The sequence below is a fragment of the Amblyomma maculatum genome, unplaced genomic scaffold (genome assembly GCF_055883805.1).
Source record: "Amblyomma maculatum isolate TAMU_Amacu unplaced genomic scaffold, ASM5588380v1 scaffold_13, whole genome shotgun sequence".
Lineage (NCBI taxonomy): Eukaryota > Metazoa > Arthropoda > Arachnida > Ixodida > Ixodidae > Amblyomma > Amblyomma maculatum.
Genome location: NW_028146738.1, coordinates 20773751 through 20842201, shown reverse-complemented (window position 1 = coordinate 20842201; position 68451 = coordinate 20773751). Strand labels below are relative to the sequence as shown.

Genomic DNA, 68451 nt, shown 5'->3' with positions numbered 1-68451 from the left:
CCAGAACGCAAGGCCGCAATATGTTTTTGAAAAGAGTAACTAATAACGCAGTTACAGCCACCGCAATCATCTGATTCTGCCGTGCTTCTCTCCTTCCGTTCCCTCGCAAAGGTTTTTCACTCTCCTGCCCGAGGTCGTCTAGCCTCCGCAGGACAAATTCCCCTTCCTCCTCCGCGTTTGGCGGGAGGTGGGACATGGCACTCTGTGTGCGCGAAAAAAAGAAATAAATAATTGGGCGAGAGAATGCGCCGCTGGATTCAGTCTGACCGTGGCGAGGGAAAAGCGCGTAGCGAGTGGTAGACACCCATCCTTCACCCTCAGACAGCGAGACGGACCAATAGACGTCGTTCCTGACAAATACGTCATAGCTGCGGCTCGACAGGCCAGCGCAGGGAACAGAAAAGTTGGCTTCCCGAAGGAGAGCATGAGAGAGCTTTGATTTGTATTTTTGTTGCTTTGCGGCGCGCGTCACTGTAGCATTTTGCACAGACTATCTCCGGTACCTGATCGAAACACTGGGCTCCTTCGCTTAAAAGGTCCTTCCCTGGGCAGTGGCCGTTTAATGTGAAGATGTATGGCTTGCCTTGACAAGTTACTGAAAGCAGCAGCCATAAATAATAAAGATTCTGCAGCCCAGACAAACATCTTCTGTTGAATGATGCAAACTGCATTGACTTATGCAGTGTTCCTCTCAGGCACAAGTAGCAGCCCCCCTTACCACCCCTTATGTAGTGCCCCCGGTACTGTAGCTCATATCTTCCTTTAGGAGCACTTCTGTTAATACCAATTGTCTGGTTCCTTCAAAATGTTTGTTTTAAAAGGAGTTTACTGCATTTACGTGAGCATATATATAAAGTCATGGGAGCGGCAAAAATCTTTACTAAGTCAGGGTCAGCTGTTGCCGATGGCATGGTCGTAAAAATGCTGGTTGGTAATTAAATGCCTACTTACTGAACACGTCGTTTATTAATGAAAAAAAAAAAAAAGAAACACTTTAAAATACCTTTCATCTCCCTCTTATCATTTCTTCGTGCCATTTTTTAAAAAGTTATATGACTTTTTGTTTACATCTTGTGGAAGTACCTTTTAAGCATGAGGGCAATATGTTGCAGAGTTTGATTTCACATGAAAACCAAGGTGCCTTGTATGAACTTGGCGTCAAGCGGCGCGGCAGTCGAGCGCTGCAGAAAAACATACGCCGTGCCTCCAATTCTTGTCACCGCTTTCTAGCGCTTTGTGTTGCACAATGCTGCGAAACGTTCGGCCGCTTCTTCCCTTCCCTTTTTCTCGCTGCAATTTTACTCTTTTTTACTTTCACTGTCTGCACAAACCGCGCCACCTGTGTACAGACAGCTTTTTTTCCCTACTCGTTGCATGCTTTCTCTCACGGCCCAAAGGCCTACTAAAGTTGGCTTCTCCTGCGTACTGCTAAACGTGGTGTTAAAAGCCGTTAAAAAAAAACACACTCTGTAGTTGTTTTTTTTCTCGAAAAAAACAAAACAAAATAGCCTCGCGATACCAGGTAGCGCAGGTGCAACGATGTCATTTCGTGCGAAATCGTCACCGCGACCAGATGCACTTTACTGTAACCGATTTTTACCAAAAATGCCTTTACAATAAAGGAGGAAATATGTACAGTTGTTTATGGAAGATGGACTGGCACTTCAGTTTCACTATACTATATCAGAGTTTACTATAGCATAAATAAAGGTCATTGTGCTGCTTCACAACCATACAACACTGCCGTATGAAACTTCTAAGTGAAAAACTGTGTGAAAGCTTTGGCACGCTTAGCAACAAGCATCACATTTTGCATGGCAAGGTGCGCACAGTATCATAACTAAATTTTTACTGCATCGTGTCTAACAAGATATGCTGAATACAACATTACAGAAAGCGAATAGATGTTTTCTACCTCCGCAGCAGACCAGAGCTAACATGAAAACTGTGGGGACACTTAATTACACTGTGTGCAGAATGTGGTAACATTGGAATCGGGTTGTTGCAACTTTACCTAGATCTGTATCAGTTCTCTGGCGCGTTTGTTTCTGTTAGACACCACATAGTTGTTTGCAACTCAACACCTTTAATCTCCTAGATGAATCACCAGATGAGAGCGTTCAGTCTACAAACATACCACAGACAGCATACCGATTTCAACGAACAAGCTCATAGTAACTTTATCCAGTAGAAGAGTGTCACACCAAGGGGCATATCTCACCTGGATGGCCAGTCTTCTCAGAGGTATAAAGATGCAATATTTGACCTCTGGGCTTTTTTCTACCAACGGAGGTAATACTGATTACAATAAGAGTTGTCCTCATGCAGTAATATGCATCCTAAACCATGCACCAAGTTCACCTATGTTGATATAACTTCGCAGTTTTCTTTTAAGTTTTAGTCTAAGTCAGAGGTCTAGATGCTGTCAATGGCTTCCTACCTTGGTATGTCGCCTTCTTTCAGTGCCATCAGCATCACTTTGCGGTCCTTGAAATGAGACGACATACTGCAGACCCACAATGGTTCTCTTGTGAAATGAGAGGTCAATGCTCGTATTGCAGTTTGTAGAGGTGGAATGTAACCTATTAAGGCTCGTACAAGCTTTCGTAATAAGCAGGGTCGGGTATACCACGCCATACTTAGACCTGAAAAAGGCTGAAAAAGACAGGATCGATAGCATGATCAGAAAATGCATTAAAAGAGCACTACACCTCCCGGCGGGTACCTCCAAGGACAAGCTAACGATGCTGGGAATACACAACACCTTAGATGAAATAATTGAGGCAACACTAGCTACACATCAAGGAAGGCTAGAGAAAACTAAGGGTGGAAGGAACATATTGAGGGAAATAGGTATACAACCGAAGGAATACTGGGACACGACAGAGGAAATGAGAGCGGAGGTCCGGAAACGGATCCATATCCCCCCATTACTAAAGAACATTCACCCTGAATATAATAAGCAAAGACGAGAGAAATGGGCCGAAACACAGACACGGAGATTCGAGATGAAAAATTCAGGTAGAATTGCATATGTAGACGCTGCATACTGCGGCAAAGGAAAAATGAATGCAGTCGTACTCAATGGCAAGCAAGAAATGGTTACAGCAGTGTCTATAAAAACAAAATCGATACAGACAGCGGAAGAGGCTGCAATAGCACTAGCTCTTGCTCAGACAGAGGCAAAATACATAGTCAATGACAGCAAAAGCGCAATCAGGAGCTACACCGCTGCAGTAATAGCAAAGATCGCGGGTAGAATCCTCGATCATAAGCGAATAGAAAGAGACGTCACCCTTGTTTGGACGCCAGCCCACGCAGGCGTGTCCGGAAACGAGGCGGCACACAAACTAGCCCGAGATCTCACACACCGGGCTGGAGGAGTGCCACTGGAGCAAGGCAAACAAGAGGACCTGATTAACTATAGTGAAATAACAATGCACTACAGACTGAGCAGGAGGGTCCTACCACCACCAGACCCCATGTTAGGCAAAGAGGAAGCAGTAGCATGGAGAAAGCTACAGACAAATACATACCCCAACCCAGTTCTTGTCAACCATATATGGTCAGAAATACGATCAGACCTATGTTCATTATGTAAGGAAAGGGGATCACTAGATCACGTATTATGGGAATGTGCGAAATCACCAGGCAGGGCTAAAAATATAACTAAAGACACCTGGGAGACCCTTCTGCGAAGCTCAGACCCAAGAGCTCAAACAGAAATTGTTCGACTGGCCGAAGATGCCGCCGGAGCCAAAGAACTACCGGCCTGCAACTAAGGCGACTGTCCCACCTTCTGGGTCTAACCCCCGAAGGGCGGGATAGTCACTCTGTTGGACAAATAAAAGTTCTCTCTCTCTCTCTCTTTGGGGTTGCCAATTAGAAACCAACTTGTTCTTGCAGTATCCTGGGAAACTTGGTACACACCCTTCCATTCTGACTGAAATCTCCAATCACCACCAGAAGGGCTGTTTGGATTATAAAGGGCAGTTCCTGAGTGACAATGTTGGCAAGTTTGACTTCATACATCTCAGGCAATGCATGCACACGCTAGTATTACCCTATTTTGAAGATCAGCAAACAATCTAGGAAAAATGAGGGACTTTTTTTTTTTCGTGGTAATCAATGTGAAGTAATAATGTAATCATGAAGATAATTGATAAGAAACCATACTGTTTCAGCACCACAAGGACGAGGACGTCTGTCCTTCGTCTCCGTCCATATCCTTGTGGCGCTGAAACAGCACGGATCCGTACCAACCCGCCAAATTCTCTACCCTTTTGGGATCGGTAAGCAAGTAGAAGAAAAAAAAAACACATACTGCTGGTGAGACATGTGGTTGTTGTTTCTTCTATTTTCTTATCGATTATCTCCACACTTACAATATTAGTTCACACTGATTAACACGAAAAAAAAGAAAAAAAAAAGTCTCCAACACTTCACTTTGTGTCAGTGGCTGTTGGAAGCCTTCTGATGCCTATTTGAAGAATCACTGTTGTTTCACTGCTGTCATGAACTTGTTTCATGACAGCAATTTCAGTCACAGCAACTCCCTCTTTGGTACATTGGTGCATATGGCAACAGCAGCAGCTCTGTTGCAAGAACGTGTGACAGCATACACATACTCTAATTCTTTGATTTCTGTTGTGGTCGAAGTACTGTGTTCTCCTCCGTTCTTTGACTAGAGCAGTGCGCGTTAATGGACAGACCCTGGAACCCCTCGAATCTCCGCTAAAACTCTCCCCCGTCTGCGTCCAGCGCGACATACTCCTACGGCAGGCTCCCTCACCCTCCTGTTGTTTGGGGAAGCAAGTCCCATTTGTGGACGTGCGTTCCCTCCGTTCTTCTGCTGGCCAGTTCGGCTTTCGCCTCGGCCGACGCTGGTCGCACCTTCTTGTCTGGTTAATAAACAAAGTTAACAGTACCGCGTACGTCTTTTCTACTTTGACGACACGCGAACACAATTTCATAGGGCCAGTCGGGCTCCATCCAAGTTTCTGTCAGGCATAACAACATCAAAGCTTGTTTGCACTCCCCACTGGTGAAGAACTAGGCATAGGTTCTGGACTCATTCCACACAACCCATAACAGAATCCAACTGATACCAAGACCATAGCTACAATGCTTTCATGAGGCGAGGAGTGCCTTCAGGTATTTGTGGCACTCTTCTTCCTTTTCAGTGACTGCAGGTAGCAGTGATGGTTTGGCCAATGTCTTCTCCATTAGCTCAAATGGTGCACCAAAGCGACACTCTTCAGTTCTAATTTCACTCAATTTTTTACTATGTGAAAGCACTCTGACATCATCAGTTTTGACCAATCAGTGAATTTTACGACCAACCACACCATGTTTTCTCAGTGATGAGGCTTTTAAGGTCATTGAATAGGTGATTTCAAATGAGAACAACTGATTATCCTGTAGCCTAACCTTCTCGCGATTGCACTGAGCCGTGGCAGGAACAAAGGCAAAGAAGGACAAGGCCGTGAAAGAATGTAACGATTGCTGTGCTCTCAGGCAGGAACTTAAAAAATTCTGGAAAGAAATGTCTGAATTCCAGGACCTGAAAAAAAGCGTGGAATTCTGTAGCGAATCATGTGATGACATATCCGAAACAAAGGTCGATGTAAAAACTAATCAAAGAGGTCAAAGTGTTAAGAGACACCAATGACAAAATGAAAGAAGAAAACCGCAAGCTAGCTCAGCGAGTTGATGAACTAGAACAGTATTCTCGGATTAACAACTTGGAAATAAAAGGTGTTCCTACAGATGGTGACGCCATGGAAGTGGTCACCAACTCGGGCACATTTGTCGGCGAACTTATTTTGAAAGCTGACATTGATGTTTGCCACAGAGTAGCTACCAAAAACAAAGATTAAATGAACATTATTGTGCGCTTTGTCAGTGGGAAAAGTGCAATTCAGTGTTGGCAAAAGCAAAGAAAACTCAAATCACGACTACTGACCTCGGTTACAGCTCTGAGAATGCTGTAGTCTTTTATGTTAATGAGCATCTAACCCATCAAAACAAACATCGTCTCGGTGCCAACATCAAAAGGAAAAAACAGGTTAGCTGGAAATTCACTTGGAAGAGGGATGGTAAAAGTTTTGCACGCCGAGGTGAAAACACAACTGTTTTTCAAATCAGTGGCTTCGACGACCTCGAAAACATGACAAGTGAAACCGCCATGTCTTGATAGGATTACCAAGCTTGCCCATTTCATATGCATATTTTATTTATATTCTGCCATACTCATGGCTGTGCAGCCATCTAATCTTAAAAACTTTAATGACAAGGGTCTATCTTTTCTTCACCTTAAAGCACATTCTCTGGAAAATAAGCATGACGAGCTTCATTATTTAATCAATGGAAATGACATTTCTTTTGATGCCATCATGATATGTGAAACGTGGTACAACAAAAATTCTGTTCCGTTCAATATAGAGGGCTACAAAAACTTTGTACTAAATTGCCCCCTGAAGCTAGGTGGTGGTGTGATGCTAGTGATTAAAAATTCCCTAAACACGGAACTGGTTCCAGGGTTTTTTATGTTGACGGATGATAATGAGATAGTGGCAGCACCCGACAGTTCAAACCTTTTCTTAGTTCCTTATCCTCCCCCAAGGGTGATGCGGAAAAATTTCTGCTTTCTTTGAAAGTATTCTTGATTTCATATGTCTAAACAAATGCTCGCTTTTTCTTGGTGGTGACCTAAACATTGATATGACTAGAGCTGCCAAAGGCAAAAATGATATTTTTTCTGTTTTAGAATCGCATGGGTTTTTAAACATTATAAATGTGCCAATACGTGTCACGTCTGCGTCCGAAACTCTTCTCGATTTGTGTATCAATAATGTCAATCGAAGTGTTTTTTCATGTGGTGCGCTTGCTTACGATTGATCAGTGATCACTTGCCTATCTTCGCTTTCATTCATGCAAAAGGTCATGCTACACTCAGAAACGATGCTTCTATACTGTACAAACAAAATACAATCGAGTCTTCCTTGGCTTCCTTTCGAGCCGATGTTCAAAGTCATAAATGGAATCGCATTCTTTCAACAACTGATGTGAATGCCATGTATGAAGCTCTTGTGTCGGATATTACAAATCTTTACAGAAAACAATTTCATTTTACAGTGCGATGGAAGGTGCAAAAAGTCATGAAAACCCTGGGTAACACGCAAGCTACGTAACCAAATAAATGTAAAAAACCGCCTTTACTGGAAATTTATCAGAAGTAAAGATATAGATGCACTACATACATATACAACATACAGAAGTAGGTTAAATAAAGAACTGAAAATTACCAAGAACACTTTGCTATCTGTCTGAACAAGGCAACCAGAAACACTGAACTCCTGTGGAAGCGGCTGAATAACATCATTAAGCAAACTAGTCCGGTCATCATTACTAGCATCGAAAAGAACAATGAAGTTATCACTGGCACTGATTTGTCCTGTGCATTCAATACGCATTTCAAATCCATTGGTCATACCAACAGCTCGGGTACACTTTTCTCCCCCACTACTGGTTGTGTCCCAAGCATCCCTGACAGCATGGTATTCTTTCCCACTGATGAGAGTAAAGTCGTTCACGTATACAATCACTTTGAAAATTATAAATCTAGGGACGCTAATGACATGCAAATTGTCCCTATTAAGTATATTATCGATCTTATAGCCCCGCTGTTGACTGGTATATATAATTTAGCCTTTGAACAGAACACTTTTCCAGAATTAATGCAGGTACCCAAGGTAACTGTGATATTAAAGGAGGTGACAGGAATGATATGAACAATTTTAGGCCCATTTCTATTCTCTCCGTCCTATATAAAAGATTAGAAAAGATTATGCACATTTGCCTTTATTTGTTTCTTGAGAAGCACTATTTCGCCTTGTCAGTATGGCTTTCTGAAACGTAAATCTACAGAACTAGCTCTCTTAAATAAAAAAGAACTCATAATTGATGCTTTAGAGCTCTCCTGCTTGGGCCAACTCTGGCCAGCAGTATTTTGAAATAAATAAATAAACAACTTGTACTGGGCCATATAGTATATAGATTTTTCAAAAGCATTTGATTGTGTACAGTCTTTGCCAAAAGTAACCAGGCTGCATGTTTCGCTTTTCAGACGGGTAGTAGAGCATTCGTACTTCTGGAACAGTAAATCTGTGCAAAGTGAAGGCAAGCTCCTGTTCTCACTTCTTAATAAGTTTTGATCCTCTGGGAATCCTTATTGCCTTTAAAATACAAGAAGCAAAACATGAAGCCTGGTTACTTTCGGCAAAGACGGTACATCACAAAACATTGATAATGAAACTTCAGCAATACGGCATACGCAGGAGTATTCTGGGTCCCCTGTTATTTGTCCTTTATTTAAATTATCTCTTTTTAATGTTCAATGGATCGGGTATGCAGATGATATCGTACTGTTCATTAAGGGAGAAAACCCGAATAAAATGGTATCCATGGCAAATCTGGCATTGCAGTCGATTAAGCGTTGGTCCGAAAATAGCTTTCTGAAAATTAATGAAAAAAAATTGCAAGCAATATAGTAAATCGAACACAAATACCAAAGTCAGTTAGGCAGAAAAACTGTTCCTGGGAAATGATGAAATTGAACTGCAGACGTACGCTTAATCTCTTGGGGTCTTTTTTTTCCGAAAATTTAACATGGGATAACCACGTTGAACATGTTTGCTGCAAGTTAAATAGAATTGCAAGAATATTAAATAGACACCGTCAATACACACTGTCATAGCTTACCAACTAGTGCAAAAAGAATGGTATACAATGCCTTATTTTCGCCAGCACTTAATTATTGCCATCTTGTTTGGGCTACCACGTCTCAAGCAAACCTTCATAAAGTAACAGTGTGCCAAAAGCACACCGTCAGAGCCATTGCGAATATTTCGTACCGGGATCATACTTCCTACCACTTCTCATCTTATGGCATACTTCCGATTGCATCAATGTATTCCTTCCGCCTCATTTGCCAATACAAGTTGTTTGCATCCAGAACACCTATATTCTTACATTATTCAACCTAGCAACTCGCAGTCATGTCCATAATACTAGGCAAAATAATTCTTGGATCGAGCGTTTCTGCCGTACAACATACGGAAATCAATCTTTATCATTTCGCATCGCTGCCCTCCTGAACATCCTTGTTTGTGCTGGTGCAGATACCAACACACAATCTGCACGATCACTTTTTTCTGAATTCTATAGCCATGCTTCCCTTTTCCGGTAGTTTCCAAAGCAATGCCTTTTATTTTGTTGACTATCTTTCGCTGTGCTGGATGCAGCCACCAGACCACATCATTTTCAGTTTTTATGCTTTTCATGTACCTTTGGTTTGGTTGGTTGGTTTGTGGGGTTTAACGTCCCAAAGCGACTTAGGCTATGAGAGACGCCGTAGTGGAGGACTCCAGGAATTTCGACCACCTGGGGTTCTTTAACGTGCACTGACATCACACAGCACAAGGGCGCCTTGCTTTTCGCCTCCATCGAAAAGCTGCCGCCGAGGTCGGGATTCGATCCCGCGTCCTTGGGAACAGTAGTCGAGCGGCGTAGCCACTGCGCCACCCCGGCGGGGTATTTTCATGTATTCTTATTCATATATATATATATATATATATACACGAGGTGTGACACAAAAGAAACGAAACTAAGTGTGTAGCAAGAGTGGAATTGTAATGATTGAGTGGATTTTCAGTGGTCAGACTGTTAATCAACACTACTACATTGAATTAATAAAAAAACTTTGTGAAAATATTTGGAAAAAAAAAAAAAAAAAAAGATCTCAGTTGTGGAGTGATTGGTGGCTGTTGCACCAGGACAATGCACCCGCTCACACGGCCCTATCTGTCAAGCAGTTTCCGACCAGCAAAAACATTACCGTGGTAGAGCATCCTCCTTAATCACCTAATTTGGCTCCATGCGACTTTTTTTTTTTATATCCTAAAGTTAAATCTTAAGCAAAGCAGCAATGGGGGCTAGTTGGTCTACCATTTCAAGCATTTTCGCGCTACGATATACACAGATCCACAAGAAAGCAGGAACCACATACACAGGACAAGCGCGCACTGACAACTAAGGTTTATTGATAACAGGGTTACATTTAAAACATTCCACACGCACTCTCTGATACAAGAAATCTCGCAAACTCACTGAACAGGCAGTGTCACATCCCTACGCATCTACGCTCCTTTATTATCTTTATCTCATGATTAGTTAGCATGACTGATGGCGTGCTTACGCACATGTCTTCTCCAGCTTCAAATATCTGAAACGCTTCTTTTATTCCTCTTTCTTTTGAACGGCCTAAGATTGTGGTTCCTTCAAATTCTGGCTTGCATTTGTGTTTTGCGCAATGGGGTGCGAGGTTTCCAAGGTTATTGATTTTACTTATATCATTGCAATGTTCCTTCAATCAATAACCTTGGAAACCTCGCACCCCATTGCGCAAAACACAAATGCAAGTCAGAATTTGAAGGAACCACAACCTTAGGCCGTTCAAAAGAAAAGAAAGAGAAATAAAAGAAGCGTTTCAGATATGGGAAGCTGGAGAAGACATGTGCATAAGCACGCCATCAGTCATGCTAACTAATCATGAGATAAAGATAATAAAGGAGTGTAGGTGTGTAGATATGTGACACTGCCTGTTCAGTGAGTTTGCAAGATTTCTTGTATCAGAGAGTGCGTGTGGAATGTTTTAAATGTAACCCTGTTACCAATAAACCTTAGTTGTCAGTGCGCGCTTGTCCTGTGTACGTGGTTCCTGCTTTCTTGTGTATCTGTGTATATCGTAGCGCGAAAATGCTTGAAAAAGTTAAATCTTGCTTAAAGGGAACCCATTTTAATTCAATTTAAGAGGTTCAGGCAAAAACGGAGAATCTCCTTAAGAGCTTTCCAAAAACCTTGTTCTAGAACTATTACCAGCAGTGGCAGCACCGAATGCAGAAGTGTGTGAATTCTGAAGGCGACTACTTTGAAGGGAATAATGTCACAGAAAACAGATTCTGTAAGCACAATAATTTACTGGACCAGTCTCGTTTTTTTTGTGTCACACCTCGTATATATATATTTATATGCATATATATATATATATTGATGTGATTACGTGTTGCCTCGTGTACTGCCCACCAAATGTGTCCCTTGTGTAAACTTTGACGTCGTACTCTGTATTTAAAGTTGTTTTTGTACAAACTCAATTTCAGTGCTTTTATATTTTTAACACTGCCGAACTGTACCCAAGGGGGCCGAGCTTTGTCAAGCTGCTTTCTTGCAGCTTTTTTCCGTTGCCCCCTTTCTTCATTTTTTGGAGAGAAAAAAAATTTGATTTGATTTTAATTTGGCACTGCAATGCCATCACTGTCTTGATTAATCAGCAAATTTTATGACTAACCATGTTGGGGTTTTATGTGATGAGGTTTCCAGCGCTGTCACGTTAAAAACAACCCCCAAAAATACACATCCTCCCCAAACTGTGCATTAAAAACAAATTTCTAAGTGAATAACAAAATGCTCTGATGGTAACAAAAATGAAAGTATTCATTTTGAAGCAGCGACCAGAAAACAAATGTACCTGGTGCTTTGAAATGCAAAAATGAAAGTTGGATATGAGCAGGTAATCTATTTTATTAACGTTACCATAGTTTTATCGCAATCCTGGGCAACAACAGAGATCCAAAAGGAACAAAATGCAACAAATACTTTCTACAAAATCAGCATGTCATGGCACTCAAAGCACGAGTCCCAGCATGACTTGAAGTTGCTTCTTTCATTCGGTAGTACCAATCCCCTATCTTGGTGTCTGTCAGCATGTCCTCAAATGCTGTGCAGCCTTCCACAGAGCTCAGCACACCATAAACAGCCTGTGTGTGGACAAAGATACAATTAATACAAACTCATGGGAAATATTTTTGTAGTGGAAATAGAAAATTAACTCCTGCTTACTTTACTCAAAGGCTACTTGAATAGTACATGAGAGTTCGAAACTTAAAATGAAAATATTCTGGTGGGAAGTATGCTTCCGAAACTTCGAATGGAAATATTTTGGTGGGAAGTATGCTTCTCGCTACCCGGAGATGTGGACAAGATGAACAAAATACTTTTATTTTAAGCAATATACGCACAAAATTGTTTGGGAATCTTTGCTGCAATCAACCAGTCAGTCAAATGAAAGAAAACTTAGAAAAAAAAAAAACATCATGAGGCACCAGTATTGGCAGCTTCTTAACATCGAATATATCTTGCAACTTGCAACTGGTGTGCAGCCGTTGCGGCTGTTGAAGGGGGCGGTATAGGGCACAAGGCACGCATGTCGCGTGAATTTTGAATCGCATTTGAATTTTTATTCTGATGCGCGATGCCAGCATGACGAAATGTCTGCAGATTAAAGATGAAAAGATGCAATGTTTTCTCCATCAGTGCGCGCAAGAGGAGATTAGCGAAGCAATTTAGGAAAAGCAGGCTTTAATAGAACGCATATCAGATTAACTCTGTACGCGTTTGGTTTTCGCTAAAAGCCTGACAGCACAAGTGAACATGGACAATTCGGAACTCTGACTCTGAGCTTTGGAGTTTGGAATACTATAATGAGTGACGACAGAAAAACGTGCTAGCAAATTAGTTTTCAGTGCGCTATGACATGCTAACAATTAGACAAACGTAATAAAAATTGCAAGGGACTTTAGCGACTAAAGTAGTGAAAGGCAAAAGCCTGACAAGTCTCATCTTGTCTAGCGCTCCTGCCATCTGCAATTCCACACTTGAATGCGCGCCAAGGAACGCCACGCGACAGCCACTGCAAAAGCGGGATACACTTTGTCCACGACAGTATGAGCCATTAAAGGCTTTTGCATTAAATTAAAAAAGACAGGACGAACAGAGCGCTGTCTGTTTGTCTGTCTGCATGCGCCAGCAACATGCCGTTTATGGCTACATTACTTGGAAGCTGTAGCTCAAAAATAATAGGTGCACTTGTGGATGTTCTGGCGAACCTCATCATGCACTAAATATTTTCCATCACTGCTTTTGCTGGACACGTCTACAAGACCAAATGGAAATACTTCATTACACAGCAAATAAATAATTTGCACAAAATGTCCACAAGAGCATAAATGACGTTTATTTTATTAATACAACAGTAATCCAGATGCAGACGTCAGACCGAGCAAACAATGAATTAATGGCTCTGCTCCGAATTCACTCTGTTTAACTTCAAATGTTTCTGTCGCTAATTTTGAAGAGCCTTGCCCTTATTCAAGGAGTAAAAAAAAAAAAAAAATGAACCCATAGTTAGCACCACAAACTGGAAACATTTTTGTATAATGATCTTTATGATGCAGACCGCGCATCCCACTTGGTGGAGTTTTTTAGACTGCTGAGAAACTGCACAAAATCATGCACACTGAAAGCATAAAACATTTTCTTTTTTAACCAAAAATGTGAATGCCTTACTGCTGCCTACGGCTTTAATAACGGTGGCCAGCACAGTTCTATGGTACAGCCAGGAACAAAAGTTTGCGGGGCGGGGATTTGTCTTCATTGCCTCGCTAGTTTGGCTTTTGATTTTTTTCTTTTTTTCCCCGCTGAATGGGGCGTGCATGTCCCCTCATGATTCCACACATTTCATTCTCCATAATTGCCCGGCCCCAAAAACACAAAAAATAAATTTTTCCACGAGCCAGCATCCCTCAAACGTTTGTCCCTAATGTAAAATAAGCCTCCCCTGTCAAATTGTTGCATGCACAGGGATCTTAATTGCATTCAGATGCTGCTCGGGTGACTTTGAGCACAGCCGGTCTCGAGGGAGAGCGCGTTTCTCTCTTCTCTTACGGCCTCTCCAATGGGGTCTGTTTCCACCGCCCGCCGCGCCTCGGTGGGGTCGCCACCGCCCCACTGCTGCTCCTCCGCTACAGCCGTTCACGCGCAAGGGAAACGCGCGCTCGCTCTTCGCTCCGCCCGCATCGGTTGCAACCGGCAGGCCCTGATATTTCACCCCTTATGGCTTATAGGAAGAAGCCGTAATCAGCGTCTGATTTATCGTGTTATGAGCAATAAAATAGTCAATAATGCGCGTGCGCGCGCGCCTTCGTCAGTGCTGTCGCGCACGGTCGAATTAAGTTTCGGGTGCACTTACATCAACACTTTTTGCCCCTAAATTTTTCACAAAACTATATGTACCATTTTATGCAGTGTGCCTTTGAAAGCTGTAAGCAGGTATAGCGCGACCTGACGCTAGTCTGCATGGCAAACTGTTCGGTGGACATTCAAAGTATTCTGTCAACCGCTGCCGTTTTCGTTTAGAGCAAAACAGGCACTGACGAAAATTCATAGTAAGGAACAAACATTTACGCATACAGTTAAAATTCCAGTTGTCTAGTGAAGTGGGCTGTTCTAGCTTCGTTTAAAACAAATCAGTAGGTTGAAAGACAGCAGATGTATACGCGGTCTCGCGACTGACGCACACGTAGACAGTCGTAGTCAGATTAATACAATGATAAAAAAAATAAAAACATTCAATCAAGGAAATGGGCATAAAAACAGATATGCATAATTGAAAAGAGCAGCAAGCAATAAAAAAAATGTCCTTCAAAGTTAACACATTGCACTCATTCATCAAAACGGTACATGCGGCTAGAAAATTTAAGTCTCAAAATCTTTCTGGACGGTTTGTGCACATAAGGAGCTGGCCTTCGTTCCTGTCTGTCACCTTCTTAGCATAATCGACAAGAAGGATTCTGAGAAATTTCTCACATATTAAAGAAGCGGACCTTATAGCATGGCTATTGTCAATGCCTTCCAGGCAACTCAGCAAAGGTGAGTTTTCAAGTGCTGGCTGGATTAAGATTTGAAGGACTTCAAGGATATTTGTGTGTGGAAGGTGCACGACAGCTTTTTCAAAAAAAGACACAACCTTGACCAAGAGGGCTAAAAACTCCGGTTTTGTATAATGCAGTCCGCTAGAATCTTGTCCTCGCAGAATAGTGTACATGGGGCCGCTTCTTTCGCTGGTTTCAAGGATAGCACAAGCGTCACACCCGAAGTCACTGATTAACTTCACAATTAATGTATCCAGCGACGTAAGCTAAACCAGAATACATGACAGTGGGTAATGGGATGACAGGAGATACCATCACTTCTTTCAGTTCCTCGGTTACTGATTGCGGCAGAGCTGAAATGATTTCGTCGGTGTCGACACTAGGTGCCTAGGCGCGCAATACAGCGCGACATACAACTCCTATAGTCACCTCTGAATAAATCGCACAGAGAAAAGCTTTTATATCCATTATTGAGGAGTGTCCCTTGAGTAACAGTGGCGGATGTGTAATAAGCAAAGCATTCTACCAAAATAATGGGGCAGTGATTGCTCTCTAAGGCAGGCATTACTGCGCAGATAGTTACAAGGAACTATTAGTTCAAAAACATTCTAGAAAAAGAAAGAAAATATTGCTAGGAATTAGTGCTTGAAATAGATTTCCTGTTTTTTCATGAAATAATCATGATATGTGAACATTTCATTAAACCAACGTTTATTTGCAAATTTAAAATAATGTTTATAATACAACCTAAAACATTTGCTGGTCTATAAATTATAGCAAAATTGAAAACAAAAGTTAAAAGTGTTTACTCTGACGTTATACTAATACTTTATGTCATGTAAGCATTGTGCAACTTACATTACATTTTATAAAATTATTTTCAACTTCGGTTTTACCTCGATGGTTTCTCATCTAGCGCTGAAAGACGGTTTTGCCATTGTTGCTGTTATGTTTGCCTTGAATTAAGAAGCTTCGATGTGATCACTGCTCATTCACTTATTTTTATTCATCTTCTTGTACAGGCTTGGGAAAAAATTCAGATTAAAATGAACAAAAGTAGATACCATGCCTACCATGCCTCAATACATGTCATATGCTTGTCGAGCGTTTGCTGAGCGACAGTGTTTTTTAATATAAAGACTCCATTCACGTGTGTAGCACGTTGACAGGATGCCGCTGCAGCATCTACCTTCTGTAATCGTTCATTTAGGAGCTGCACTCACCACGAAACCCGCGGGCGACAGCGCGAAACCAGGCAAAAGCCACCCGCCGCCACTGAAGCAGATGCGGAGCGAACAGTGAGCAGGTCGCGCCCCTTGCGGCGGCGGAGAGCGTGACTCAAGGAGAAAAGTTCCCATTGTTCACGCGGCGATTGAGAAGGCCGTAAGAAAGAGCGCGCGCTCTCTCCTTCGAGACCGGCCGTGCTTTGAGGCCAGAATCACATTCTGGCAAGAAATTGTGCTGCTAAACTTCTGTGTCACACATCCTGCCATGTAAAAGATAAGCCAGCTATAACTTGCTTCACCCACATTATTGTGGCCTGAACTGAGGCACAGCTGACTAAGAGAGCCAGCATCACAATGCTCCCAAAATGTCCTCAAATTTAAATATGTCCAGCGTATTAAAATATTATCTTCAGCTATTCATCAGCAAAGTATAACAATCAAGTTGGGCTTGAATAATTCTTCTGTTTTTGTGGATGGGCAAGGTTATAGAAACTAGGGCAGTTGACAGTCACGAGAAACTGCGTAGGCCTTGGGTGAAGATTTGTCTCGAATATTCTCTACCGATCAAGTTCTCCTGACTTAGCACGCGCTTGCAAACGAGACACAATTGGTCGTCAGCTCCTTGTAAGCACGTTTGATACTTCGCGACCCTAGTTCGCGTTAACCTGCATCTTTAGGCGTTCTGAAAAGGGGGTTTCGGCTTATTTGCATGCTCTGTACCCGCTACTGCGTCCATGTGCAAAACATGTTCGCGCTTTTGCGCCACGAGAGCGCGCAACGTTATCTACTACATAACACAGGATCAGCACAAGATCGCCCACTTCGCACCTCAAAAGGATCACTGTGGTACATGTGCAACTCTCAGCTTCGAATCGTTCGTGGTCCACGTGCAAATAGGCGCAGTCCACGCGTCCCCAGCAGACCTCGCCCGCACTCACGCTGCTCACTCGATCGCGCGAAAGCGGCTGATTCTCCTTGCACACCAGAGCGCTGCAGCACCCCTTGCGGCGCCGGGAAATTTCATCGCGGATCGCGCCTCCTCACAAGGCGCAGATATGTCGCCCGTCACACTGCCCCCTTCTAGCCACCATAGCTGAACAGCTGACACAGTTAGACATGTTGGCAACAAGCACACATAATGCGATAAAGCCTACATGTGAAAGTGAGCACACCAAGGCACCTGCCACAAAAAAAAAAAAAAAAAAAAAAAAAAAAGAAAGAAAAAGCCTGAAAGACGAAGATAACGAAAAGGGTAATGCAAAACTACTACCATGACCAAGGTGAGCGCTCAGTCACCGTTGGCTGACGTAGCTCTGGTGTCACTGCAAGCCAGCTTCAAAGCAGGCAAGAGCTAAATTTTTACATCCATCATCAGTTTGAATTGGAAGAAGTGAAATGTCAATTTACTGGTACTAGCGCAATGAGAAAGCTGGCACTATGAAGCATTTTGATGTGGGCGCACAGACTTCACTGAAGAGAAGATCACCATTTTCTGGTGCTCATATTTTGGCATAGGAGTGCGCCTCCCTTGCGGTATAATGCGTGGCCACTGTACAGCCGCCCAAATATTTAACTGGAATGCACGACTGCCGCATTTTCTGTGATTTCAGTGTTACAGAGGAGCTAACCTGAGAGAAGTCCAAGTATAAATAAGGGCTCACCAAACCCTTGCTTAATCTTGACCTTCCAGCAAGTTTTATACGCTCCAAGACGTAGGAGCACAGAAAAGGCGGCAATTGCGCACGCCAGTTGAAGATTTGGGCGGCTGCACATGCAGTCTTTTGCTCCCTTTCTTAAAGCGTGTTTAGACGGAAGCACTCATGAAGAATACCATTTAAACCTAGTATTCTCCGTAGGTGCACCCGAAAACTTCGTGCAACGGCATGTCTGACGGTGCATTCTTATCTCGCCACGCCCCGCGCACACCCATGCCGACAACACGTCTCCATCTAAAGCAACACTACGCACAAAGTTGTGACGTTGGTCATATGGTTGGTCTATGAAAGGACCCATGCCAGAAACTGTGGGTACTCTATCCTATGATTGGTTTTCAGTGGCATCTATGCTATGCCTTCGCTGATATCTTTCAACTTTTGTGTAATGGACAACTTAGGCCTAAGTCCAGGGTCGGAAAGTGTGATTATGCATGCACAGAGTGGTCAGGTGACCATCAGCAATGTGTCCCAAATTTCAGTCACGCTTATACACTGAAATTTATGAGATGTGTGACTTGGTGCCGTGCAAATTTAGATTATGAACCATGGGCGAAAAATATGTGAGCGCATTTTATACTTAAAATCAGCAGCATGCAAACAAGTGCACGGTAAGGTCTTGAGGCTATGATGCTTGGTTCACTTCAATTTGCTGCTGTTTGATCACTGCCTAATGCAACTTTCAAAATATAATAATTTTGTTTTATTTCACTTTTTTATTTCTACTGCCTTAGTGAATTCTGTAACCACCTTTCAGCACAAACTGATAAAGTGCCTCTTCTTTTTTTTCCTTTTTTACTGCTAGATTTCCAGTCACAAATAACTCACCTTAATTCGAAAATATTCGCTTCATTTCTAAACAATATGAACAAAAATTCCCTTTGTATTCACTACGAACTGGAAATTCACCATTCACACGTGCCCAGTAGATCACTTTATAGGCGGACTTAGCGCTGCACGTACTTTTTCTACCTTGCTTTTGTCCAGCTATGATGCACATAGCCCGCCGTAGTTCACAATTGTGTGGTTTTGAGATCGAGCACGTGTACACCAATCTTGCTGTGGATCGAGTGTGTCTATAGAAGCATTTCAACAATCGGAGCGTTGCTTAATCCAAACAATCCAGTTAAGTAGATAAGAAAATGGGCTTCATATGCAGGGGGGTGCATAAGTTTTTAGAACATGGAACCCTTGAAAAAGGTTATCTCCTGGCAGCCTAAGTATCTAACTGCAAAGTGAATGATATGCTCTGTATTTCCTGGCATGACCTGCACAGTTCATTTCTGTATGCAGTCCACACCTCGAGGCAAAGAAAAATTGAGAAGTTCCATTACTTCCTTGTTTCCAAAACTTCTACGCCTTTCACGCTGTCAATTCTTTCATCCAACACAACTGGGGTGTCTGTTAGGGCAACCAAAGTATGAAGCTAGAAAACTAAAATGTGGGAAACAACAAAATAATGTGAGGTGGGGGGTACTATTCACAGCCTGTTATCGCAATAAAATTTTTTGCCTGGCCCGATATTTTTTTCTCTGTTCAGTTACTTGAGACACTTCAGAGTGCAGCTCTTAAACGTCTGTTCCTGTCTTGAGCAATGTTGGCATAACTGGTAGGCAGCTATACGGTGGCCCTATCAAAGTTGGCATTGGCCAACCTGAGAAAAAGCTGGGCCTCTCAAAACACGGCGTGGTCATCTGGAACACAGATGTCTCAGATAGTCTGGTGAATGTCGGCTTTGAGATGCTCAGGGGTCGCGTCCTACGGATAAAGGCCGGCCACTTGCCACATTTAGCAGGTGGCAAAATGGGGAGGCGGAATCCCGCTCCAAATAATGTGCTCCAAGTGCCAAATAATGTGCAACTACAGGTGGTGCTACGAGAAGAAGAAGGGTGACTAACATGAAACAAGAATGCTATGGCAATGGAATGGCACAACACGAGGGCGAGAATGAAAGGTAGAAGCATAAGGTGGAAAGCGGACGGGGGAGTACAGAGGAGGCAGGCGAGAGGGATCATGCTCAATTTGCGCCTAGTGAAGTGTAATCTGCGGTGGTGAAATACAAGTGCACGGAAGAGAATGCGCCCATGCCACCCACGCACCACCTGAGCTGAGGTTGACGAAGTGCGGGAACTTTTTCTGCTGCTGTGACAACCTGATTTAACCCATGCATAGACAATGCCTTTCAGAACCAGACCTGAAAAACATCTGCTACTGTTCAGACCACAGGCATTCTTTTGTAGCAATCAAGAACTGCAAAAAGAGTGCTGCTGAAGGACAATTATGTGTGGGAAGCTAACGAGATAGTGTTTAAGTGCACATACAGTCCAACCCACTTACAACAACACTGCTTTGAACAATATACCAGATATAACAATGAGCAACCACGGCACCATCAGCTTTATCACGCATTCTATGTTAAAATAGACCGCATATAGCAATGCTCTCATGGAAGATTATCAGTTATAACAATTAAATTGGGTCACTGAGCATCAACCCTAACAGAAAAAAGGACTCACAAATACAGTAAAACTAGCTAAATTCGAAATCCAGGTTAATTAAATGAATTTGTGCGGTCCCATACTTTTTAATTATGCAGCTGAAAACTTGAGGGAAAAAATCGTTGCCGAAGCGCGTTTCTCTATTTCGCGCTGTCGTTGCCATGGTTCACAGCGCATTTCTTGGCAGGGCGCCAAGATGCTGCTCAGCGATGACATCAGAGCGTGCTTATCATTTGGTGTTAGCCCCTGCGGTGGGCGTGTGAAGGGGAAATGGAGGGGGGAGGACTTGCTGAGTGCCAGCGCCCCTGACAGGAGGGCCAGCAGCGCCTCCCTCTGCTCGTATGATTACACAGCCTGTTGGTTTTCAGTACGCTTTATCACACCGCTACTGGGGTGGGTGTGTCCACTGCCACAAAATCATTGGAACTTCTTGAGTGAATGACGCTAAAAAGGCGGTGTCATGATCGTGGCTGACCATGTGCTTAAGGATGAAAGGATGATGGGGGTGCGCCCAGCGTGTTCTCGCAATAAAATTTTTTGCCTGGGCCAGATTTCTTTTGCAGTGTTTGGTTAATTTGAAAACTCTGTTAATTTGAACACTTTCCTCGATTCCAATGACTTCGAATTGACGAGGTTTCGCTGTACTCCGACTGCGCTGGCCAAACCACATCAGGAGGCACTAAAATGATCCGATTCCATACTGGGACTTAATTTGTGCTAAAATCTCATTCGGATACTTGCAAAAGTCAGACGCCTTGCAGAGAGATGTCATCAAGATTGCCATGAGGCAGTTAAAGCTCAATGATTACAGGTTTCTGTCCGGGAATAAAAAAGTGAGCCAATTTTCCCTCATTGAACTTTCTCAAGTTTGTGATATATATATATATATATATATATTTTTCAGATTAACCCGGTTAAAACAATTACCGGTTATAACAATGGTATTATCATGACACTTCAATATTGTTGTAAGTGGGTTTGACTGTATATATACATGTCTCTCTAAAATTCTTTGTCTCAGCGTATGACAAAAGCAAAATACCAGAAGAGATGCGCTCAAATTTGGCATTACCAAGGATCGTAATTGTCTGCCAATGTTTAAACACGTGATGGAAATTGGCATATCATGTGTGCATTAAATGATGCTTCTTACGGGTAGAGTTGAGAAGATTCTGAGGCCAAATATATTGTGGCAATAACAGAAGTCTTACCAGCTTTCAAATTCGTTTATGAAGCGAAGGAGAAAAAAAAAGATTTTTGTTATACAAGGTGTGCCCGGAAAGTAATGCAATTATTTTTTTTTCTGGCGCTGTAGTCGCTACTACTGCACTCGGATTGGTTGGTTTAGGTCAACATTTCATCACTGCCTAGCACAGACTGCTAGGCAGTGATGATAGTGCCCTTGGTCACAACGTGAGATGGCATCCGCATGCGAACGGTACGCAATCAAGTTCTGTGGTAAACTGAATGAGAGTCTTGACAAGACCTATCAAATAATTCAGCAAGTCTACGGGAAATCTGCTTTGTCCTATTCTCACAGCGCCAAATTCCTATTCTCATAGCACAGGGAACCACCAAAGTTCCGGATGGCAAACCTCAAAGCCCCTCGCCTCAAGAAGGCAACAATGAGTCGGTCAAAGTTAAAACAACGCAAATGGTCTTTTTTGATGCCAAGGGTGTCGTTGGCAACACATTTAACCCCAAGGACAGGCAATCAACACTGTCTGTCAGGTGAACGTGCTCGAGAGACTGAGAAAAAGTGTCCTTAGAGCGGGAAATGAGATCACCGATGCCTGGGAGTTGCACCACGACAATGTTCCCAGCCACACACTATGCACGTACGGGAGTTTCTGGTCAAGCACAACTTGCTGACGCTGCCTTAGCCCCTCTATACTGCTGACCTGGCTCTGCCAAACTGCTTCCTGTTCCCGAGATTCAAGAGCGCCCTGAAAGGAGTCCACTTAGGGACTTCGAAGGAATCCAAACTGCCGTGACAAAGGCTGTAAACGAGATTCCTGTCAAAGCCTTCCAGGATGCGTACATTGAATGGCAGAGTCGCTGGTAAAAATGTGTAGATGCCAAAGAGGACTATTAAAAGAATTTTAAACGCTTGTAACAATATCTTGAATAATTTCTTCTCTACCGATAAAATTGCATTACTTTCTGGACACACCTTGTAATGGTCTCACTTTTGGCTGGATTTTGCCTCTCGTATGTTTCTGCCGAAAGTTTTATAACATCCACTCATAGGGGTATTTATATCTTTCCAATGACGTTACATCTCAGGGACCATGCTATTTTTGACAATTTTAATTCAGCATGAGCTCAATCACATTTACTGTAGTATGAATGCAGGAAGTGCTAAGATGCAATCATCAAATCCCTTATGACCATGGGGCTCTTTATTATTAGACCCTTGTTTATGCTTACATTCAGGTCGTAATAATGCATAGAGTACTTTTCAGTTTGAACTGAAAAAGGGAAACAATAAAAGTAGGCCAAATTCAAGCTCTGAAGTTTAGTTTCAACCAAAAACGGCAGTGGTATCTTTGCCACGCAGGCCGCGTCACTGTCTTCGACATTAATACTGCATCTCAATGGCTATTGAGAAGGAAGGAGTCACACTCAGTTAAGAAAGTGCATAAGCTAAGAATGTGATGAGATGATGTACTGATGAACAAGGTACTGCAGTTGTGCACTTACAATGCTTTGAGATCACTGCTTTACATGTCTCCGCAGACTGGGAGGCTCCACATTATTGCCAAATGTCTGCTAGTGCAGCACTGTTTGCGTGGGATAGTTATCGGGTTAAGCAGGTTTCTCTGCTGCCTAGATACCTTGATGATTAAGCAGAAATTCCATTGCTTTCACAAAACATGTAGACCATCAGATGCCTAATGCAACAACTTGCCAGTAACATGGTAACCCACATTCTATAAATCAACTTCCACATTGGGCGTTTTGCCCAATGGTTTCATGTTTCATCACTTCCACTTGCACTACTTTTTTTCTTTCCTTTTCTTTTTTTTTTTTTTTTTGCAACATTTCCTTCTAGAAGCACAGCTCAGCTATGAGTGCTTGTACTTGATGGTCATTTCTACAATTATTGCCAAATCAAATTCTCAGGCTGACAAGGAAGCCAAAGATAATTTAAAGTGACTTTTTACCACACAGGAATATTATGACATTATGTCACTGAAAAGCTAGTGATTCATTTGGAGGCCTTAATGTTTGCAACCCCCCCCCCCCCCAAAAAAAAAGGTATCCGGAAATTAACAATACAAATGTCTGCCGAATAAAACCAAAATGCTCAGGAGGCCAGATCCTTAATCATGAATTATGAATATGAGGAGTTAAAAGCCAGGTGCCAATTTTTAAAAATATATGAACGCTATAAATATGATGCACCAACAAATACACATGCAAAGCCTGCAAAACGCATTAGTTAATGCTTTACCTGTGTGTCATAAAAACTGTGTGCACTGCTGACTGCTCAGATACAACACAACCTTTAGACCAAAAGGGGACATTGCAAAAAAAAAATTTCAATTATTCAAGCTTGAAGCACGCCAAATAGTTCAAATTTCTCGAGTTTGAACTAACAGGAATCTGACTGAAATGAGGGGTTGATGCACCGTGAATATGGCTAAAACTATGAACCACAGACTCGGGAACGTATGTATGTGCGCCACCATTACCCCTCAGAGAAAGCACGATAGAGTTGATCGCATTTATGCAGTGGAGCAGGGAAGTAATTCAATGCATGCATGACTGACCTTTCCTTTGTGAGCACGACAAACGATTTGAATGCATATAGTATAGGACTCTAGCCAAAGTACTTGCAATGAAAATTTGCGCTCAATGCTGTCTGTTGTTATTTTCTGTTCCCGAACTGTTGCAATTCCAAGCAGCCTATACATTCAAGCTAAAAAGTTTCGTTGGTTGAGTAACTAGAGAGATAGCACACGAGTGTGTGTCATGCCATGCCATGTACATGTGGCTACTCGGCAATGAAGGCGAGAGATTTGCAGTGGCCACCACTGTGTGCTGGCATATCAGTGCCATTTGGCTATCAATGTAAATTGATCCTCTGGTACGAACATATGTTCAGAAAAAGAAAGGGTGAAGATAAGTGGAGTGATGACAGCTAAGAAAGATGCTTTCGACAAACAAAAGACTAGGTTGTGCTAGGACACTGAGTTCTATATTGTTAAACAGGCTGTGGCACTCAACAGCACTCATTACCCATACTACTGTCTTTGAATCAACTGCTGGGCACTCACCACTGCACTGCCTGTTCGAACTCACCACTGCACCGGTACATGTATCCAAACTATAGGGCACTCTCTCTTGCTGAAACACCCCTGGTTTTTGATGGAACCAAGCATCAGTTCAGATGAACTGGAAGGCTGAATTAGGTGAATTTGCCAAATGCATGGACAACAAAGAGGGTGTGGAGAGAGGAACTGATTTAGATTACATAATAAAAAGCAGCTGTGGCTTGAAAGATAGTTGAGCAACGAAAAATGCTTTATAAGGACTGCTGAAGTAGGAGCACAACTGTCATTCCTTCACAGAGGCACCATCAAACTTTTTTTTTATGTAGTACCTCAGACACCCCTTTCCCCCTTTCCACAACCACAAGTTTAATCCTATAGCTTTCTTCCTTTTGCAGATGCATTTCAGAGGAGAGAGAGAAAGAAAAAGGAAACCATCAAGAAATAAAATGGCTCAGTCTATGGGGTTGAAAGTCCCAAAGTGACTCGGGCCACGCGAGATGCCGTAAAGGAGGGCATTGGAAATTTTGACCAAAGGTGCACTGGCATTGCACAGGCACCTTACTTTTTGACTCCATTGAAAAGCGGGTACTGCAGCCCAGACTTAATCCCATATTTTTGTGTTCAGTAGTCGAGCACCGTAACTACTGAGCCACTATGGCGAGTCACTAATAAAGTGCTTTTGAAAAAGTGACTAAATTAAATTTTTGCAAACAAAAACATCGCTGACGAGGCTTTTCACTATGTACCCATGCAAAGAAATCAATACCTGCACAGTCCCCGTTTGTGAGTACATGTTTTCAGTATCACAATATGAACCAAGTCAGCAATGGCTTAATTTGCTGCAACTTTTGAATGCATCTTCAAAACATCAAACTTATTTTGCATACTACGTTCAGAAGGAATAAAAACAAGTAGAATAACAAGTAAAATGCATTAAGTGTCACAAAAAATAAACATCCCCAATTATGCTCAACTTGCATGACAGCTTGTTCATGATCTCACTTACCAGGTCAGCAAGATTTGGATGACTGCCTCCGTGGAACTTGCGTTGTGTGCCTACTGCAGCTATCCATTGACGACATGCATCCCGAAAACTTTCCCTTACATCCTCTTTCAGATTGTGCCTGTAAGTGATTCAATATTACATTAAAGATGCCTGACGAAAAACACAGTTCAACTTAAAAGCACTTTGAAAAACAACAAAATGAATGCTACCAAATTTTACAATAGTAACGCCACTCAAGAACTCTACTGAAGAAAAATTCCAATTAAATAGTTTGCGCATGCCCTTGATATCTTTGAATACCCGCAATTAAAAAAAAAATAACTGCGAGTGTCCTAAAAAATTTGAATTTAAGAAAAGGGCCATGCCTTCCCTCTCTGCACATGTAGGCTGAAGAAGGGCAGAAATGAGACGTTTTCAGTGAAAGAAAAAGCAATGCTGGAGAACAACCTAGCACTGCAAAATAACAGCAGTTAACATCTTCAGGCACTGCACTCACATTTTTGGGTGCGATCCAAACACTACTTGTTATTCCTTGTGCAGTTTATGAAATGCCTTAAAGTGAGGATGCAATAAAAATGTACTGAAATCTGCCAGATATTTGTGGCTGAAGATTCACTATCAAAAAACGTCCTGCCGTTTCTGAAGCAGCAACTCTGAAACATGTCAACTGAAGTCCTTTGGTAGGGAGGATAGTACCTTTACCTTATTGCATTTTTTGACATCCCAAAAAGCCAATGGCATGCATTTGAGCAAGTTCCCTGCATTAAAACTTTTTAATGAAGAATACTGGTCTTAAAACCATTTTTTTTTTTATTTATGGTAGCATCCTTATCAAAATTAGCAGGTGTTTTTTAGGTAGAGTCCAAATATGAAATCGGTGCAGCGCAGACTACTTATATGTCAAGCCTGATGTCATGCACAAACCTGGTGAGCTGAATTCCTTCACTATTGAAAACCATAAAAAGGCAGGGGACCGGGAGGCGATATGAATGGCACTTGCTTTGCCAATGGGCTCTTCATCCCATAATTACGGCAGCAACACAAGGCAGAGGGGTGCAAGAAATGGACGTGGCCATTGCCACAATAGATGTCTCCTGCACTTCACCAAATTTCTGCCCCCAAAACAGGTTTGGCCACCGTGGTGAATGGGTTTTCGCTGTGCAGAGAAGCTGTTTTCCAGAGTTTTGAAAAGGGTCCATAAGGAGTTTTGTGGTTTCAACTGCCCTTTTTGTTACAGGCCTTTAGCTAATAAAAGATGTACAGTATATGGGGGTTAAGATCCCAAAGTGACTCAGACTATGAGGGTCACTGTAATGGAGGGCTCCAGTAATTTTGACCACCTGGGGTTCTTTAACAGCCACTAAAGTTGACAGTACATGGGTGCCTTGCTTCATAGAAATGCGATCACAACGCAGCTGGTAATGAACTTGCGACTGCCAGATCAGCAGTTGAGCGCCCTAATCACTGAGCCACTGCAGCGGAGCATTAAGAATATAAATATTTAAAAAGCTTCAGCACCTGAGGTACACTTTGGGCAAAGATGCTGTTTGTACACATGCCCGAGTAAAAATACATTGGAGAAAAATCTGCAAATGGAACATATCAAATTGGCTGGCCACTAATTTAGGAAGCAACTAATTAAATTGAATGCATAGCGTAAAATCTAGTAAAACTCGCATGGCTGAATTCTACTTCTCCTGTATGAATTGATGCCAATCTCATTTCAAATGTCCAAAGGAAGCCAGAAAAAGGATGTGTAAGGCAGACTGTATTTATACAATCGCAAATGAAAAAATGGAGAGACAGTCTGTGTGCACTTATCGAGTGCACAAAGGAGGCCAGTACTGTAGTCGTGGGTTCTGCTTTTTGTAAACCTCCTGGCAAGCTTCTTCCCTGTCTCCGCAAACCCTGAGCACTGTTACTTCTTGAAACTCTTTCGAGCAAGGAATTGCCTAGGGGTGAAGCTAAGGTACTTCACAACAGTTGCACATGTCTTCACCAGGCGAGAGCGAGAGACTGCTTTTGCCACTGCGCTTTTGTACCTCGAGCCCAGAATCATGTGCCATCGGTGAGAGGGGACTCACTAGCGCTTAGAATCAGCCCACTGCTGCAGCGAGGCTCCATCACAAAGCAAACCACCAGACTTTCTGCGACCGGCTGTCTTTTTGGGCAAGTGGCTCACTGCTCTCTGCAACTGCATGCTTGTAGCCACACTAAAATGCCATCCCACGAGGACCAAGGTCGGCTGCAGTGTAGATTGAGGACACATGCAAAAATGTTGCTTCTACTGCCTTCTTCATGGCTAGCACGCTTTGCTTATGACTCCTCAGAGTGCAGCCACTACAGCTAACTCTTGCCTCTTCCTCATTGAGCTTTCTTCTTGTCCACTAGATTGTGGAATGCTGCTCCTGTCCTCTTGTATACATGGTTCATGCAGTCTGTACCAAAGCTCATTCTTGGCCTACAAGTGATGCAACATGTCAAGGACTTCCTCAACCTCCATCCAGCCCACCTTACACTTGATGGTTTTCTGACACTATACTTTGTCTCACAAGATATCTGCAGCACTGCGAAGGGCAGATGAGCCCCTGCAATTATGCTCCTAAGTGCCTTTACTAATCGAATTCATTTTTACCACGAAAAGTGTGGTGCTTAAAATGCACCCTTGGGGCACACCATTCTCCTGCAGGAAGGTTCTTGATAAAGTGGTCCCAAGACGTACTTGAAACGACCGATGTGACAAAAAGTCACTTAAAACCTTTAGCATTCTGCCACATATGCCTAGATCTGCTAGGTCGCGCAATATCCCATACCTCCAAGCCGTATCATATGCTTTCTCAAGGTCAAAGAAAACGGCAAGGCAATGCTGTCGGTGTATAAAAGCCTCTCTGATAGTGTTTTCAAGACGCACGAGATGGTCAGTTGTTGAGCATCCTTTTTTAAAACCGCACTGATGAATGTTTAAAAGTTGATGAGATTCTAAAACAAAAGTTAGTCTGATGTTTAAAACACTTTCAAATGATTTTGCTAAACAGCTGGTGAGAGCAATGGGCCTATAACTACCAGGAGATGTCGGCTCCTTTCCGGGTTTTAAAAATGGTATGACAACAGCTTTTTTCCACGCCTCTGGCAATTTTCCTAGGACCCATATTTTGTTAAAAAAGTTTGAGTGTAGTGTGATGAACTGGAAACTTCAGAAAAGTATTCACCTAAAATGTCGGCCTGTTCTTGTATTAGTTGTCTGTACTCCGGGGGCTGTTAGAAGGGGAATGGTAAATGGAGAGTAGCTGCCATTTAGCTTTCTAACCTGTTCCCACATTTGTTTTGTTGTTGTTGAGCTACTTATAGAAGTTACATAGTTTTGCCAGGAGGCTTTTTCGGCGTGGCGGCGGATGTAGCGGGCTTTTGCTCTTGCTTTTTTAAACTTGACGAAATTGTCCTGTGTTGGGTATCTGCGAAAAATTCCCCATACTTTGTTTTGTTCTTTTTTTGCTTGTTTACATTCTTTTGAATACCAGGTTTTGTGATTTTGTTTCACCACTCCTGAGGACTGAGGAATTGCTATATGTGCTGCAGTAAGGATACAATTTGTGTAAGCATCGTTTAGTTCATCTATATTATATTTATCTAGAGTAATTTTTTCTAGGCTGGCCTTCTCTCGGAACAGTGCCCAATCGGCTAAATGCAGCTTCCAGCGTCGCGGCTTGGATGGGATGATTTGTGGTGAAGATGTTAAGCTGATTAGTATAGGTAAGTGATCACTTCCATGTGGATTATCTAAAACGTCCCACTTAAATTCTGTAAAAATTGATGGTGAGCTGAGGGATAAATCAATACAGCTCATTTTGCCTGAACTAGATGAACAGTAGGTTGGTTTTCCGGTGTTAAGAAGACAGATATTATTACATAGTATACAATCCTCGATGATTTCGCCTCTCGTATCTGTTTTTCTACTGCCCCAAAGGATGGAATGTGCATTAAAATCTCCTACTATTAAAAATGGCTCTGGAAGCTGCTTTAAAAGATCTTCTAATTCATAACTACTAAATTTAAGGTGCGGCTCTAAGTATATGCAGCACACAGTTATAGTTTTAAAAGCCTGTAAGGTTACCGCTATAGCTTCAAACTTAGTTTTTAGTTTGTGTTCTCGAACTGCTATTCCATTTTTTACTACTATGGCAACGCCACCTGAGAGCCTGAGAGCTTGCTCTCGGTCGCGACGGAAGACTGTATAGTTTTTGAGTATGTTCTTATGTTTGGGACCTAAATTTGTCTCTTGCAAACACAAGGCTAGTGGTGAGTGAGTGGCCAATAAGTGTTTTATGTCATTTATATTAGTTAAAAGTCCTCTGCAGTTCCATTGTAAAAAAGCCATTTTGTATTAAATGAGTAGAGCAAGTTAAGTTTTGTTTTCAGGCCCTCTGATTCGGGGCTTTTCTCGTTTTTGTCGATCCAAGGAGCTGCGCCGTCCGTCTGACGTCGACGGCACAGGACTGCCTTGGCTTGTGTCCATCGCGTCTTCTGACACGCTGGACGCCCGTGCGGACCGCACAGGTGCGTTTGTATTTCCCCTCACCGCATGGTGAGAGGCCTTGAGGCCGGCTGACCTGGGGGTCTGTGCAGCCTGTTTTTCTGGTGGTGGCGCAGCGCTGGCCGCAGCCACCAAGGGCACGGATGGCCCTGCTCCCAGTTCACTGTGTGAGACCTGGGCAGGTGCCAGAGTCTGTTGTGGCTCAGTGCCCTGTTGTGCCACAACAGAATAGGCCGGTTTTTTTGACAGAACACGATTTCGTGCTTCCCGGAAAGTTATGTTTTCTTTGACCTTGATAGTAATGATTTCCTTTTCCTGTTTCCATATTGGGCATGTGCGTGAATAGGCAGGATGACTACCCTCACAGTTGGCACACAAATGTGTCTGAACCTCACATTTTTGGGAATCGTGTTCATGGGAAGCACATTTTGCACATCTCGGCTGGCCGCGGCAGGTCTGGGAGCCGTGACCATAGCGTTGGCACTTGAAACAGCGGCGAGGATTTGGAATATATTTCCTGAGTTGAAGTTTCACATAACCTATTTCGACTGATTCGGGGAGGATACTTTGTGCAAATGTCAGGACAAGGTGCTTGGTCGGAATCTCTTTGTCATCACGCCTCATTTTTATTCTGTAAACATCTGTTACGTTTTGGTCTTTGAGGCCTTCTAGAAGTTCCTCTTCAGTTAGGGATCTGAGGTCATCGTCAGAGATAACTCCGCGGACAGTGTTCAGAGAACGGTGTGGACTGATGGTCACTGGGATTTCTCCAAAAGACTTTAATGTGGACAGTTTATCATGTTGATGATTATAGAAGATTTCCAACAGAAGGTCTCCGTTCGGGAGTTTCTTTACGTTGTAACCCTGACCTATTACTTCTGTCAGTGTCTTGGTCACTATGAAAGGTGAGATTTGTCTAGCCGTTTTCTCAGCGTTGTCACTGTGTACTACATGAAATCGTGGGAACCTGTTTGTGTTTTTCAGGAAGAATTTAGAGGTTTCGTCGGTGCGACCCCTTTTTCGGGATCGATCATGTGAGAGTAAAGAAGCCATAAAATTATGTTGATGTTCGGCCAGGGTGGCGGCCGCCCACCACCGAGCCCAACAAGGGGACGGGACGGGAGCTTCCGAGAAAGTCCAGCCCACGCCAGCCTTACACCCTGACTATAACCAAATATGGCGTAACACAGGGTGGTTAGCCACACAAGGCTAACCCTTGCCGCCTGGAAAATGAAAAATCCAAGAAAAGAGGAGGAGACAGGAAAGTTGTAAGCAAGAAGACAGGAAAGCAAAAGATGGAGGGGAGGACAGGAAAAGGCAACTGCCGATTTCCCACGGTCGGGTCAGGCCGGAGGTGCCGTCTATGGGAAGCGTGGGCCAAAGTGGTGTGTTGCCTCCGCCGAGGGGCCTTAAAGGTCCAAACACTCGGCATCGGCTCAACCACCAGGATCCCCTTTTCCCCAGACACGACGATGCCACGCACGGCTAAACGTGGGTGCTCGGGGTCCGTGGTGTCGCACAAAACACACAAACACCTGCTTTAACAGGTGCCCCCTGCGGGGTAATAATACATGTTAACCAACTGTGGCAAGTTTTTTCATGTTTCAAACATTGAAACTATTGCATCATTTCTTTTTCACGGCATTTTGAGCCTGTATGAGAAAACAACATAAGTATATTTTCAAAATTGAAGTTCCCATATTTGTTGAATTAAGCCATCAACGAAACAGTGTCTCATAGATAAACAAAAATGTTTCATAACTCTTCTATTAATTCTGTGGTGTGGTATTCTGAAGGTACATGTGGCCTATGAGAGACATTGTAGTGGAGAACTCTTGAATCCTTTTCCACTACAGAGGGTTCGTCAACATGCACTAGCGTTAAACCCTACAAACCAAACTAAACATGAAGTGGTTGGTTTGGTTTTTGGGGTTTAACGTTCTAAAGTGACTCATGCTATGAGAGATGCTGTAGTGGAGGGCTCCGGAAATTTTGACCACCTGGGGTTCTTTAACGTGCACCGACATCGCACAGCACTTGAGCTTTTCGCCTCCACCGAAAAGCAGCCATCGAGGCCGGGAAGTCTCTTCTGGTTAAACAGAATATGGGAAGCCAACTGGTTTGTTGTGAAATGTGAAACACCAACTGTTAATCTTTTTGCATGTATGCATTCAATCATGTAAAAAGAATCACAGTGGTTGCAAAACTGTAACATGCATTTCATGAGTGAAGAAAGCAGGCAATAAGGGAACAATATAATTATTTGTGCAGCAGAAGGCAACAGGAGAAACCCAGAATAAATTATGGGATAAAATCAGTCTGCATGACCATGTTCATGTATTTGCTGTCAAGCTCATCATTTCCAAATATTACTATTTATACTGTTTGTTAACCGATATAAAAAGTGCCCCCCTTTTTATTTAAATGTGCCCAACAAGTCTGAAACATATTACAGCTAGGATTAATATGTTGATGAAGATGATTTTCATTGGAACAAGAACAATTTCGGCAGAGAAGTGCCACAGTACAAGGTATTTTCGTCTAACAAGGGTGGGGTCAGAGACCCAGTTGCCAAGCAATTAACCCCAGTTGAGTAGAGCACCAGACATGGGGGCAAGCTTGTACCCACTGCATCACTGGAGGGTGGATACACTGTGGCACTGGGGATTGAACCCAAAACCTTGCACATGTGAAGTGGATGCTCATATCACTATACTCCGTTTCATACATCAAGTGCAACACTGCCAAAGCTAGAGCTCTTGTTTCCGCTCCCCGCATCCGCGATGAAAAATAGCGCCTGCTCTTGACGAGAGGTAATAATAGTTGCCTTGTCTGCAAGCTTAATACATCTTTGCCATCAACTCCATAAAAAGCACCTTTTTTAGGGCGGAAAGATCGGATTCGGTGAATTTGTATGTTTTGTTGTCATTTTCGTTCGTGTCGCGTTTTCGCTGTCCCGCAACCCTGCCAGCTGTGCCCTCCGTGCTGCGCAAAGCAGGCAACCTCGACTGCCTCTTTGGAGCGGGTTTTTTCTATAAGATCCGCACTGCGAAGATGTCCGGGCACGCGAAGCAAGTTATTGCAAACGTGTATGCTCGGAATAGAGCCCGTTTCCGCAGAAACCACTCGGCCATGGAACGAGCGCGCAGTGATATGCCTCCTTTTTTTTTCTTGCGGACTATTTGCGTAGCTTTCGCTGCGTTGCACCTGATGTATGAAACGGAGTATAGGCTACCACAGAGGTGTACTAGGATTAACACACTCGGAAAGCGCTGCAAGTTTGCTAAATTATGCTAGGGGCATCCATACAGTAACTAGCCTGATCAAGTTCACTAAATGATGCAGAACTATGTTTCATAAATTCAGACACTTCACCTCCATTCAAGTTGATGAAGGAGTTGCTACATTGAAAGACTGCTGGAAAATCTGTTTTACAGAGTGAACACAAAATATGCATCTCAAAACAAACTTCCCAAACAGGCTAAATGTTGAATAATGCGAGTTTGGCATGCAACTAATGACTGATTTCAACAAGATGTAGGTGGCCAAAGGGCACACTTCCCTGGGAAGTTAGTGATTAACAGAAACAATATGACCTTCACTGCCATTTGACCTGCTACCATTATGGTTTATTAGATTATTTCTGCTATTACTATTATGCAAATAAAAACTATTACCCACAGAAAGAAAAAGCAAGGCCGATTCTATATCTAAGGTATCTAAGGCTACAAAAATTAAGAGGAACATTATTAGTCGCATAAAACAGCAAAATGCATCTTTATTTTAACAGCTGTTAACAGCTGTCCCTAAGAATAACTCACAACATATCTGAACCAGAACAGCATTTTTTTCAAAAGCCTGTAGCTCAATGTCAGCAAAACTGTCCTTAAAAACTGTCATGATGTAGCAGGTTATTTGAGAAGGAAGAGGTTTTTATCCCTCTGGTTTGCATGATACTAAAAATGAGCACTCACCTTTTCTTTAGCCTCTTTGCCACAAAGTACATTGCAGCAGCACCCACATAAACAACGAGCAGGCGTTCCCAGGTGGGAAAATTCCTTTCCCACTCTCCAACTTCGGAAAAGTAGTTAAAGGCCTGCAAAGCTTCCTGCCACGTTCGGTACACATTGGGAGAAAGCACATGAACCAGAACATCATCTGCCCACATGCGCCATGTTTGCTCCTCCCTGCACATAAAAAAAAACAGCATGCAACCATTCAAATCACAATGTAGCAAAGATGTCATGGACATATAACATGAACACAGCACTTCAAAATAAAGAACCGAGATATCATTTATATAGAAGCGATAGTATCTGAGCCAGTTGTCAGATACTGTCACTTCATCTGAAATGTCAGCTGAGCAGACTGAGGAGCACACGAGACAAAGCTGACTATGTAGTCAGTGCTATGCCTCACATGAATCTATTTCATTCAGTTAAAGCACAAATTCTAGTAAGTCGCACGAATATGAAGAACAAATCATTTTTATATAAAGCATCTCCAACTGCGCTAGTAAAGTAAAAATCAACTGCAAGCACTTACTTCAGCTCAACCAAAGCTTGCCCTTCGGCAGGAGCGCTGTCCATCATCAGAAAGTACTTGTTGAATACTTCCAGAGACTCTTTCCCCGAAGCATCCTTAATCTTGACAGGCTCATACAAGCAGAGATATTTTCTGAAGCCACCCTTCATGTCGCGAAGGTAGCTCTGCAGCATACTGATGATAACCGTGGAGTCATTAATTTGCTATAACAAAACAAAAACAACGCATCAACGAGCAGCAAATGCGCTAATGGTGCCGTTAGCACGGTCAAATACTATTCTTATACAAGGTCAATAGAGAATGCAGCAAGCACATACCCAGCATTTCCCGCCTTCCTCTACGAGCAAGATGGGCACTTTCTTGTACTCTGAGAACTTCAACTGCTGGCGGAGCACGGGGTCGACCTCAACAACGTTGTAGGGGATGCCATAGAAATCCAAGAATGCCCGGACCTTGCAGCAAAACGGGCAGGTCTGGTACTGATACACAGTGATCTTGAGACCGGTTTTTGTGGTCGGTCCGCTAACCTAGAGGAAGAAAAGAGCTAAATATTAAAGGACGTCGTTCCCGTACGGCACACCGTTCAAGTAAAAAAGCAAAGACAGCGAGTCAGTCTACTTGAGGGCCACTGGCATGACACAATGGCTAAGCACCCTGTTAATCAGGCCCACACAGTTAAGTACGCAAGGGCATCGTCAGAATGAATGAGTACAGTCACGCTTGGTAGCTCCCGGTTACCTACACGCACCAAGCTATTCTAAACCAGAAAAAGAAAAGAAAACATGAACTCAAAGGTTTACTTACAACACGCGAAATTTGCGTCCCAGGATTAGTTATACTTTTTGTATGCAGGGGCGAAAAGATTTCACCAATTGGATCCTTTCTCAGCTCCAAGCCTCGCGTATAAACATGACCTATAGCACCGGTAGCCAGCCCAGCCACGGCTAAGAAGCGAAATTTGCCAGAATTCCATTTTGAACTCGAGCGAGCAAATGAGCTCAGCTTTGCTACATGGACGCTTGAAAAAGCAGTTGCCGTCGAGATGTGTTTGGCCAACAACGCACACCGCATAAGCTGCGCATTGAGAGCCGCCATTGCCAAACTCTAGATCGTCGATGTCAATCGGCTGTCACTTGCTTCAATTTAGAATCCAGAAAAGGAGGCTGAGGAACACTCAAGGAGCACTTTTTAAAAAATTCTCGAAAATAGACAGCTCTAAATTGAAAAAAATTGCAGAAATAAACTCGCAGCCGCAGAAGACTGATTATCTTCACCGTTTCATCTAGCCCAGTTGGGTGGATATTCGAAGTCTTGGACACGTGCTTGGACAAAACTATATATAATTCATTATAGACAAAACGTTGCCGTATCAGCTTTTGAAACGAAGAACCCCTCGTTTTCTTAAGCCCAGCTAGAATCTACTAGAATGCGATACTAGTAAAGTCTAGCCTAGCAGCGCTCTTTGCTCTTTAGCGCTCAAAACCGAAACTGAGCGTGTGAGACGGGTAACAGCTTTGTGCACTGCCGCTAACTACCATACTGCAGCATTCCCGCTTTCCAAACCGAGCACGAGTAAAGCTATCAAAAGTTGGACAGTCTGTACGTGGTCTGTACCGAAAATCTAGAGCCATATTTCGCAACGGTCGCATCATAAACTTGTGACAGACCTATCACAAATCTGTCGCAAACCTGTCAATTCTGACCGACAGACAGTACTTTTGTGGTTTTTTGCGCACTATGACGTCATTTAGCTGGCAGACGAATGCTTTCGTTTAAATTTGTATTGCAGCGCTTACACAAAACCGCGCAAAATTCTCAACCTACAGTTATCATGCAGGAACATATATAGCACGAAGAAAAAGAAAAACAGAAAATTAGGAAAAGCGGTCAGTCCCGTCAGTCCACTGCACTAGGCATGGCTAATCGGCACACAAAGCCGCAATCTCGATTCGGCTCAGTCGAAACACTACTCCCCATTGGACCACAAATGACCGTCGGACATCCGATTTAGATCCGAACGTCCGCGACCGCATTGGGCCGCCCACTGGGCGTACACTGAACGTCTTTTTCCGGACATTAACAAAGCCCACCGGTAGTAAGCCATCGGAGGTCCTGCGGATATTTGTTTTTGGATGTCCAGCAACTTCAAACCAACGAAAGTCCAGCGGATTCACTATTTTGGATGCATGAACAGTCCGTCGTGTTATAATACTCTGGACGTCCGTTGTACGTTTCTGCACGATTGACATTTTTGAAATGCACTCATATGTGTTTTCGTTATAAAGTAGAATGTTACATGCGTCAAAAATAAGTATTTTTTGCATTTGAAGGTACCATATGTTTTCTGCTCTGTATATCTGTCTAGAGTTAATACACAAGATCAAAAAACAGCGCGGCTACTTGGGACAAACAGAGAAGGGAGAATAACGGACAGCGCTTGTCCGTTATTCTCCCTTCTCTGTTTGTCCCAAGTAGCCGCGCTGTTTTTTGATCTTGCAATGCACCAACTAGCTCAGATTTCCGTTCTTCTGAGTTAATACACGTCCATCTCCGTACGGCGGCCCTCTGCTACAGCCAACAACAGCCACTGCTAGCCGATCCGATGCTCGAGCACGCGCGCGGCGCTCGTATCGCTGTTATCGCTGTCTCGCTTCTTCGAAAGTCGTTGCTGTCGAACGTCACTTGCGTGACTCCTGAGAGCGGTAAGACCGATTTTTTCGTTCTGTAGCGTAGCCCTAGTGCGTACTTTTGGGTATTTCTTTTCTTTGCAGGTTTCGTACGTTAAGCTAGCTGGAGCCAACTTGTTGCAACCAGCCGGCGTCAGCAGTACAAAACGTGAGTTCGTTTGTGGTAAGAATTGCCCGCCATTGTTACAATCTTCAGCCGATTTAGGTTCGTTGTAAGTATGAAAACGGGACGTACTGTTATGGCGGAATCGTGTAGTTGCTTTTTTATACACGTGGCGTTAATTGGTTGTTCAGCTAGTTTTATTTATCCGGTTGCATACTCATTATGGCTATGCAGCAACGAAGTGATGCTCGCGTATGTGAAAAGGCCACCCGGGAGGCGAAGAAGTCATTGATGCTGCTTGACTGCGCAAGTAAATGCACACCGAGAGGACGAACCTCTCGCGAGTTGGGGACTGGGCCTACTGTGGTGGTTGCTGGACGTTCTATAGAAGGTTATAGTAGTGATGGAAGTTGTGATGGCAGCTTGGTTACCGCAGCTGCTTTGAGCGCAAGTTTGCATCGCTCACGGTGCAATGAGCCCATGCAGGATTTAGAGTTTTGTCCTTGTGCCGAAGACGGTGACAGTGGAGCAGCGACGCCGCAGTGTGATGGTCGAGGCTCATTCCCTTTTCCCTTACATGTTTATTCGGCCCAGCATGCCGAATAAACATGTTGCTTAGTCGCTCTGCCTCTGCTTCGCTCGCCGCGGCTACAACAGAGATGAACAAGATTTCCGAAATTATCTGCGGGAGTGGGCAGTTAAGCACGGAATCAAAAGGCGTGCGCTGACAGCTCTATTGAAGATATTGAGAGGTCATCCTGCTATGTCGCACCTCCCAAAAGATGGTCGCACGCTTCTGCGTACTCCTCGCAAACCACGGGAACAGTGCGCGGTTACCCCATTAGCACCAGGCCACTACTGCCACTTTGGTTTAGCAGATGGACTGCTTCGTTTGCTGCGCCAAGTAGAAAATCCGCCTGCCATGATTAACATTCAATGTTGATGGTCTTCCACTGTCAAAAAGTTCAAGGATGCAGCTCTGGCCTATTCAGTGCCTTGCTCATGGCTGTGGTGATGAAACACCATTTCTTGTTGGTGCATTTGCAGGGCATTCAAAGCCAGACTCTTCCAGTGATTTTCTGAAGCCATTTGTTTCTGAGCTGCAGACCTTGCTCTCTGAAGGCCTCATTGTCAATGGCAAAATTTTACATGTGACCATGAAGGCTATTGTGTGTGATGCTCCTGCACGAGCCTTTATAATGGCTACAAAAGGGCATGGTGGCTACAGTGGCTGCCCCAAATGCACTGTGGAAGGGCAGTATTTGCATGGAAGAGTTGTATTTCTGGAAATGGACTGCTCGCTGCGTACAGATGCAAGTTTCAGAAACCAGCATGACAGTGAGCATCACAAGGGAAAGTCAATTCTTTTGGACCTCCCAATCAACTGTGTCGATGACATACCCTTGGACTATATGCACCTTGTGCTTCTTGGTGTCATGAAAAAGCTTCTTTCTTTGTGGGTTTCTGGACCGTTAGGAGTACGTTTTGGACCACTTAATCATCAAAATTTCAGTGAGCAGAGCAGTCAGTTGCATAGCTTCATACCTCGAGAATTTCCTCGCAAACCACGAGGGCTTGAAGATCTAGAGCGTTGGAAGGCTTCTGAATTCAGGCTTTTTCTCTTCTACACTGGCCCAGTCATCCTGAAGTTTTGTTTGTCAGACAACTTGTACCAGCATTTTCTCTTTCTTCATGCTTCCCTTTCCATCCTTGCTAACAAGGTTCTCTGTCGTCAGCATGCTGCATATGCTGGTAAGCTTCTGAGGTGCTTTGTTTCAGATTTTGGTGATCTGTATGGAGAAGAACATATTTCCTTCAATGTACATTGCTTAATACATCTGTCTTCTGATGTTGAAAGACATGGTGAGCTGGACTCCTTCAGTGCATTTCCATTTGAGAACAACATGCAGGCCATTAAGAAATGCCTTCGCAAACATGGGAAGCCACTAGAGCAGTTGCAGAATAGGATGGCTGAGGCAGATCTCAAGCCATGCAACTGGGAGCCATTGAGTGAAACACCTCTGCCGCTCCATCAGCACACGCAAGGTCTGCTGTTGCCAGAGTGCTCCCCTCCTGAGTACAGAACGATGAAATTTGAAAACTTCACGATCTCTCTAAATGACAAAGACAGCTGCTTTCTGCAAGATGGCCATGTCATTGTAGCCAAAAACATAGCGCACCTGAAAGACTCAAATGAGCTGTGCATTATTGGCTATGAATTCTTAGTTAAAGAGGACTTGTACACCATGCCCTTCAATTCCTCCAGGATTGGCATCTGTCTTGTATCGTCCCCCTCATCACCAAAGATATGGCACCTGCATAGGTTGCAAAAGATGGTTAAACTGCCAATGGGTGACAAGTTTTTAGTGGTGCCGGAGCTACACACGGCCAACTGACATGCCACTCAACCATATTTCACCTCTGTTATTGCCTGTTTCTTTGACACAAATATTGGTTAGTGCATGTTTTAACAATTTCAAAAGAGTCTCAGTTGTCCTTCTGTTTATGTGGGTGTGAGATTTATCTTTTCTTTTTTTCTCATTTTTCAGATGGCATATGCCATTGTTGAATTTTTGCACCACGACCAAGTGGAGGTTGTTCCGTCTTCATGGATCAGTGACAGGCAGTGTGCTTGGCCACTTCATGTAAAAGGGGACAGGATTGTGTCGTTAGTTCGTAAAGCAGCACCACCGGACTCATCTTGGCAACTGTTCGACGTATCTGTGAAGGGGCTGTTTGGTAAATGCAGTTGACATAGCACTTTTGCTTGTGATAGTCTGCAGCACTGTATATCTGAAAATTTATTCCAGGTACTTATGATTTGGCTAGAAAGAAGCTCGACAGAAGTCAATATACTTCTGAGCTTAGTAGTGACACTGAAGTGCCACAAAAGAGGATTAGAAGGCCACCCCAGGCATGGTCTGATGATGAAGAATCAGACTACCCCAGGGTGAAAGTGCGGCATGTGACGAACGCTCCATCAGTGCCCCTTGACTTTCCTCAAGGTTATTGATCATTCACTTGAAAAATGCTAAGCGGCTGCATTGTTATAGTTATCATAGGCAACCTTCGTTTTGTTTTCTTTTCAGGTCTGTCCTCTACTGTGCCTAGCACCGTGACTGAAAGTGCTGTGCAAAGCGCCACACAGAGTGCTGTACAAAACGCCACACAAAGTGAGGGTAAGCAAGTGGGGAATCTGCTTTCATTGTCATGTTTATTTCCTTTCTGATTTGTCCTACCCAACTCGCATAAGGGCAGAAACGAGTAAATTATAGTTAGCCACCTAAAAGAACACACTCTTTCTGTACTAATCCAGGTGATGAAACAACCACATATATGGCAGAAACTACTTGTATGTACTTTCCTGGGCATGTGTTTTTTAATGAATGAAGGGTTAAGCCCATGAAGAATTTGCCACTTGAAACATAGCATCCTGATGTGATGGCTTGAAGGTTAGGGCACCTAACTCCTGGATTCTAATACATAACAGTGATCCAGGCTGCAGTGGATGCATGTCGATGGAGGCGAAATGCAAGGTGCCCATGCAAAAGTACTGTGAGTTGAGCTAGTTGGTGCATCATTTTTTTTTTTTAAATACACAGCGCAACAAACATAGGACAAGCGAGTAGACGGGAACAGCGCTGACTATCAACTGCAATGTTAGCAGACATGGAAGAACCCCAGGTGGCTCATATTAATCCCGAGCACTCCACTATAGCATGCTGCATGTTTCATATTGCTTGGGGTGTTAAACCTCGTATTACATACAAATCAGTAAGTTTCGTCAACAGAAATAGACGTATCTATGTGTGAAACTTTTACACCAGCATCATGATATGATAGGCTAATTTGCTTAAGTAACTTTTTGTCTTTGGCAAGGCCCTATTGTTTTTGCATAATTGTAGAAATTAATGTGAAAGACTTAGATGAAAGTTTTACACAGATTTATTAGCTAAGATAACTTCAAAAATTGGTCCTTTCACTCTTCATCTGAGGCAGATGGAAAAGGTCGATGTGGCAAAGCAAAGTGAACGTGGCAAAAGAGTGTGGCTAAGGTTCGGACAGAATAGATTACTTTGCTTTGCTTAGTTTTGTACGATTCGTGGCCATGCTTGCATTTCATTTGCACCTTTTGAAATGAATGTAGTAATTTCATTGTTATGGGTAACAATTATGAATCCGACATAAAGAGTGTGCAAATTGTTTTGGTCAAGACTTCACCATTGTGCCGAATAGGGGTAAAATTTGGAGAATTTCTGGTGTTGTGTAGCCAAACAGTGGTGAATGTCTGGTTGTTTTTTCACTGTCCAGATGATTGCCTGGAGCTGGTATCTCTTGGCGACCGTGATCTTTCAGATAAAGGTGAGTTAATACCGCTGTTTCAGGATTTTTCAGAAGTGTTTATTGGAGTACTTTTTCAAATGCTGTGGTGTCATCATACTGCTCTAGAGGGACACTATGTTTCAGTGAACTACAGTTAAACCTGGATTTAATGAACCTCCATTTAGCAAATTCTTTGATATTATGATGTTTCTAAATCTCCCATAACCGCTTCTATTCAAGCATGTTTATTTGAGAGCTCCAAATAGTGAAGGTGTTGCAGTGTTTGACTGATATAAGAAATTTGGTGTGCCAACTATCTGTTAGCTAGTACTGAGTTGCTGGAAATTTAGCCGAACCACGTGGAAGTTTCATCACTGTACGACGTGAATTGAAATGAGAGGAACATCTGCAATATCAAGGAGGGACTGCAATCGTTCCAATGCACCGCATTCCAGCACGGTTTCCATATCTATATGGCAGATGCAGTGGTCTCCACTGCCTGTGCACCCATCTTCACTGCACATTTGATCCTGAGAATCCAGTGCAGAAACCTAACGCAAGGGCAGCGGGGATGGCCGACAGCACTGATGATGCAAAGAAAGAAGTCCATTCCTAAAGGCACTGGTGACGGGAAGCCTGACAGTGGAAACATGCATGAAAAAGCAAGTGTTTTCGTGGCCAGTCTAGTGTTATACCCATGTTTAACTGCATACTTTGGCATAAAAGGCACTGCAATGTAGTCGCATTTCTGCCCATTTATTGAAAGCTTAGATGAGCATATTAGCACCACGCCAAAGAGTGGAACCAGCTTTGCGACAGCATGAGCAAACAACCACTCCTATCGCTTTTCGACCCTGCAAAAGAAACTAAAATTTCATGCGATGCATCGCAAAACGGCTTAGGTGCTGCATTATTACAGCTTCACGATAATGAGTGGAAGCCGGTCGCATACGCGTCTAAAGCTCTGACGGAAGCCCAGCAGCGATACTCGCAGATAGAAAAAGAAGCCATGGCGATTGTGTACGGTTGTGAAAGGTTCAATCATTTCACATACGGTCGTCACATTATCGTGGAAACCGATCATCAACCTTTGATAGCGATATCTCAAAAAGCGATTGGTGACATGCCGCCAAGGCTGCAACGCTTCTTTATGTATCGTATGCGTCAGGGACAGCATGCGCAGTGCGGCCTCAAAATGTACAACTGATACGCAACAGCCGATACGCTGCTGTCCAAGCCATCTGTATAAATACGCGTTGCTCAAATAAAGCTGTGCTCTTTTCCCCCTGGCATTCGGTGTACCATGACGTCGATACATGGTGTCAGAAGTGGCTAACGCCGACGAGCAGACCGAAGAAATAAGCCACGAAATGGATTTCTTAAGGCCACCGGACGCACTTCACCTGAAAGGGGACATCGCAAAGAATTGGCAGCTGTTCAAGCAGAAGTTCCAGCTTTTCCTGACGGCGACAGAAACAGCAAAGCCTCGACCAGAGCCAACGAAAACAGCGCTACTGTTGACTACCGCAGGTGAAGAAGCAATTGAGGTATTTAACACCTTTACTTTTTCGGAAGATGAAAGCAGCAGTGACTACGCGACGGTAATCAAAAAGTTTGACGAGTATTGCGCAGCCCAGAGCAATGAAGTATATGAGCGCTACTTATTCAGGAGGCGAGTGCAGGAACCTGGCGAGCCATTCGAGCACTTTTTGAGAGATTTGAAGACTCAAGCACGACTTTGTAACTTTGCTGGGTTACTCGATTCAGTGATCAGAGACCAAATTGTTTTTGGTATAACTGACGACAAGATACGCGAGAAGTTATTGAGAGATAACAAGCTCACCCTCCAGAAAGCAGAACAGATCTGCAAGGCTGCCGAAGCGGCCGCGGCGCATAAGGAAATATGGGAACAAGACCATCATCAGGTCGACCCAGTCCACAAAACGAGCTCTACCCATCGTAAAAGGCAGCAGGCCTATATCTGCCAAAGCTGCGCACGAACGCACGCACCGCGGAGCTGCCCTGCTTTTGGTCGTACTTGTTATAAGTGCCAGCGGAAAAACCACTTTGCGGTCTGCTGTAAAGCAAAGCAGCAAATAAGTGAGCTCACTGGTTCCGAGGAAGAGTTCGATGTACTCAACGTGGCTGTCAGAAACACTGTCCGTGAGCGCGATTGGCTTGCTCAAGCACAAGTTGGCAACTTGTCGGTGTGCATGAAAGTTGACACCGGTTCACAAGCCAATATTCTTCCCCTCAGTGTCCTAAACAAGATGCTGCCAAAACCACCGCTGAAGCCCAGTTGCGCGACATTGCGGTCCTTCGGTGGAAGCGAAATTCAACACTTTGGCACGATCACTACGGAAGTGAAGCTTAATGGTCACAACGCCGTTCTACAGTTTTTCATTGTGCGCAAAGGGCAAGCGATACTAGGCCTTCAAGCCTGCGAACGCCTTAGACTCCTTTCGCGGCAGGTGCACGCCGTGTCTCAAGATTCAACACAAACAGTGGTAGACGAATTCCGTCATCTGTTCAGCGGCACGGGTTGCGTTGAGCGTCGATACCATATGGTACTCCGCGATGACGCCGTGCCGGTAGTGCAGCCAGCGCGACGAGTTCCACTAGCCTTGCGGGAGCCACTACGGGAAGAGCTGCGACGCATGCAACAGGGTGGAATCATTTCCAAGGTGTCGGAGCCCACTGACTGGGTAAGCCCTCTTGTGATAGTACGAAAAAAGGATGGAAAACTTCGGGTATGCATGGACCCCAGGAAGATTAATGAATGTATTAAAAGAGAACATTACCAGATGCCAACGCGAGAAGACATAGAGGCGGAGCTGGCCGGGGCAACTGTTTTTTCGCGCCTCGATGCGAACGCCGGATTCCACCAGATACCCTTGGACGAGGAAACGTCAAAACTGTGCACATTTGCAACGCCTTTCGGGCGGTACCGTTTTCTTAGGTTACCTTTTGGGATTTCATCTGCTTCAGAGGTTTTCCAAAAGATTCTGAATGAAATCTTCGATGGACTACAAGGTGTTAGAGTATATGTTGATGACGTATTAGTCTGGGGCAAATCGATGAAAGAGCACAATGACCGGCTGAGGCTAGCGCTAGAAGCGGCAGAACGAGCTGGCTTGACTTTCAACCCGACCAAATGCACAGTTGGCGTGACAGAAATAGAATTCCTAGGTGACACAATCAGCGGTGAGGGAGTAAGACCTAGCCACTCATTGATACAATGCATGACGCAAATGCCTGAGCCGAAGGACAAACAAGCAGTGCAAAGAATGCTCGGCGTAGCAAACTACTTCAGCAAATTTCTGCCATCGTTGGCGCGCAGGACAGCACTACTACGAGGTTTGCTAAAGCAGGGCACTGTGTTTGAATGGACGGCGAACCACGCCAAAGAGTGGAACCAGCTTTGCGACAGCATGAGCAAACAACCACTCCTATCGCTTTTCGACCCTGCAAAAGAAACTAAAATTTCATGCGATGCATCGCAAAACGGCTTAGGTGCTGCATTATTACAGCTTCACGATAATGAGTGGAAGCCGGTCGCATACGCGTCTAAAGCTCTGACGGAAGCCCAGCAGCGATACTCGCAGATAGAAAAAGAAGCCATGGCGATTGTGTACGGTTGTGAAAGGTTCAATCATTTCACATACGGTCGTCACATTATCGTGGAAACCGATCATCAACCTTTGATAGCGATATCTCAAAAAGCGATTGGTGACATGCCGCCAAGGCTGCAACGCTTCTTTCTGCGACTGCTTCGTTACGATATCAAGATTGTTTTTGTTCCAGGAAAGCACCTCTTCCTGGCCGATATGCTGTCCCGGGCTTCACTCAACTGTGACAAGACCGACATCGACAGCCAAGATGCAGAAGTACACGCCGTGAGTGTAGTTTCGTCTCGCGTGAGCCATAGAACTTTAACTCGACTGGTCGCCGAGACAAACAAAGATGAATATCTGTGCAGTGTACTCAAAAGTCTGAGAGAAGGTGCACCGGTTGAAGGTCAGCTGAAGCCATTTACTGGCGAGCTCTCGCAGGTTCAGGGCGTTTTGTTAAAGGGCTCCAAAGTGGTGATTCCCACTAGCATGAAGCACGAAATTCTGGAAAAAATTCACCAAGGCCACTTGGGTATAAGCAAATGCAAATCCAGAGCCCGGGAAGCGATATTCTGGCCAGGCATGAATAGTGCCATTGAAGCCTTTGTCCAGAAATGCGCAGTCTGCCGGAAATATGCATACAGCCAGCCGCGTGAGCCGCTGCAGATGCGCTCAGTGCCCACGCAAGCGTGGTACCGAGTTGGAATCGACATTTTTTACTATGGGGGTAGACCTTATCTTTGTGTTTACGATGCGCTCTCAAGCTTTCCGGAGGTGGAATTACTTCAGGATACATCGGCCAGGACTGTCATTCAAGCAACAAGCGCTATTTTCGCTAGATATGGCATACCAATGGAGGTATGCTCAGACAACGGACCCCCTTTTTCAAGCTACCAGTTCGCTGCATTTGCAAGAGAATATGATTTCCAGCACATTACTTCTAGCCCTAGATACCCACAGTCGAATGGCCTGGCAGAAAAGGGGGTACAGGTGGTGAAGCGAATATTAAAGAAAACTGCTGAAGCCAATCAAGATTTCTGGCTTGGTTTGCTCGCTTACAGGACAACCCCACTGGAAGGTGCTGCGGCACCCGCAGAGATTCTTCAGGCCAGAAAGCTACGAACAACGCTACCAGACACTCAAGAAGGTCCCAGTTTGCATATTGCCAAGCATCGCCAGAGTAAGAGAGACCGGCAACTCCTACCACCCCTGAGACAAGGTGACGTTGTGCGCGTGAAGAAAGTTGTCTGGGACAAAAAAGCAAAGGTCGTGCAGCGCTGTGCTGGACCAAGGTCCTACAATGTTCTAACAGAAGACGGCAGACTTCTGCGTCGCAATCGAAAACATCTCATGTCTACGAAAGAAAACTTTCTGAGTGAACTTGACGACGACAGCGATGACACCATTGAGGACAGCACGCCGCAGCATCAGCCGCGACCAGTGACATCTGATGGTGATGCAGTGTCAAGCGCTCCGGGGTTAAGACGATCGCAGAGACAACGTGCACCCCCGCGACGCTTGGAATACGACAGAGACTTTCAGCAAATGTCTTAAGTTATTCTTTTGTGCACTGAGCCCATGTCGTGCTTGCAACTTTGCTTTGTTGTTGTTTTTAGTTTTCTTTCCAAAAGAAGGAAGATGTATCGTATGCGTCAGGGACAGCATGCGCAGTGCGGCCTCAAAATGTACAACTGATACGCAACAGCCGATACGCTGCTGTCCAAGCCATCTGTATAAATACGCGTTGCTCAAATAAAGCTGTGCTCTTTTCCCCCTGGCATTCGGTGTACCATGACGTCGATACAGTTAGAACAATTCAGTCAAAAAAGGAGTTGAAAATGAAACAAAAAACATGCACTCATAATGCTGGCAGTTTGCATAGTTACACTGTGAAATGTTAGAAGTGATGGATTTTGCTTCAGTTTTTTATTTTATCAAAAAATTTATACATTCAATGCTAAGGTTCGGCTGCTCGTTCTTCCATTTGCAGATAAGGCTTCTAGCAGCTTTTCTGTTGATGAAGGTAAGTTCAGATTTTAGTCTTTGCACTTCTGGTAAAAATTTACTGTTTCCACTTAGTAGTATATGTGGTTAAGCGCTTAGTATGGAGAAGCCTTTGTTCCATTCGTCAGCACATCCAAATAAGCCTCACGGTGAGATTTCTGTACTTTGTGAGCTGTCCAAAGAGATACATTTTAAATGTTATGGTAACCAACAAACTGTTCTGGTTTGGTATTTATCTTATTCGGGAAATCGACTTTATTGAACTGGCACTATCTTTTACGAAGTAAAAAAAAAAATCGTGCCTGAAAAGCGCGGAAAAAATGGACACGGCTATGTTCTATGGAGATGACAGCAATTGCTTCTTGGTTTTGTCATTTTGGCCTTAAGAATCTTCGCTGACCAAAATATTAGCGTTTATTTATCGAAGAAAGGGCCCGTGACTGTGAAATAATGGCTATCATCCTTGTTACGAGCGTATTCAACTTTGCATGCACTTCCAACGGGGACAGGGCACTTCAACGCTGCCTCTGCCAGCATACTCCTTTTTCTGAGGGTTGGGCGTGACTCTTACTTTGTGCTCCCTGCTATGCAAAAAGGCAATAAAAGTGCTATTTTGGATTTTTCAAAACACTCCAAGCTCAACTTCCTTATGTCGCTGTACCCTATTCGGTCAAGAACTAGAAAGTAGGCGGTGAAGGTATTTTTTTCACTTTCTATCTTGCGCTGTGCAACAGCTGGATAGAGTACCTATGAGACGGAAGTGCTGAGGAGCTTGCACAGAAAATTATTTTGGGCATGGCGGCCTTCCAAACCGACGTCGCAAACAGCCTAATTGCATGCAGTAGGACACCTCAGAAATAGCGCGGTCGACCATGTAGTGAATGCCCAGTGCCTGTCGCAATGGAGCCTAAACCACATTTAATACTGACGCTACCATTAGGTACAATGGCTACAACCACTTGCTGGAACATGTCAACACACTGAACTCACAGCGCTGCCGTCGTGAAGGATGCACAGTGAAGTGTCGGATTCAAAGTGCCATCTTTTTGTGCATGCCTGCTCATAGTAATTGCTTTGACCTTTTAATAAGCGTACTCTGAAGTGACTGATTTAATTAAAAATTTGAGCAATAATCCGTTAACCATCTTTTCAGCTCGATACTTGCTAAGGGCGCTCGCGCACCTTCTGCTGGTAGTATGCATTACTTTTTCTGTATTGAGGTGACCTGTCCTCGAATGGGGACATCGCAAATGACTATAAAAAATAAAATGATTTCTTTCAGTTTATTCAGGGCACAGCATTTGAAGCTTGGAGAACCAAAAATGGCTCTTAGATATTTTTTTCGTGCCTGAAAGGGTTAAGTTTAGCTCAAAGTGCACAGTGGCCCCTGTATGGCTACCTGGCATGGTAGCATTTGTATGTAGCACTTAGCTGGGTTGTTGCTTTTCTTCTGTACCTTCGCCGTTTTTGTACTGGTGACCTAAAGTCTGGGTTGCTGGCAGTTGACACATTCCTTTTCTTTTTTCTCATTGATGCTTTTGTGCTCTTTGCCTGAATTTGCTGTTCTCTTTTCCACCTTTATCTCTAGTGTGTGGTAATGTGAGCACAGTGGCTTTCCTTCATGTGATGTTTTCTTTGTCATTGATGGGACATTCCTTGCTTGGTCAGTAATTTTTGCGGTTGAAAAGCAATCTAACTATGAATACATTTGGCTATTAAAAAACTTACTTCTGCTTTTCGTAGACAATAATTTAACCAAGGGTTATTTACAACCGTTTGTGCAGGTATAAAGTGAGACTTTTTTTAAAACTTGCCTTATAGACTCCTATATGGGCATTAAGTAACATAGGTTAGATACAACATTATGATTGAAGAGTAAAAATAATAGTGTTACTAGGTATTAGGATGGTAAATTACTGTCAACTTTCCATTAAATTTTGCCACTTGCATCATTTTTTGCTGCAGGGTATATGGTGCTAGGCATTCCAGCATTTTTAAGACTATATTAAGGAGAAGGGCAGCATCAACAAAATAAAAGGTTGTGTCCAAGGAACCCGTAGGGGTTCCGAAACGTCTTCTTTTTTCATGTTGACTTGGTCAGTGACTGAAACTCTTTTTACTCAACTACCATGCCTGACCAGACGAACCTTCGTCGAACCCTTGACTACTCGTCAACAAAATATTTTTTGCGTTTCTCAATTATATATTTTTTCTTGCGTCTCTCACTACTTCCAGACTTCAAGCAGCACGTTATCCGGCTACTCAATATCTTGCGCTTTACACAGCAGCAGCATGGAGATATGTTAAACAAACTATGTGAAGATCTTCCAAGCCAAGCAGTTATCGCCAAGTCCCTTCTTATCACTGAGCCATTCACTTCGGTGGATGATCTGCTCAAGTTCAACGAGCAGTTGGATAAAGAAAAATTTGCACTTCTGGTAAGTGTTCATATAATGAACCAGGAGAGCTCTAAAGGAGGCATATTGAAATTTATTTTTTTATTTTAAAGGTCCTCTAGGGATATTACATGAGAGGTGGGCTAACAAGAAGCCATTAAGGATACAGATGGTTGGTCTTCAGTTCTAATGGCACAGACCAAAAAGAAAAAGTTGAGAGAGAGCCATGAGAGGAGGAGACCGCGCATCCATCGGCGCGCACCACCACCATTTTACGTGACCCCCAACTCAGCGCACGCCGAATAGCTGGAGGGAAAAGCGCTTTTATGCCTTTCTCATTAAGAGTTGCCACATAATACTTTTTGAAGCAATTTCAAGCTTTAATGCTCATTTTCTATAAGTTGAAGCAGCTGCAGTATGAACCATATTTGAGGTTTTTTTACAAAGCTACAAGTACAAATATGTACTGCACCTTTTTTTTTTATATCAAGGGGTGAAAAAACTTGAAAGCTATGTCATTAACTTTGTAGAGTTGTTAGTACAGTTTTGCTATTTATATTCATGTGAAGCATAGAAAATTTTGTATCTGAGTAATAAAATTTGTCTTGAAGTTGTTTGACCCAATCATCGCTGGCTGTCTCCAGTGGTAAACTCTAAATTCTAAACTAAAATAAATATATACATGGTTAATATTGCAAAATATTTTAAACTGCAGAACTCTATACTTGTACTTGTAGTGCAAATGGGCTATTTTTGTGCTATTTCTTGTGTGAGCTATGTAGTACGCTTTTAATTATGCTATTTGAGCATCGGCTTTATTTTAACATAGTACCTTTAAAAGTCCCGTTACTCAGAAAATCTGGTATTGGTGTTGTGAGTGAAAAATCAAGGGCATGGCACTGGCAGATGGTAGCTGGCATGGCCGGGCTTTAATTGTTTGATGGTTTCTACGAATTAACGAGACCAAATGATTTAGAAGGTAGGGAGGAGCTACCAGCTTGGGTTGCCGATTTGAGGCAGGACAGTGAATTGAGTGTCAACCTTGTAGTGCTCTTAGATGCAGAGTCAGGCATGCTATACCTAGACGATGCAGCCACATTCATATAGACCGTTTACAGCGAGTAGTTCAACTCTCCCCTAACAGGTGGCGCCACTAGGACGGCCGTCATTGCTGGCCTTCGGAACGCATCGGCGCGCAGTGCTAACTGCTGCTGTGTATCTTGTGTAAGAATACCAGCTGACTTTTAAACAGCGCTGCTTTGATGCAGGTGTCATCTGTATTATCGAAGTATTCTGCGAGGAAGTAGAGCTAATGACCCTGTTTATTGGCGGAAGAACAGAAGACGCTTTCTACATAAGGTGCACATCATGGCCTAGGCAACCGTTTTTCTGGGAGATGTATCACGAGTTCATGTTCCTTTCTGGGACAAGAAAGCGCCTGTGAATTGCAGAGAATGGATATACCTCACGCCCCAGCTCGTTTTAGCACCGGCACTAGCCATGGGAATGCGAGAACGACCCTGACGTTTTCTGAGGAATTGGATATTGAGTATTTGCACTGCTGCCGAGTTTTTTTCGCAGGGCGTTAAGAGGTACCTTGACGTTGCTATTAATGTCTATGCAGTTATACGAATTGATTGCGCAGAGAAGGAAAGTTACTGTGGGCATGTAAGTGAATCTGTTCACCTTAATTAGGTACTATTCCCTAGGATATGCGGGATCGAATCTCGGCCTCGGCAGCTGCTTTTCGCTGGAGCCAAAAACCCAGGCGCCCGTGTTTTGTGTGATATCAGTGCACATTAAAGAACCCCAAGGGGATGGGAATTTCCGCAGTCCTCCACTCATAGCCTGAGTCGCCTTGGGACCTAACACCGCATAAACAAAACCAAACTTTAATTAGGCAAGTACTGCTGAAATACATGTAATAACTGCTGCTTTTATGAAACTAATGCACGGGCCAATGATGAAATTTACCATGATAAGATTTTTTGATATCCCCGCTTGCTTGGGCTGCGTACTGTGCGTTCTGAATTCCGGTAGAGTTTCCAGACACCTTCGCCCGATCGCAGGTGAACGCCGCTGAGCTCCTGATGCGGCCTTCAAGCAGCGCAATAGTCTTCTGAAGCCAGGACGTTTACAGGAGATAAAATTATATCTTATCAATTGTCGGGGATTACACGCTCGTCCATATTGATCAGTAAGTATTGTGCACAATGTTAAATGAACATTCATAATGCGTCTCAGCCAGCATAGTCTGAGCATGCGTTCGCCCTTTGCGCAAAAAAAAAAAAATTAAAAAAATACGTTTGAGGAAATAATCAGTTTGTAATCTATTCCGTTTTACAGAAAGTCACGTTTTCCACAAAGAGCACTAGAGAGGGAATTGATAAAAAAAAGCAAAACAAAAAACCGAGTCGACGGCTGATGGGTTTGTCGAAACGTTCTAGCCAATGCAGACATTTAGGAGGAAGCAATAAATGAACTACGTGGTTAAATTAAACATTTTTTAGCACCTACACATACTATAGGCATTCACATAAAGTGTATTGCCTGTCTGCAAGCTCGTTGTCCCCAGCGAAAGCTGGTACGCCGCACCTTGCAGCTGAGTACCAGCGTGCCGGAAGCCGTCAAATCAGAAGGCCGGCGATGGCGGAAGGGTCACATGATCAAATATGGCAGCGCCCATGCGTTCGCGCTGTAAAGGGTCTATAGCTTAGTTAAGTCGGGGCTTTACGTGTTGGGTCATCGCCTATGCTATTGCATCATACCGTTAAAAGGCAGGGCTTAAGTGTCTACCATAATTTTTTAAATGTGGTGCACTCTTGACATTTGTGCAAATCAGCTTGGCAAGGAAGAAAGTATTTTGTAAAATGATATGTGTCTTGTGCACCTAGAGGTGCATATCTTAAAACAGTACATGATTTTTTTGCAGGTACGCGAGCTTGTGCAGCTTGGTGGCAAGAATGCGAACGTGGCCGCTAAACGCATGCTGGCCTATGTTGTAAGCGACCAGGTGGCAGCAAAGTTCTCCTGGGTTGGAAGGAAGAACAAGATAATTTTTCAAGCTTGAAAACATCAAATGCAATTATAGGTAAGACAGATACATGTGGAAGATTGTGCATGGTTTCTTTGCAAGAAAGCCTCCTGTCGAGGCAGGAGAATTTTTCCTATTTTTCCAAAACAGGCCTGGCAAGACCTAGTAAGTCCCCATTTAAACCTGGTATAAAATAAAAATTACTGTTAAATTCCACCTCTGCACAAAATTTCGCCCAAATAAGCAAACAATGCTTCAGTGTACGTTGATGTGTCTGCATTCAGTTTGAACACAACACTCTAATATCTTATCTTTAGCTGCTGCAGGAGAATTTCCGCAAGGGAACATGGCCAATGTTGAGGACGTCATCAAATCATGGTTGAGGCATGCACCTGAAACGCTTTCTGGAATTCAAAGACAGAAGAAACCAGTACTGTCTGCTGATCCATGTGCTGTTTCTTATGCTAGTTGTAATCACTAGCTGCAATAATTTGATTAGGCAAAACCAGTGCCATTTGCCATTGCAGCATGCTTGTACTTCATGATATCAACTTCTAGTCTTGTAGGCAAAAACAAAGCAAGCTATCCTTAGCCATTGTATCGTTATGACTCTACAGTGGAGGTTTTTGTCAAAAAGATTTGAAACATTAAAGCTGTTAAAAAAATGTGAGTTTACAGTTAAGGTTTAGATTAAGTGCACTTTATGAGCAGCTTTTTGTTGACCAAACTTTATGGGGATTAGCCTGATTGTCTGCATGATACATGAGATTTAACATCCAAGAGAAACGTAGCTATGAGAGACACTGTAATGGAGGGCTGCTGTTTAATTTTGATTACCTAGGGCTTTTCAGTGTGTAGTGTCATGGCACAGGGCATGGATGCTTTACATTTTTCGGCCACACGGTACAAAGCGTTTGGCTGTCAGTAAATTACCCCCTGTTAAACGATCTCGATACTGCAGTTATTTGTCTGATTCTGCGGGCTTCTTATATTTCCAGTGATTTTCCTCATGCTAGTTTACTGTTCTATTTATTGCTGGATGTGCAACTTGTTTACTCAATTGCTACTTTGTGTTGCAAAACACTTTAGCAGGTACCATATTTTTCTTTTACTTTCAGACTGGTAATTTAGATATGCAATAATCAATATGCTAAGCATTAGAGGTCTTGTTTACAAGAAAAGCCAGCGGCATCATGAAATAATCATTGCTTGACAGGGTTGTGATATCATCGAGCCATCATTGCAAAGTGTTGCCAAAGAAAGCAAACACTTGCTAAAAAGATAAAACGGTAGTTGCGTTTCAATTGAGGCAAAACGGAATGATGTGCCTGTTTAGTGTGCAACATGAATGCATGCTACAAAATCAAAGGGTGTCGAAATATCTAGAGCCTCCTAATTTGCCATCCTCCATAGCCAATTTTGCCTTGGGAGTTTAAATCTACAAACATAAACCAGACCACTTTTGTTGGGAAAAGGTAACTGAGCGAGAATAGTCATCAGGCACGCTACCGGTGAGGAGCATTCTTGGCGTGTTTGCCCTGAAGGGATCTCTATTGCTGTAATGTTGTACTCTCAATGATAGCTTAAGCATCGATTAAATTTTTCTGCTTTGTTGCTGCTGAGATCATTCGATAAATTTCCACTTGAAGTATGAGTTGGCAAAGGCAAAATAAAACAGGGCTGACACCTGAATGCTGGCTGGCGAGTGTGGTAAAGGCCGTTTGATAGTTAAAGAAAAATGAAGGTAAAGGGCTTACGTGCTGAAACAGCTCTTGGTAGAGCTTAATGTTACTTTGTCATAGCATGCATTGTTTTTGTGATGATTTTTTTTTTCTAGAAAATATGCTATTTATGTTCCCTTGCAAAAATAAAGCATAATAAACTTGTTTTGTTTTTCTTGTTTTTCAGGTGCTGAATGAGACGTGACCCGTGTTTCTCTTGTTTTCACATATGCCACAGCAACTTTTGACCAAGAGTTAAAAAGTTCCATTGCCATCAGATGCCAAGGTCGTCACGATATATAGGTCTCCCAGTTACTGACTTGGTTTCTCAGCGGGTTGTGCAGACAGTACTTTGACGGTGGTGAAAGTAGGCAAGAGAGCACACATGCTTGATCATACTCATCCATCTCGAACCAGGTGTTATCTCAAGATGTGCGCTTAGCCCAGTGCTGACCAGAGAACAAAGTTTGGCCATTCTAGAGAACCATTCCCCCTCTGTACATTTAATTTCATTTTATGTTTGCATTTGTTTTCTATGTGATCTATTTTACGTTTAGTTTGACAGGTTTTGTTTGCAATGGCCTAATTTTTTAGCTGCATCATGATAGTCTCATGACATTGTGTGTTACTTTGAGGTTGTATTTCTGAAGTGCATTAATTTTTTGTAGTGCTTATGCACGATCAGTCACTGCTTACATACTATACTCAACCAGCTCTGATTAAGCCTGCAAGGTGAAACTTATAGCAATGCTGTCCTTTTAAAGGTTTGCTCACCGCCTAGTCATCCATCTCGAACCAGGTGTTATCTCAAGATGTGTGCATAGCCCGGTGGGTGTGGACCAGAGAACAAAGTTTGGCCATTCTAAAGAACCATTCCCCCTTTGTACGTTTAATTTCAGTTTTATGTTTGTATTTGTTTTCCATATGTGATCTATTTTACGTTCAGTTTGGCAGGTTTTGTATGCAATGGCCTAATTTTTTAGCTGCATCATGATAGTCTCATGACATTGTGTGTTACTTTGAGATTGTATATCTGAAGTGCATTAATTTTTTGTAGTGCTTATGCACGATCAGTCACTGCTTACATACTATACTCAACCAGCTCTGATTAAGCCTGCAAGGTGAAACTTATAGCAATGCTGTCCTTTTAAAGGTTTGCTCACCGCCTAGTCATCCATCTTGAACCAGGTGTTATCTCAAGATGTGTGCGTAGCCCGGTGGGTGTGGACCAGAGAACAAAGTTTGGCCATTCTAGAGAACCATTCCCTCTCTGTACATTTCATTTCAGTTTTATGTTTGCATTTGTTTTCCATATGTGATCTACTTTACGTTTAGTTTGGCAGGTTTTGTTTGCAATGGCCTAATTTTTTAGCTGCATCATGATGGTCTCATGACATTGTGTGTTACTTTGAGGTTGTATTTCTGAAATGCATTAATTTTTTTGTAGTGCTTGTGCGCGACCAGTCACTGCTTACATACTATATTCAACCAGCTCTGATGGGCTTGTGATTAACAAAATACTAGTCATGGTTTTTAGTCTAGTTTTAGTTTTTAATATTTATTTAATACAGTCTGTTTTAATGTTTTTGCTGCTACCTGATTTCTTCCAAGTGCATCTAGTTAAGTGCTTTTATTTGAGTGTTCTTTCAATATCAAGGCCTGTATTCAACACTGGTAATATTAGCCATTTAATCTACGCGGACCTCTTGTTCTTTCTTGTTCTTTCATTTTGTGCTTCATAGATAAGGAACACTGTCAGGATGCGATCGAGAGCTAGTGGGTGTACTTGATGTTCCATAGCCCGACAAGATGACGAGGGACAAGACGCAACCACTTTCTTTCATTAACTTTTTATTTGGCACTCACAGAATTTAAATGCAGAAGTCAAGAAGGGGAAAGATTGAAACGGTGACATGAAGTCTTTAGTTGAATTTCACATATCACAGTTATAATGTTTCACCTTGTTCATTCCTGTGTAAATTCTGTGAGCGCCAAATAAAGAGCAATTATGGCAGTAAGTGCTTGTCTTGTCCCTCATATTCTTGTTGCGTTACAGAACACTGCCAACTGGTGGACGCTGTCTCCTTGTCACGTGTGGGTTCACTTGCGTCTAATTTAATGATAGACCACTGTTCTGGCTTTCAGTAATGAAGTCTGGAAGCAAAGATCTTATATTTTGTTCCTTTTTGTACCAGTTTGTATTCCTAATGTTATGTATGTCAGTTCACTTGGATCTAATTCAATGTTTAGACTGCTATTGCTTTCAGCAAGGAAGTCTAGAAGCTAAGTTCTTCTAGTTTTTTTTTGTGCAAATTAGTATTCTGAGAACAGATGTTTTGTGTAGTGCATTGCAGGCATTTGCTTGGCAAATGTGTTTTTTTGATTGTTATGTGAATTATTTTGAGCCTTTTTCTAAATGTTACTTTTTTGGGTAACCGTTGCAATAATATAGTAGCTGAGCTCAAAGTGCAGCTCCAATTTTAGCTTTGGTACTTTGAAATAAAGCACAGTTTGAGTACTTGATTGAGCAAAATATGTAGTAGCAATTCTGCGTGTGCTTCTGCACCCAGCTTTTGGCGTGATTCAATACATTCCTTGTTTTACTTTAAAACATTTCCTGCGTCAGGTACTATCATTTCTAAAGTGAAATGAAGTGTCAATTTGGCTCTATGTTCCTTGGGGCCCAGGAACTGAAATCTGCTGAATCAGCAGGAAGCAATTTCAAAAAGGGATCCCTCATTGCAGTTACATCTTGTGCTCATATCTAGGAAGTCAGTTTTCATGTCCTGATGCAGCCTGTAGTGCAGAAGTGTATACAGTTGGCTTCCTGATCAAGAAAGCCGATTTGTGAGTGTCAACACGATTTACATTCTGCTGGCTCGGTTTGTGCTTTCAATGTCACGAGCGCTATTTGCAAAAGGCATAATTGGAAACAAGCCATGCCTGCTGCACGTATTTGCAAGGTGGTAGGAATTGCATGTTACTGCTCTTTTAAGAGCACCCCTGTCATCTAGGAAATCAGAGAAACAGAACCAGGAAGTCGCAAAACATTGTCTACGTGTAGAAACAAGCTGTCGCAAGCTTAAAAGCCAATCATGTCACTGATACATGCCACGCCACTCCAAAATATTGTCTGGATCTAGACAGGACCTGCATACGTACCATTGGCCTTTTGGTTTGAGAGAGCTTGCTTCAGTTTTGCATCCTGTCTGGTTCTCTTCTACTAATGTTTCGTTGGATGCCAAGGGCGCTTTTAGTAAAGCAGTAACATGCAATGCCTATGTTTGTAGTGCATGCAGCAGGCATGACATGCTTCTGCTTTCACTGTTTGCAGAGTGTCTGTGGCATTGAGCAAAGCATGAGCTGAACCAGTAGGATGTGAATCAGGTTTACACTCCAAAATGAGCTTTCTTGATTAGGAGGTCAAAGATATGCTGCACTACAGGCTGCATCAGTACTTGGGTCAAGTGTCCTGCGGACGTCCACCGATCATAAAGGTTGGTCCGCGGAACAGTGCTTGGACGTCCAGCATGCGACGATCAACTTCTCACATCCACTGGACGTCCCACGATGGAACAGAATTTTCCGGTGGACGTCCTGTGGCTGTTTTAAAAATGCACGTCCGTTTCTGGACAATTCACGGACGTCCGAGCGTCCGGGTTTTGATGTCCACTGGATTTTCCACGGACCGCCATTTTCTTTGCACCGGACGTCCCTCGGACGACCGCCGCATGTCTACCGGACTTTCGGCGGACCTTTGGAGACGTCCGACGGACGTTGAGTATCCGTTGTCGGACATCCGCTGGATGCTCAACGGATTTCTTTGGTCCAATGGGTCGGTACAGCAGTCTACTGCCTGGAGAAATTTTCCGCCTACCCTTTTATTTAGGTTCAGAGCGTGGGAAAGTGCATCAAAGGCCAACATTGGCGACGTTAGTTGACGGCAATCACGGGCCCGGGCCTCGTCTGTTTTGCTCTGCGTCGTCCCATACATGTCGTGGAAAGTGAACCAACGAACCATGCCAATGACCAATTTCATGCACTGCCAATTAGACTGACTTGATTCCTGGTGAAGGCCAATTACTTTCTTGTCCTATCTTCGATGGCTTTCGGACGCCCGATGAGGCATCCAGCTTCCCAGTGGCACTGCGGAAACGGCATGTCCGCTTTTGATAAAGGCGACATATTCAAACTTCCTCTTCTACTATTACGCAGCTGTACCGTAACAGACACAATATTTACCCCCACTCGTGTAAAGAGTTAACAAGAGCGGAGGAACGCGTACTCTCCTCCTTCCCAGACGGCCATAGACGTCCGACGGTCGACCGACGGACGTCCGTTCTCGGACCTTCGGACATCCGACGGAAGTCCGGTTATGTTCGATATACGTACAGCGGACGTCCGTCGGACTATCGTTCGTGGATCCGGATCGCGTCCCACGGACGTCCGACGGGCAGCCGGAGGCGGACATTCGGACGTTTCCCGGAACATGCTTGCAGGGCCCGCTATTAGTGTAAAAACTTGCCAATAACATTCGTGTAAAGCTCAGCAAGCATGTGCCATGGAAATTTCAGTCACATACTAGTGCTCAATGCCTTTGTCGTGAGAGTAAAGCAGACAATAGAATATGCAACAGGTTCAAGTTTCCTGTTGTCTGCTTTACTTTCACACACAAAGCACTGAACAGTAGTGTGCAAATAAAACTTCCATCAAAGAGGCACATATGCTAGCTGAGCTTTACACAAATGCACCATTCCTGAAAACATGCTAAGTGCATAGGCATACCAGCATGCAAGGTTGTAAAAAAAGCATTTTTTTTGCCTTTATTGCAAAAACTGCATGAATAAATAGTCTACACTAAAAAAAAATATCGATGTTAAGGAATGGCATGGTAAAATGCAGGCCAACTGGAGTATTAAGAATCTACTTGAATAATTTTTTTAATTATCCTTGGTTGTGACAGCTCTTCCCTTGGGGAGGTGGTGGAGGAAAAGGTATTTATTGAAACCTAATATTTCGGAATTAGCGAGATGATCGAGTTCTGTGTGGGCGGCCTCCGCAGGCCGGGATTCCAGGAGCAGTTACTATCCTGTGCATTTGCTCGATCAGCTGTTGCTAGTCTTTCAGGCCTAAGATGGAAAGAGCAGGCTGGGCTCCTCCTGCAATAGAAGGGAAAATGAAATTCAAGTTATCTGTGCTGAACTTTGATTACACATCTCCAAGGGCAACTGCCAGTTTCTCTCAATTGCTTTTTCCAGATGGCACTGTACGCATGCATCTCCATTCAGAACTGTCACATACTATATAGAAAGGTCATATAACTGCAGCAAAACCCATGCAGAATAACAAAAGATACAAACGTAGTTTGACCAGAACCTGGCATTCAGTATTTTAATGTTTTTATGTCGTCTCTTTGAACATGCCACTCTGAACAAACATGGCATGTTATGCTTGCTGCTATGCGCCCTCAGCAATGCCCAAGACATGGAGTGCACATGCAGAGATATTAAGCATAAAGGATGCTGTATATGAACATAAAGCACAGCCAGAGCATTGCAGTATTACACAGGTACGCATTGGCGGCAGAAACCTGCATTTTGAGCGGTTTAACAGGCAGATTTCTAGTCATTGTTCCTGCTCTGAAAAGAAGTGATCAATAATAACATCATTTAAAATTGTTACCTTTTTGTTCTGTAAACTGCACATTTCGCTGGTTTCCATGTACCCTCTACTGAAGACATTCCCTGGGCGTGTCGGGGGTATATCGACATCAACATCTAGGCTACAAGCGTCTAGAAAGCGTCTCCTTAGAGCAGCTGCGACGAATTAACTTATCTGATAACATGCAAGCTGCTGCAGCAGAATAAAGATAGACATTTGACATGTGGCTAAAGCCCAATGTGGAAGCATAGCCCGCCGCAGTGATTGCGCAGTGTTCATGCTTCTACAAGAGTTAAAAATAAAGTTATTTGTTTACCCACAGCGCTATATGTGACATTACAATAGCAAGGCTTATAGTTACACAAAACACAAAAAGCTGATAACCACAAGCTCCTGATGTATTACCGGCAGCATGCAGCATGGATGTATGTCATGGATTTCTCAACTATGCACAACAAATTACAAAAAAAAATAATGGTATTTATAAATGCAGCCAGCTGTTCACAAGAAACACTGTAGCTTTTTTATGGGGAAGGTAGTGGGCGCCAAAGAAACTGCCCCTGTAAAGGCGCCTAATTTGCCCCTATGTAATATCGGGGACAAGTGTGTGGACTACACAAACTGCAATCAAAGCACATAACTTTCACATCGACCAGGAAACTCGGACCATACTTGTCGATGCGAAAGTTGAACGTTAGTTCTTTCATGTGTGCAAGAGAAATAAGGTCACAATTCGTTTACATCGCGATTCTAGTCCAAAATCTACAGACATACTGTCCAGACTTTCGCCCCCGCAGTATAAGCCACCACTTGGGTAAGAGATTAGTAAAAGAAGTGTATAAAAGACATTAGTGCTGTTGGACAGCCATAGCTATAAAAATGGCATTGACATTGGAGTACTACCTTAAGGCGGGGCCTAGGGCATTACAAAAGCAAGAGTCAGTGTCCGCTGGTCCTCATTTGAACGAACAAAAAGAGGGGGGGGGGGAAGAAATCTACCTCAATTACATGTTTTGAGTGACACCAAGCCGCAGTTAGTATTAAACATATCACACAGTTTTGTGGAGGATTTGGGAGCGCTTTGCAGCTTTCTTACAGGATTGGACAAAAGAGCTCACCATCTTCAGAAAGGCACGTTATATAGAAATGAAAATAGTGAATTTACTGCATCTGGCCACAACAACTTGCACACGGAGAGGAAGATGAACTGAAAATTTTATACATGAATGTACGTATTTACAACAGGTGAAACAATGACTATGATCTATGCCGAAGAGTAAAGAGATCAAAATCTAGCTCAGAACGAGTTCTCCAGGCCGCGGGGCCGTTTCATTAACTTCGGGACTTCGCCCACATTTCTTCTCCCCGATGACAACGAACTCACACATGACTGGCTAACAAACATTTTGGCATGTCTTTCCACTTTCATAAGTTCTTCACCCTCTCCCTAATACAAGCAATGCAAAAGGGACAACAAATTCGTTTCACAACAAACGGAATTTAGAGAATGGACCTCGAAATGATTGGCTCACTAGGTCACATGCCAAACTCTCTCCCCTAGGAAAAAAAAAAAAGAAAATAAATAATTAGAACCCATCAAAACGGTGTCCCACGTGCGCAACCATTGCCCAAAGCTTGCATCCTTGGCGGCTCCTTTTACAGGGTAATTATTGCAATTATTGGCGTCCGAGTCAGCACCATTGCGGACCACATCAGAAGAGCCAACCCACATCATACCGTCACTGTTACACACTTGCCCTTTTTCAACGCCGCTATCTCCCACCATTGTTAACATCCAGGGTTGGAATCCTCAACGAGACCCCACTCAGCGCGCCTGCACTGAATAATTGTCACTTTTATGGGCTCCCCAACAAGGAAGAGGGCCTTACACCCTTCAACCTGACAGTGTTTTTTCTTTGAACGATAAGCAGTTCTTCCAAAAGAGGTGCTCGTTTCAAAGCTGTGCTGCCTCCGGGTGATGGGTCCAGTCAGCGTACTAAGGATCCCTTAGTACGCTTAGTACTAAGGACCCCTTAGTTGTATACTGTTCGTAAAGCTCCTTAAATAAAAATGAGCCCCCTACATGAGACAGCAACGAGAACAAACTGCCTGTCCCCGCGTCTTCGAGTGCGACAGCAAAGTCCTCGGAAGAGGGGACTTCTTTCCTTCTCTGCCTACGTTTCCGTTAAGCACTGTAGCTGCTGTAGCTGCCTATCTGTGCGCGTCTCTCCGCCTCCTGTCCAAGGGCAAGTGGGAGACGGCCGCAGCTGGGCATTGAACAGGTGACCCAAAAAAGAGCAGACTAATAATGGTGCCTAGCATACCCACCGATCCCTTACAGAAATCATTAAAGAAATGAAAGCAACACATCAGATAACACTACAATGTTTCTAAGTACAAAGTCGACAACTCCAAGTCATATAAATATATGTACATCTCCGCACATTAACTAGACAGAAACAGTGCAGAGTAAACTAGTAATTCAGTGTCTAGCAACACTATTAAAAGGGGATAAAGGCCACGGGGGGCTATGATTATTAGTACCGTTTTGCCTTTAAACTACAATAATATACTTGTTGCAAGCTTAAAATCAAAGATTCACGCCTGTCCCACCCACAGCAATGGAACACACATCTGACTCAAGTCTGCAGAGAAAGAGCAAGCTAGACTATTGCAGACGCACCCTTGGTTATTTTTCTGGCATTTCTGAGGGTGAAGAATCTGACTTGTCAGTACCATGTATACGAATAAGAACCCTATGACAGTAAATGCATCAAATTTTCTGAAGTGGCTTTTCTTTGCTGACCACATATGAGGTGAGCTATAATTTATCCAACTTGGCCTAGGTTTATTCTATGAATAACAAAGCTATAGCAGGTACACAGTCGTCCACTCAGGCTGAACATGCGAGTGCGTGGCATCCACTTTGTGAGATGCCACTGCATCCATCGCAGCTGCACACCGTAGCGAAGAGGCAGACAGCGTGAAGTACCAGCCTCTAGTCCCTCTACCACTACTGGGGTCCCAAACTAGGGACCCCTTGTTTTTGTCAGGACAGGCCCCCTCAGGGTCAGCTAGTGAGTAACCTCCTGTATTTGTATCTGATGGCAATGTTTTCCACCACCACCCACAATACGCAGCTGCGCATCATAGCAGATGTGAAGCAACAGCTCCTGGTCCTTCTATGCATAAGCCACTTTGCCTTGATGCATGCCTGCGCACCATAGTAAAGAGGCAGACGACATGACGCAGCAGCTCATGGTACCTTTACACATGAGCCCCCCATTGTACTTCGATACGCACCATAGCAAACATACACACTACGCCACACAGCTGCTCCTGGTCCCTCTATGCATAAGCCATTTTGCCTCAATACGCACCTGCGTACCTGAGCGAAGAGGCAGACGTGAAGCTGCAGCTCCTGGGCCCTCCATGCACAAGCCACTTAGCATCAATGCACGGCTGTGCACTGTAGTAAAGAGGCGAAGGACGTTAAGCAGCAGCTCCTGGTCCCTCTACACATCAGCCATTTTGCCTCGATGCGCATCTGCACACCGTAACAAACAGCCAGATGTGACAAAGAAGCTCCTGGTTTCTCTACACATAAACCACTTTGCCTCAATGCACGTCTGCACACCGGAGCAAAGAGGCAGATGACGTGAAGCTGGAGCGGCTGGTCCCTCTACGCACAAGCCACTTAGCCTTGATGCATGGCTGTGACGGATGCATTGCTATTTTGCAAACTGCATGCCACACATTCCCATTCAAGCTAAGAGTGGACGACTGTGTCCAATGACAAAAAGTAACATGGTGGACAATGTAAAAAGAATTTGCTGCATAGGGTTTGTTGAAACCAGTTCTACATCCTACATGTAAACAAGCTAAAACCTTAATGTCGAAGGGATGTCCTGTGTGTTTAAAATCATCACGCTCAAACAACTTCAACACTGACAATCATGATTCAATATTAATAATATAGATAATGATACAATACTCACTTTTAGCCATACCAAAGAAATGAGAATGCAAAGGGATGTTGCTGTTTTTCCCCCGTGGATGACAGTTTTCCATGTTCAAAGTGCTGCTTCCTGTTGGCCTACGAAATCGGCTACAGCAAATGGCATCTGAAAAATTTTTGGAAGCCTCATGCTAGTCTTCAACGAGAAAAGCATTGCCATACAGAAGCAGAACACAAATACTTTTACAACACACTAAAAGCACCAACTGCGGTGCTGTTTTTAGGATGACTAGGTAGAGGTTTTGCTCTAGCAAGCCAAATGTTAGCCTTCAATAAGGAAAGCATTCCCATACAGAAACAGAACACAAGAACTTTTACAACACATTAAAAGCATCAATTGCACAAATGCTTGTAAGATGACCAGGTACAGGTTTCTGCTATAGCCCACATCATGTGACCAGCGGTTATCAGAAGCCTTGTATGTGAGCATGATGCCCTAGATTCAATTTACGGCTACCACTGTATTAACAAGCATGGGTTTAAAGCTACTTTAATATGATAATCTAAGAACATGGTAAGAACTTTCAGTGCGAGACATAAGCTCAGTATCATGCACTATAAGGTGCTGCATGGCTCTAGTGTAGCTTTGGCATTATCTCGCTGTCAATATTGCAGCGAAGTTCTGAGGAGCCTTTGAATATCTGTAAGGACAAAGCAACAACAATTTTGTTTTCATCTCATTTTTGCTGAACTGCTGTTTTTTTTTTTTTTTTTTTTTTTTTTTTTTTTTTTTTTTGAGCCCGCGGCTTGCATGGGTATGCCTGTTTTGCATAAAAGAAGGCGTTGCAGGCACCAGAGCTCACAGCCTAACTGTATCGCGGCGGCGGTATGTTAAATTCGTGCCAGAACAGCGCAGAACAACGGGTCAAGAAAAAGACAAGTGCTGACTTTTTTTTTTCTCTAATCTCCTTGTCCGGTTGTTCTGCGCGGTTCGGTCCCACATGCATAACCAACATGCGCAAGGTGCTGTCCTGGTTTGTCAAAGCTGAAGGAGAGTACTAAACATTTAGTTATTTAGTACCTACAGCCGTTCCTTCTAGAAACTGTAGTTGCCGTAAAGCTCGAGAGAGAAAGATCAGCGGCTGTCCATTAAAAAAAAAAAAAAAAAAAAAAAAAAAAAAAAAAAAAAAAAAAAAAAAAAAAAACTGGCGACGTTTTCACAAGTGTAAGCATGTCGCACGATAGGCTCGAGGAGTGCAAAAGTTTTCTCGTATAGTTTTTACAACTCAGCACATTGCGCATGGTTAACAAATTAACTCCTTTAAAGTTCGGGCAGGCACTCCTTTATCAGAGACAGAGAAGTTGCGCGGCTTACTGGCGCAGTGTCCAGTAATGCCGAAAAGATGGCCCTCAGACTTGAGGCTGCACTTTAGTTAGTCGGCGCGGAGCCATCCTGTCAGTCTCGCCTAAAACACTCGACCGTTCGGCTGCTGTACAGAGCTGTTTCCTTACCCAAAAGCTCACCACTATCGGTGCATCGAAAAGTTCCACTAAAGAAACAAAAGTTCGGTGAAATACTTACTTTGGAATCGGCGGGTGAACAAAGTGTGCCAGCCGCACCAAGCCACAGCAAAAACAATGCTAGCAGTGCATTACAGCCGTAGGTATTTGTAACTGCGCAGAAAGCAGAACACGGAAACGTGAAGCCATCTTCCATGACTAAACTTCAACTTGTCAGGTGGATTGGATTGGCTCATTTCGGATTTTTTTGAGGATAGGTTCGGTTTCGTTCTTTTTGAGCTTGCTGCTTGCTGCGTCTATTCAGCCACTGATTAAAATTTCACCGAAGCATCATGATAGAAACATGTTTAATGGTCATTTAACTTTTAATCAAAAATTTTTGATGGAAGAATTCAACGATGAAACATGCGGAAAATAAAAAAAACTGTTTAATGGAAACGCTTTCTATCGCATCGATTCGCTCTGGCATCATATAATGCAGACTTGACGGCATTACTGATTTATACGCAGTTCAGACGAGCACGACGACTACAAACTATATCATAGCTGTGTAAAAGCAAATCCAGTGGCGGACGTACGGCGGCTGTCCGCTGGGCGAACGGATTCGACCATCCGCTTTCGTACGTACGCCGGAATTCCGGCGGACGTCCGAAATCGGCCGCCGAGTTGCGGCCGAGTTCGGTTGTCCGTCGGACGTCAGTGGCCGTCTGGGTTACGAATACCATGATGTGCCCGGCGTCACTTAAACACTTTGACAAAGCCTTCTCCGAGGAGTGTCCTCACTGCGGGGAAATGTCCTCGGACCTTTTCCACGTGGTGTGGGCGTGCCCCTCCAACCCTGCCTTTGCACCAAACACCACCCGGAAGGACTGGGAGGCGACCATACTCGCCTGCTCCGACCTGAAAGCCCAAAAGGCCTTGGTCAAACGACCAATGGCGGCAGCGGAAGCCACTGGGGTCTGCTGGGGTCCCGTACTAGGGACTCCACCTAGTGTTTGTGAGAAGAAGGGCACTAAGTCTAACCCCAGAGCAACCTTCATGTAACTCTCTATTTTTATTAAACGAATTTTCACCACCACCACCTCTACTATGTCGTGTCATTCACTTTAATTCTTTCGATCCATCGCTCCAAAAAATAAAGACCCCGCAGTTGCTTGATGAGTGCTCTTTTCCTTGCAACAGGCAGAGAACCAAAGTAGTGTCCTTGGGCACAATAGTGGGCTCAGTTTGAACTGAGCACCGTCCACACGGCCAAACTTCATCTGCGAATGCGCCGTTTCCGGTGCGAGCTGCCTGTGCGTCTTATACGCTCAGTTTTGACCATTTCGGCTTTGTGCAGGAAAAAGCATCGGATACCGTCGCGAAGGGCTTAGAAAATGAGTTTTCCACCGTTTCAAAACTGAAACAGCATCGTCTGGCGTATGGTTTCGAATTTCTCATATTGTCACTAACCACCCAAATAGTTAAAAAAATATTTATGATCCTAAATAATCTTAATTAATTCCTTGTGTAATCAGACAATTTTAAATGAATTATATCCACCGTGGCTGAGCCTGTTCATGGCAATATCTTTTTTTTATTTTATTTCGCACCTATGTTTAGCAATTTCTGAATATTCTGAAGCTACCAGTACACAACGAAAACATGCCAATTTCACAAATTTACGAAGTTGATGTTGTTTTATTTGATTGATTTAATCTTTATGAAATAATCCGGATGGCTCAGTGGCTTAGATATGGGGGAGGCAGTAGTGGAGGAAAAATCACATATCTGACACCAAATCTGACCTCCGGGGTAAGATCTGTTTGTTCTAGCCATAATTCAGTCCTGAAGGTCCGAGCATCCAGGGTAAGTTTGTAAGACTGAAACGCGGATCGGCTACATGAGGCAAATGCTATACAAGTGTATCAAAAGGTGTGACTGAAAGAGCGGATGACATCACTTCAGTCCGCTGACGCCGAGTCTTAAACATCCGCGGGCATTAAATTTCTTCTTGCGAGCATTCGGACTTTGTGTCAAGGATTTCCAGCTGACTCCAGCAGTCAGTGTTCAAGCATGGATCTAAAGTTCCAATTCTTGGAAACGTCGATCAGTCGAATCAACGAATGTCGTCTCGAAATAGCAGCACGTGTCACGGTGATAACACCGCTAGTACTGATGCATAAATCTTAATCAGAAATATATCCTCACAGGACAAGGAAAAAGACAAAACAAAACATTATAAGCGCTCCGAGCTGGATCCAAAGCAACACCTACAAGAGGCGGCAGTTCATTGACGCTGTCGCAATTCGCAACAAAGACATAGACACTTCTTGTAACCGAATATATTATATACCGAGGGGTATTTATAAACAGTTTACAAACTTGTGTTTTAAAAAAAAAAAACACGCTAAGTACGTCAGCGCTGTTTTGTGAAGGTGGGTTATACAGCAAAACGGACACCATGCACTTAATAAAGCTTGATTATTCGACGTATAATTCAGTGTCATAAACTAATCAACTACTTTAATTGTTATTTTGAGGATGTAATGTTATACTGAAAAGTTGAATTATGTCGACATTAAAGGCGAGCGCCGTTTTCAAATTTTCTTAATCGGCGGTGAGGACGAAATATCAAATATCAAAAATTTATATCGGAAAGCTGGTTGGTCTTTCATAAATTATATTATGGTGGCGTTTCAATATTATATAAAAACATCGTCTCAGCAAATAAATGTAGAAAAAATGAAGTGCTTTGCTACGCTGTATATAAAAAGGGAGACAACCGCCATAACCACAAAGGAAAGTTAAAAAGTAAAGGAAGGTT

At 43.4% G+C, this 68451-nt stretch overlaps 3 protein-coding genes, 1 long non-coding RNA gene and 1 pseudogene across 4 annotated transcripts; 3 read left to right on the top strand and 2 right to left on the bottom strand.

Moving 5' to 3' along the window:
• Positions 1–11622: 11622 nt before the first annotated feature.
• Positions 11623–35851, bottom strand: Su(P) (prostaglandin E synthase Su(P)). The gene is made up of 6 exons (XM_084586039.1): positions 35431–35851; positions 34944–35153; positions 34627–34829; positions 34056–34268; positions 25551–25668; positions 11623–11876 (listed from the first exon to the last, which is right to left on the bottom strand). Exons 1-6 carry the CDS (start codon positions 35719–35721, stop codon positions 11727–11729), a joined length of 1185 nt encoding a protein of 394 aa, XP_084442165.1. The 5' UTR covers positions 35722–35851; the 3' UTR covers positions 11623–11726.
• A 1423-nt stretch (positions 35852–37274) lies between these two features.
• On the top strand, positions 37275–53994 carry LOC146172322 (uncharacterized; annotated as a pseudogene).
• On the top strand, positions 38363–39870 carry LOC146172324 (uncharacterized). The gene has a single exon (XM_084586038.1). The coding sequence runs from the start codon at positions 38388–38390 to the stop codon at positions 39810–39812; it is 1425 nt and encodes a 474-aa protein (XP_084442164.1). The 5' UTR covers positions 38363–38387; the 3' UTR covers positions 39813–39870.
• LOC146172323 (uncharacterized) lies at positions 41811–47175 on the top strand. The gene is made up of 3 exons (XM_084586037.1): positions 41811–44444; positions 45544–45635; positions 46412–47175. The coding sequence occupies exons 1-3, from the start codon at positions 43056–43058 to the stop codon at positions 46902–46904; spliced, it is 1974 nt and encodes a 657-aa protein (XP_084442163.1). The 5' UTR covers positions 41811–43055; the 3' UTR covers positions 46905–47175.
• Positions 53995–59670: 5676 nt separating the features above from the next.
• LOC146172321 (uncharacterized) lies at positions 59671–65850 on the bottom strand. Its single transcript, XR_014702581.1, has 3 exons — positions 65707–65850; positions 64165–64290; positions 59671–63713 (listed from the first exon to the last, which is right to left on the bottom strand). It is a non-coding gene; the product is annotated as an uncharacterized LOC146172321 (long non-coding RNA).
• Between the last annotated feature and the right edge of the window lie 2601 nt (positions 65851–68451).

Coding starts and splice junctions, on each gene's coding strand:
- LOC146172324 (XM_084586038.1), top strand. CDS start 38,388: ATGCAGCTCTGGCCTATTCAGTGCCTTGCTCATGGCTGTGGTGATGAA.
- LOC146172323 (XM_084586037.1), top strand. CDS start 43,056: ATGGTGTCAGAAGTGGCTAACGCCGACGAGCAGACCGAAGAAATAAGC. Junction 44,445..45,543: donor TGTCGGAGCCCACTGACTGG/GTAAGCCCTCTT, acceptor TTTTTGTTCCAG/GAAAGCACCTCTTCCTGGCC. Junction 45,636..46,411: donor AAGATGCAGAAGTACACGCC/GTGAGTGTAGTT, acceptor GCTCGCTTACAG/GACAACCCCACTGGAAGGTG.